Raw genomic sequence first — 72,089 nt, forward strand, 5'->3', positions numbered from 1 at the left:
CAACGTTATCACGGGCCATATCGACAAGAACACTGCCGGAATTATATACACTACTCGCCATTAAAATTGCTACACCCCGAAGATGACGTGCTACTGACGCGAAATTTAACCGACAGGAAGAAGATGCTGTGATATGCAAATGATTAGCTTTTCAGAGCATTCACACAAGGTTGGCGCCGGTGGCGACACCTACAACGTGCTGACATGAGGAAAGTTTCCAACCGATTTCTCATACACAAACAGCAGTTGACCGGCATTGCCTGGTGAAACGTTGTTGTGATGCCTCGTGTAAGGAGGAGAAATGCGTACCATTACGTTTCCGACTTTGATAAAGGTCGGATTGTAGCCTACCGCGATTGCGGTTTATCGTATCGCGACAATGCAGTTCGCGTTGGTCGAGATCCAATGATTGTTAACAGAATATGGAATCGGTGGGTTCAGGAGGGTAATACGGAACGCCGTGCTGGATCCCAACGGCCTCGTTTCAGTAGCAGTCGAGATGACAGGCATCTTATCCGCATGGCTGTAACGGATCGTGAAGCCACGTCTCGATCCCTGAGTCAACAGATGAGGACGTTTGAAAGACAACAATCATCTGCACAAACAGTTCGACGACGTTTGCAGCAGCGTGGACTATCACCTCGGAGACCATGGCTGCGGTTACCCTTGACGCTGCATCACAGACAGGAGCGCCTGTGATGGTGTACTCAACGACGAACCTGGGTGCACGAAAGGCAAAACGTCATTTTTTCGGATGAATCCAGGTTCTGTTTACAGCATCATGATGGTCGCATCCGTGTTTGGCGACATCGCGGTGAACGCACATTGGAAGCGTGTAATCGTCATCGCCATACTGGCGTATCACCCTGCGTGATGGTATGGAGTGCCATTGGTTACACGTCTCGGTCACCTCTTGTTCGCATCGACGGCAGTTTGAGCAGTAAACGTTACATTTCAGATGTGTTACAAGCAGTGGCTCTATCCTTCATTCGATCCCTGCGAAACCCTACATTTCAGCAGGATAATGCACGACCGCATGTTGCAGGTCCTGTACGGGCCTTTCTGGATACAGGAAATGTTCGACTGCTGCCATGGTCAGCACATTCTTCAGATCTCGCACCAATTGAAAACGTCTGGTCAATGGTGGTCGAGCAATTGGCTCGTCACAATACGCCAGTCACTACTCTTGATGAACTGTGGTATCGTGTTGAAGCTGCATGGGCATCTATACCTGTACACACCATCCAAGCTCTGTTTGACTCTATGCTCAGGCGTATCAAGGCCGTTATTACGGCGGAGGTGGTTGTTGTGGGTACTGATTTCTCAGGATCTATGCACCCAAATTGCTTGAAAATATTATCACATGTCAGTTCTAGTATAATATATTTGTCCAATGAATACCCGTTTATGATTTGCATTTCTTCTTGGTGTAGCAATTTTAATGGCCAGTAATGTACGCACCAGGCGGCATCGGGAAAACAATCTATTGCTAGCGAAAATACGTGCTAAACAACACATTGCACTTGTACTGGCACCATCCAGCACTGCAGACACACTTATGAAAGGAGGACAAACTGCACATAGCGCCCGTTAAATATAACCGAAGAACAATTCCCCGTATGTAAAATCTCAAGGGCATCTGGTCGGGTGAACTTCTAAAGTAAACTAAAATGATCTTCTGGGACGAATGCACAATGGCATATAAAAATAACTCTAAGTCATGGACAGAAAATTTACAAGATTTTCGCCAAACACTTCCAGTTATCCCCTGGTGAACACCAGTAGACGAGATCAATGCATGCTGAAAAAAATAACATCTCTGGCTACACAACTAACAAAAAATATGAGAGCTGTATTATCGAAAGATAAAACAACAGCACACTCTGCACAACAACTTTTACAAATAGTCGAAGGTGTTTATTCTACTGGCCATACGACCGGTCTCATTAACAGTGATTTCTACAACATTAGCCATTGGTGAAAACGAAGTCATCTGCCAAATTTGTGCAAATATTGTTCACAACTAAACGGTCCGGACGGGCTGTTTGAAAGACCAATTTTGGCAACTAAAAACAATATTGTCGACGATATCAACTTTTATATTCAAAAGAAAATTTCCGGTGAAGAGAGAATATACAAATCGATGTACACGATGGTAAACGTTGAAGAAAGTGTGAACTTCCCTAGAGAATTTCTAAACTCTTTCGAAGCACGAGGAATGTCATTACACTGCCTTCGACTTAAAACTGTATTTCCGTCCCTACTACTCAGAAATCTCAACTCACCAAAACAATGTAAAGGTGCAATGATAAACGTCAAATAGCTATCGAATAACATTGTCGAAGCCGAACTTACGACTGGAAGGTACAAAAGACACACACTATTTATCCCCAGGATTCCAATTTAAAAGAGTGCGATTTAGAATCAGCCTACAGTTTTACAGTTAACAAAGCGCAAGGACAAACTTTAAAATACTGAGGCATCAACCTGAGACTCCTGCTTCTGTTACGGTCAAATGTAAGTAGCTTGCTTTCGAGCAGGAAATTCGAAAAAATTATCCTTATATACCTCGGATAACAAAATGAAAGATGTTGTTCATAAAAAAGTATTGTAAATAGAATATGTTTTCAATGTTTTTTTATTTTTTATATTTAAAAGTTTATCTCTCATATCAACTCCACGAGCGAAGCCGGGTGTCCCAGATAGTTATATTATAAAGCAAAACACTTCCTAACACATTGCAGAACTTAGGAAGTGTTTTCTTTTATAATATTAAATAGTTTATAAATATGATGCACATATCATCGACGCAGCTGCATTTGAAAATGAAAAGTAATTGATCGGTAATGTAATAAATGATAAAATGAGGGTCATTTTGTATAACGAATATGACAGCATACGACGCATATTTAAAATAGTTTTATCATACAATAAGGGTCATTCTAATGGTCTATATAACTTCAGCTAGTGTTATTCTAACGGACTACGTAAATTTTGTGTCTTATTCAAGGTGCAAGAAAGCAGTAATAAGAATAACAATAATAATAATAATGTTCACAAATTAGTTTCGTGCCGATATTCAGATGCATCAAGTTCCGGAAATGCCCTATAACAGTGAACCCTGCCCGCTGCATGAGCATTTGACTTTGCAAGTGGTTTACTTCAGAGTTGTCACGCGATAAGCATTGCGTCTCGTGTAACAAGGACTCTAAAAATTAGGAAAATACGTAGCACGAAGCATCTGGATCGTTTGTGCTTCGTATAAAGTTTTATTGTAGACGAAGCAACGCACACATCCGAGAAACAGCAGTGTGGGAGTTTTCACATCGTTCGCTCTTTAGCGGACGGACAACCCGATGCTATCGCAATTCCCACAGCCAAATTTAACAAGGACTGTGCTGGTCGCCTACTTCTTGTAGCTTATTTGTAGAGCAACGTTCATGCAAAGCTGGGAACTGGGGCGAGGTGAAAGACTAGAGAAAATAACACACTAACATTACTATTACGTAAGGTACGCATTGATTTATATTTATAGTCAGTCAATTCCTTAGATGTGCAAGAGTGTATAGTTTTCTTCGAAGACTGTTTAAATATGACATTGTCAAATTGCAACCTTCCCTCTGTTTTAGTTGGGTATACAAATGACCGTGACCGTGTGAGCATAAAAGGAACAAAAAAAAACTATGACAATTGTTTCTGAAATAACAGCCGATTATTAGGGAAAGCGTACAATAATTTGCTTTTGGAAATAATTTACTCCACCTTCTTCTTAGGTATGTAATCACCTGAAAATACCACGAAATTCTGAATAGACCACAGCAGAACGTAGAAGTTAATTCTACATTCGGCTGCCAGTCTAAGAGGACAGAACGCTGTTCATTAGTCAGTTGACTATCGGAACATTAATTATTACGTAACCTTTCTGAACAAATGCGTGTTGAAGAAATAATCCACACACGAAATGAAACCAACTGAACCACATTGTGAAAATGTTAAATATGCTTTTAAACTGCTAAAGAAAATCAAACGAAATAATTTGAAAACAGAAGTTCAAATAATCGTTACGGAAACGTTTAGGAGGTGAGCTCTCTCTGTTATACTAAAACTTGTATTATCACACGTTAAAGTTTATCTGCTTAGGCGGTACTCATGAAATTCACAAATAAAGATCGTAGAATTTCACTGTTTTAAATTATATGGAACTCTTCGCTTGAAATAAAAAATAATATCCCAATTACAACTCTGAAAAAAGAATTGCCTAGCAAGCAACCAGAAGCATTTCACAAAATCAATCATAAAATAAAAAAATGAGAAAATATAGACAAATTTGCCAGTATTATGGAACTTAAATTATCTTTCTATTACTTTAATAGCACTACCTTTAAAAATACACACATCAAAAAAAGTTTTGCTTCACCTCGGCTCCGAGAGATACGGAACCTGTATAGAAAACTGGAATAGCGATCAACATAAAAATTATTTCCGCCCTTTTTATTGCTCATGAAAACCACACATTGCATGCACCATACAGCGAGACCTTCAGAGGAGGTGGTCCAGATTGCTGAACACACTGGTACCTCTAATACCCAGTAGCACCTCCTCTTGCACTGATGTACACCTGTATTCGCCGTGACATACTATGTATACACAAGTTAATCAAGGCACTGTTGGTCCAGATTGACCCACACCTCAACGGCGATTCGGAGTAGATCCTTCGAGCGATGTCGTTGTCCTGAAGGTAGTCATTCACAAGACATGCACGATGGGGACGCGATCTGTCGTCCATGGAGACGAATGCCTCGCCAGTATGCTGCACTGTCTGTCGGAGGATGGCATTCACGTATCGTACAGCCGTTACGGCGCCTTCCATGACCACCAGCGGCGTACGTCGGCCCCACATAATGCAGGGAACCTCTAACTTGCTGCACTCGCTGGGCAGTGTGTCTAACGCGTTCAGCCTGACTGGGTTGCCTCCAAACACGTCTCCGACGATTATCTGGTTGAAGGCATAAGCAACACTCATCGGTGAAGAGAATGTGATGCCAGTCAAAAAATGGTTCAAATGGCTCTGAGCACTATGGGACTCAACTGCTGAGGTCATTAGTCCCCTAGAACTTAGAACTAGTTAAACCTAACTAACCTAAGGACATCACAAACATCCATGCCCGAGGCAGGATTCGAACCTGCGACCGTAGCGGTCTTGCGGTTCCAGACTGCAGCGCCTTTAACCGCACGGCCACTTCGGCCGGCAAATGCCAGTCCTGAGCGGTCGATTCGGCATGTTGTTGGGCCCGTCTGTACCGCGCTGCATGGTGTCGTGGTTGCAAAGATGGACCTCGCCATGGATGTCGGGAGTGAAGTTGCGCATCATGCAGCCTATTGCGCACAGTTTGAGTCGTAACAAGACGTCCAGTGGCTGCACGAAAAGCATTATTCAACGTGTTGGCGTTGCTGTCAGGGTTCCTCCGAGCCATAATCCGTAGGTAACGGTCATCCATGACCGTAGTAGCCCTTGGGCGGCCTGAGCGAGGCATGTCATCGATAGTTCCTGTCTCTCTGTATCTCCTCCATGTACGACAACATCGCTTTGGTTCACTCCGAAACGCCTGCACAATTCCCTTTGTTGAGAGCCCTTCCTGGCACAAAGTAACAATGCGGACGCGATCGAATCGCGGTATTGACCGTCTAGGCATGGTTGAACTACAGACAAAAAGGAGCCTTATGTCTCATTCCTGGTGGAAAGACTGGAAATGATCTGTTTGACGCCCCCGTCTAATAGGCGCTGCTCGTGCATGGTTTTTTTACATCTCTGGGCGGGTTTAGTGACATCTCTGAGCAGTCAAAGGGTCTGTGTCTGTGATACAATATTCACAGTCAACGTCTATCTTCAGGAGTTCTGGGAAATGGGGTGATGTAAAACTTTTTTTTGATGTGTGTGTAATGATTTTCATTCTTTCTGATTGTTATATTAAACAAAATGACAGACTGTACTCCGATAATTTTTCAACGAAACAAAACTGGCATTTATTTTGGAATACACTATGTGATCAAAAGTATCCGGACACCCCCAAAAACATTCGTTTTTCATATTAAGTACATTGTGCTGCCACCTACCGCTAGGTATACCATAATCAGCGACCTCAGTAGTCATTAGACAAAGTGAGAGAGCAGAATGGGGGCCGCGCGGGATTAGCCGAGCGGTCTAGGGCGCTTCAGTCATGGTCTGTGCGGCTGGCCCCGGCGGAGGTTCGAGTCCTCCCTCGGGCATGGGTGTGTGTGTGTGTTTGTCCTTGTGGTAACTTAGTTAAGAAGTGTGTAAGCTTAGGGACTGATGACCTTAGCAGTTAAGTCCCATAAGATTTCACACACAACAGAACGGGGCGCTTTGCGGAACTCACGGACTTCGAACGTAGTCCTAAACATCCCTACGTACAGTGTTTCCGATGAGATAGTGAAGCAGAAATGTGAAGAAACACGTACAGCACAAAAGCGTACAGACCGACCTCATCTGCTGACTGACAGAGACAGTCGACTGTTGAAGAGGTCGTAATGTGTAATTGGCAGACATCTATCCAGACCATCACACAGGAATTCCATACTACATCAGCATCCACTGCAAGTACTATAACAATTAGGCGGGAGGTTGGAAAACTTGGATTTTATGGTCGAGCGGCTGCTCATAAGCCACACATCACACTGTCGTTTGGTGTAAGGAGCGTAAACATTGGACGATTGAAGAGTGGAAAAACGTTGTGTGCAATGACGAATCACGGTACACAATGTGGCGATCAGATGGCAGGGTGTGGGTATGGCGAATGGCCGGTGAACGTCATCTGCCAGCGTGTGTAGTGCCAACAGTAAAATTCGGAGGCGGTGGTGTTATGGTGTGGTAATGCTTTTCATGAACGGGGCTTGCACCCCTTGTTGTTTTGCGTGGCACTATCACAGCACAGGCCTACATTGATGTTTTAAGCACCTTCTTGCATCCAACTGTTGAAGAACAATTCGGGGATGGCGATTGCATCTTTCAGCACGTTCGAGCACCTGTTCATAACGCATGGCGTGTGGCGAAGTGGTTACACGACAGTAACATACCTGTAATGGACTGGCCTGCGCAGAGTTCTGACCTGAATGCTATGGAACACTTTTGGGATGTTTTGAAACGCCGACTTAATGTCAGGCCTCACCGACCGACATCGATACCTCTCCTCAGTGCAACACTCCGCGGAGAATGGGCTGCCATTCCCCAAGAAACCTTCCAGCACTTGATTGAACGTATCACTGCGAGAGTGGAAGCTGACATCAAGGCTAAGGGTGGGCCAACACCATACTGAATTCCAGCATTACCAATGGAGGGCGCCACGAACTTGTGAGTCATTTTCAGCGAGGTGTCGGATACTTTTCGTCACATAGTGTATGTTTCTTTTATTAACTGACGGATTAGATATTCGTTAACGGCATTTGGTTTCACTACAGTAGGAAAGGTTTAGGATACTGATCAACATAACAATGACTAAGGTAATGGCAAGATCGAGGAGTTAAAATTCTACGTGACTAATGTTACTGTGCAGTTCTCGATTTTCAATTAAATCCATTGGCTATGCCTTAGGAAAGTCCTAAGCTAATCAGATCTGAGCAGTCTCAGTGGTCGATGTTCCCTAGACGACTTAGTCGCCATCTACGACAATTTCCCATAAGGTTTTGTCGTTACGGTACTGTCGTTAATTGCAGAAAATTTCGGGGCAGACTCTTGGTATTACATGGTGCTTACGTCATCTGCCAAAATACATCACTCCCACTGTGTCTCGTAACATACGACAGGACTTCAAAATGTAAGCTACACATTATTATGGCATGCGAAGTAACTTTTATTGAATGCTGCACTACACTTCAAAGTGACACAGATACTCAGCCCTATTTTTCAATACCCTGTAAACGACGGTCAGATCGTTCTGCCAACAGTTCACTACTTCTGCGATAGAAATCAACTCCTTGGTCACGGAACCATTCGCGAACTGCAGTGTGGACGTTCTCGTCGTCGTAAAATTTGCAAGTGCTGCGAATCAGTTCGTCGATTGCCTGTATATTGTCGTCTGTGGTCTATGTCACGGACCTGTATTCTCGATCAACCTCATCCACGTCTGTGCGGCCTTGGTCAAATTGCTGGCTCCATTTCACTTCGGTTGGACGCGCCATTGCATTTGTTCCATATACCGCCAGAATTTCACGGTAAATCCGTGTGTAACTTACGCGTTTTGTCATCAATAATTGTACTGTCCCGGGTATTTCAACTTCGGGGTACGTATCCAGTTGTCGTGCCATTTCACTCGTTTGTTATCCGTACCGCAGCAGAACTATACCTGCAGGAAACTGATAACAGCTACTCTCTTCTGACAACGCGCCATTCCTGTTGCGTAAAGGTCTTGGAGTGGGACTTTCTGAAATACGAGATACACACAGCCAATCAAAATCGTGGCTAGTTGTGCAGCGTCGAATGCGCGATCTCTGAAGTAACGATGTAACACCCAGACATGTTGCTACCATCATTGTTTACTCTCTAACAAATGGAAACAAGAGTTAACTTTCCATAACATTTTCCTACTAACCTGACTCAGTATACAAATAGCGTGTAACAAAGCCCACATCAAACATGGAAAACGTACTGTGTTTTACCCACAAGTTTTGGTATCGCAGAGATCGCGTTTTCACACCAAAGTTAGCAATGCGACATTAGCAGGGGCTCGCTGCAATCAGCAGTGACGTATGTTGGCGCTCCTGAAGACCACGCCTCCCCCTTCAGTCACGCAAGAACTCGGGCCCAGTTAGAGCCCTCAGCTACAGCAGTCAACATCATCGTCTAAGAGCAACGTGATAGTGAAGCTTATGATAGATTTGTTCATTAAATGTGGAACACTGCACTGCAAGAGAACAGTTTGTTAATCTGTGCATCATCTGCTGCTTTAATAGTCAATAACAGTTGTAACTTATGAGGCAATCTTTTGGCAAAAGTCTGTGTCGAAGTAATGTAAATCTTTTATTAATTTATGCAATAAAGTGGACTAATATTTGCCGGCCGGAGTGGCCGTGCGGTTCTAGGCGCTACAGTTTGGAGCCGAGCGACCCCTACGGTCGCAGGTTCGAAACCTGCCTCGGGCATGCATGTGTGTGATGCCCATAGGTTAGTTAGGTTTAATTAGTTCTAAGTTCTAGGTGACTGATGACCTCAGCAGGTAAGTCGCATAGTGCCATTTGAACCATTTTTGGACTAATATTTCATGTGTTCTATTTAATGTGCCACCTCACCGAACAATCAAAGAAGCCAGAGTTGTGGCTTAACTATTGTAGTTTCGTGTGTTCAAACATGGGTGAAATTTCGAAGTTACGGAAAAACAAATATTTTTGCTTGTACAAAGTTAGATAATACTAAAAAATATCACAGCTTTGTTATGATACTACAGAATGACACGTAAGATAACTCTTCCATTATCTATGGAAAGTATGTGATCTATGCAGAGTTTGTTGAATTCTGGAGCAATACCATCCTGTGTTGCTGAATGCTCGACGTCGTCCGCCTGCAACCATGACTTGTATCGCACATGCTACGTGCGTCATTTTATACACTACGCAGACCACAAACGGTTGAGGCTGCTACAGGCACGTGAACGCCGTCGCTGGAGAGCTGTGCGTTAGTATGACATCCTACAGTGCTAGCAGTTTAGCTTTAGATTTCCCTTAGAGTTACTTATACTCTTACGGGAAATGCTGGAGCGGTTTATTAGAAAAAGACGGATAGATTTCCTTCCTTTGTCTGGTTGCGCTCGTTTGACGCTTGTAATGACACTGCTGTCGGCAGTATGTTAAATCGTGATATTCCTTGATACCTTTCTTTACCATGTCGCTATCGTGGTGACATCAATCTGTTATTCTATAATCTGAACTCCTTAACAGGAAAGCGTGAGAAGCGATGGTGTGGGTGACAACGAATATAATACGCGATATCAGTTCCTATACGATGACGGCATTTGGTACAGAAAGTAGATTTTACAGTCTGATGTACTGCCCTTCCTTCTGCCAAGGTCACACGTCGTATTTCAGCAGTGCTGCTGGTACGAGGGAATGACGTGTAACGAGATTTTTCTCACCTGCACTTTAGCTTCGCAGGTCGGTCACGAAACATGTCTGGAATAAGGTTAGTCGATACTTCTCGGAATATACACCACGTAGACGATATTCCTCGGGAATATACACTCCTGGAAATGGAAAAAAGAACACATTGACACCGGTGTGTCAGACCCACCATACTTGCTCCGGACACTGCGAGAGGGCTGTACAAGCAATGATCACACGCACGGCACAGCGGACACACCAGGAACCGCGGTGTTGGCCGTCGAATGGCGCTAGCTGCGCAGCATTTGTGCACCGCCGCCGTCAGTGTCAGCCAGTTTGCCGTGGCATACGGAGCTCCATCGCAGTCTTTAACACTGGTAGCATGCCGCGACAGCGTGGACGTGAACCGTATGTGCAGTTGACGGACTTTGAGCGAGGGCGTATAGTGGGCATGCGGGAGGCCGGGTGGACGTACCGCCGAATTGCTCAACACGTGGGGCGTGAGGTCTCCACAGTAAATCGATGTTGTCGCCAGTGGTCGGCGGAAGGTGCACGTGCCCGTCGACCTGGGACCGGACCGCAGCGACGCACGGATGCACGCCAAGACCGTAGGATCCTACGCAGTGCCGTAGGGGACCGCACCGCCACTTCCCAGCAAATTAGGGACACTGTTGCTCCTGGGGTATCGGCGAGGACCATTCGCAACCGTCTCCATGAAGCTGGGCTACGGTCCCGCACACCGTTAGGCCGTCTTCCGCTCACGCCCCAACATCGTGCAGCCCGCCTCCAGTGGTGTCGCGATAGGCGTGAATGGAGGGACGAATGGAGACGTGTCGTCTTCAGCGATGAGAGTCGCTTCTGCCTTGGTGCCAATGATGGTCGTATGCGTGTTTGGCGCCTTGCAGGTGAGCGCCACAATCAGGACTGCATACGACCGAGGCACACAGGGCCAACACCCGGCATCATGGTGTGGGGAGCGATCTCCTACACTGGCCGTACACCACTGGTGATCGTCGAGGGGACACTGAATAGTGCACGGTACATCCAAACCGTCATCGAACCCATCGTTCTACCATTCCTAGACCGGCAAGGGAACTTGCTGTTCCAACAGGACAATGCACGTCCGCATGTATCCCGTGCCACCCAACGTGCTCTAGAAGGTGTAAGTCAACTACCCTGGCCAGCAAGATCTCCGGATCTGTCCCCCATTGAGCATGTTTGGGACTGGATGAAGCGTCGTCTCACGCGGTCTGCACGTCCAGCACGAACGCTGGTCCAACTGAGGCGCCAGGTGGAAATGGCATGGCAAGCCGTTCCACAGGACTACATCCAGCATCTCTACGATCGTCTCCATGGGAGAATAGCAGCCTGCATTGCTGCGAAAGGTGGATATACACTGTACTAGTGACGACATTGTGCATGCTCTGTTGCCTGTGTCTATGTGCCTGTGGTTCTGTCAGTGTGATCATGTGATGTATCTGACCCCAGGAATGTGTCAATAAAGTTTCCCCTTCCTGGGACAATGAATTCACGGTGTTATTATTTCAATTTCCAGGAGTGTATCTAAGCTTTTTTAGATTCCATGCCACGACGGTGATTGCAGCGTATTGGCGCTTCAGATCATACTGAACAAACGTTCGACAAGTTTACGCCATACTTTGGCTTACGTTATAGTTTATCTACGATAATGGTGTAGGATTAAGCAAGGAATTACACTGATGAGCCAAAGAAACTGGTACAACTGCCTGATATCGTGCAGGGTCCCCGCGAGCACGCAGAACTGCCGCAAAAATACGTGGCATTGACTCGACTAATGCCTGAAGTAGTGCTGGAAGAAACTGACACCATGAATCCTGCAGGGCTGTCCCTAGATCCGTAAGAGTACAATGGAGTGGAGATCTCATCTGAACAGCACGTTGCAAGGCATCCCAGATATGCTCAATAATGTTCATGTCTTGAAAGTTTAGTGGCCAGCATCTACATCTACATCTACATCCATACTCCGCAAGCCACCTGACGGTGTGTGGCGGAGGGTACCTTGAGTACTTCTATCGGTTCTCCCTTCTATTCCAGTCTCGTATTGTTCGTGGAAAGAAGGACTGTCGGTATGCCTCTGTGTGGGCTCTAATCTCACTGATTTTATCCTCATGGTCTCTCCGCGAGATATACGTAGGAGGGAGCAATATACTGCTTGACTCCTCGGTGAAGGTATGTTCTCGAAACTTCAACAAAAGCCCGTACCGAGCTACTGAGCGTCTCTCCTGCAGAGACTTCCACTGGAGTTTATCTATCATCTCCGTAACGCTTTCGCGATTACTAAATGATCCTGTAACGAAGCTCGCTGCTCTCCGTTGGATCTTCTCCATCTCTTCTATTAACCCTGTCTGGTACGGATCCCACGCTGCTGAGCAGTGTTCAAGCAGTGGGCGAACAAGTGTACTGTAACTTACTTCCTTTGTTTTTGGATTGCATTTCCTTAGGATTCTTCCAATGAATCTCAGTCTGGCATCTGCTTTAGCGACGATCAACTTTATATGATCATTCCATTTTAAATCACTCCTAATGCGTACTCCCAGATAATTTATGGAATGAACTGCGCCGGCAAGTATGGCCGAGCGGTTCTAGGCGCTACAGTCTGGATCCGCGCGACCGCTACGGTCGCAGGTTCAAATCCCGCCTCGGGCATGGGTGTGTGTGATGTCCGTAGGTTAGTTAGGTTTAAGTAGTTCTAAGTTCTAGGGGACTGATGACCTCAGAAGTTAAGTCCCATAGTGCTCAGAGCCAATGAACTGCTTCCAGTTGCTGACCTGCTATATTGTAGCTAAATGATAAGGGATCTATCTTTCTATGTATTCGCAGCACATTACACTTGTCTACATTGATATTCAATTGCCATTCCCTGCACAATGCGTCAATTCGCTGCAGATCCTCCTGCATTTCAGTACAATTTTCCATTGTTACAACCTCTCGATATATCACAGCATCATCTGCAATAAGTCTCAGTGAACTTCTGATGTCATCCACAAAGTCATTTATGTATATTGTGAATAGCAACGGTCCTACGACACTCTCCTGCGGCACACCTGAAATCACTCTTACTTCGGAAGACTTCTCTCCATTGAGAATGACATGCTGCGTTCTGTTATCTAGGAACTCTTCAATCCAATCACGCAATTGGTCTGATAGTCCATATGCTCTTACTTTGTTCATTAAACGACTGTGGGGAACAGTACTGTATGAAACGCCTTGCGGAAGTCAAGAAACACGGCATCTACTTGGGAACCCGTGTCTATGGCCCTCTGAGTCTCGTGGACGAATAGCGCGAGCTGGGTTTCACACGATCGTCTTTTTCGAAACCCATGCTGATTCCTACAGGTTGATTTCTAATCTCCAGAAAAGTCGTTATACTCGAACATAATACGTGTTCCAAAATTCTACAACTGGTCGACGTTAGAGATATAGGTCTCTAGTTCTGCACACCTGTTCGACGTCCCTTCTTGAATGCGAGGATGACCTGTGCCCTTTTTCCAATTTTTTAGAACGCTACGCTCTTCTAGAGACCTACGGTATACCGCTGCAATAAGGGGGGCAAGTTCCTTCACGTACTCTGTGTAAAATCGAGCTGGTATCGCATAGGCAGAGGTGTTTAAACTCAGATGAGCGTCCTGGAGCCATTCTATAGCATTCCTGGACGTGTGAGGTGTCGCATTGTCCTGCTGGAATTGCCCAAGTCCGGCGGAATTTATAATGGACATGAATAGATGGAGATGATTAGACAGGATGCTTACCTATGTGCCACTTCTCAGAGTCGTATCTAGATGTATCAGGGGTCCAATATCACTCCTACTACACAAGCCCCACACAATTACAGAGCCTCCACCAGCTTGAACAGTCTCTCGCTGACAAGCAGGATTCATGGATTCGTGAAGTCGTCTCCATACGCACTCGTCCATGAGCTCGATACAATCTGAAACGAGACTCGTCCGACCAGGCAACATGTTTCCAGTCATCAGCAGTGAAACGTTGATGTTGACGCGCCCAGGCGAGGCATAAAGCTTTGTGTTGTACAGTCATCAAGGGTACAAAAGTGGGCTTTCGGCTCTGAAAACCCATATAGATAATGTTTCGTTGTATGGTTCGCACACTGATACTTGCTGATGGCCCAGCATTGAAATTTGCAGCAATTTGCCCAAGAGTTGCACTTCTGTCACGTTAAACGATTCTCTTCAGTCGTCGTTGGTTTCGTTCGCGCAGGATCTTTTTCCGGCTGCAGCGATGTCGGAGAGTTGATGTTTTACTGGATTCCTGATATTCATGGTACAGTCGTGAGATGGTCGTACGGGAAAATCCCCACTTCATCCCTACCTCGGAGATGCTGTGTCCCATCGCTCGTGAGCCGACTGTAACATAACGTCCAAACTCACTTAAATCTTGATATCCTGCCGTTGTAGCAGCAGTGACCCATCTAACTACTGTGCCATACACTTGTCTTATACAGGGTGTCTGAAAAAGAGCTCCCTAGTTTTAAGCATAAATTTAGTGGGGAAATTAATGAAAAATTACATCAATTATCGCATATCATGAAAGAGAATTCCTTCAAGTTTTGTTTAATGTTAATAGACTTCAACGTGGGATCCATTTCTTGCCCCGCACACGTCGAGACAATATTCCACTTCTCGCCACGTATTCACCAACATTTCAGGTGTAACTGTCCCAAGCTCCGTGACAATTTTTACCCGTGAATGATTTATGTGTCTGATATTTTCACTGTACACATTTTTTATGTGGCCCCAAAAGAAAAGGTCCAATGGGGTTATGTCTGGGTTCCGTGGTGGCCAAGGTACTGGGCCAGCCCTGCCTATCGACCTTCCTGGAAAGCGAGTGTCAGTTGCGTACACAGTACCTTTAGGCACTCCTAATTGTAGACTACGTCTGGCCAGTCACTTCTTCGGACTCCGAACACATGAAACAGGGATCTGTTCAACAACATCCTCAGAAGCTCTCGGTCTATCTGGTGATTTTGCTTTTAAAATACTACCGGTTTCCTTGAAAGACTTTAGCCAGTGACTGATAGTTTTTGCTGTAGGTGGTTCACCACCATACTGACGTCTAAAATTATGTTGCACTGTTATAACTGACTCAGTTTTCACGAGCCAAATAAAACACTGCGCTTTCTGTTGCGGAGTACACATTGTTGCTGAGTTGCTCTGCACTGTACTGCACTGCACGCACGTCTGGACTTAACTGAGGGAACAGAGGAAAAAAACAGCACTGGTGCCGTCTCAAGGTCAAGCAGACCTGCCAACTGCAGGGGAGCCAAGCTTGGAGAGTTGATGAATCAAACACCACAAGCTAGAATAATATATGCCACTTTGTACGGATTCTAGGACACATTAAAACTAGGGAGTTCTTTTTCAAACACACTGTATAGGCGTTGCCGACCGCAGTGCTGTATTCTTCCCGTTTACATATCTCTGTATTTAAATATGCATGCCTATACCAGTTTCTTTGGCCCTTCAGTGTAAAATTCGTATCAGCCCTGGGATTAGAAACTAGGTTCCTAGGTTAATAGGAAGGTGCACTAGCCGTTACGCCACACTGGCACTACAATTAACACACCTGGACGGATTACCCTAGAACGTTATCCTCCCCGGTGCAAATTCCATCTGACGCCTGAGTCCACTGCTATTCCCCTTCTAAACACTAGCTCAGAGTGACAAGAATGGAGAAGGGTTTCGTAAATAAAGTATTTGCAGGAAATCCTCTGAAAACTAAAACTAGTTCAGGTCTAGTACCCATTACTCTCAAATATGAGTACGTTGCCTTAATGGCTGCAAGACATTCCTAACGCCTTCTTCAGGTGATCTCTTATCTAGTTGTCCTGAAAGTGCAGGCTAATGAATCTGGGAGCATTGTATAAACTCAATAACAAGGTGTGCCGTTTTTCAGTGCTACCATAAAGAACATTCGATAATTTGGGATGTCATGTGATTTTATTAGATAACAAGGAATAAAATATCGAAAAAATGTTCGCAATAGACTTTGAAACGCGAATTAGCTGCACTTTTTAAAGTTCTTAATATAATCCGATAACTGTTCTGGAATAATCAGCCAGTCTATGAAAATTACATCATACACAGAGACATAGCTAGTCCCCCTAGTATATTTTCTTCCCTAACGTTACTAGTATGCAGCTCCATGCTCCTCATGTCTGTTCATATCTGGTTGTACACATTATAGTATTTTTTAAATGAGATGCAATACGTAATGTGGTACTGTAACAATTATGCCGCACTCAATAAAAAAAAAACTGGCCCAAAAGTCAAGGATTGCAGTGTTGCCTGTACGGTGAACAAAGAAGGAAATGTTTCAGGGAGCCGTCCACACGGAGTATTGTCTGGAAACCAGACACGCAAGGGAAATGGAACAGCTTACTGCCGCCTTTCATCTTAGCGGTCTCGGCATAACGACGGACAGTGGGACGCCTGAAGTGGTGGGGCTGTGGTGTACGGCACATGCATTGGGTCGCGAGCGCGAGTGCGTTGACCTTGTAGCACAAACGTTTACAGAAATTGCAGACGGTTTGGTATACGGGTTGTGTTCGAGCATGAGTGTGAAGGTGCAGTTGGAAGCACTTTCGAAAGCAGATTCCGAGTTTATAGAGTTTACAAACTCGCTAAGAAACACTGCAAGCTAACCCGCGGCAGTAGTATGAAGCCTATAATACGCTACAAAAAACGGTGAAATTCGCATGCGGTTGGGTCAACACCTCTTTCAATTGTTTCAGTATCCGTGGGGCACTGTCCAAATGAGTTAATACAAGTGTTGACTGGACATCGACTGCACTTTTGAATTGATTACAGACAGTACTACCGAACAGTCACAACTAGCCCACTTGGTTATCCGCTTCTAGAATCCTCTTTAAGCGCCTTTCGACTATGCAGATTAAGTAGACATAGAAAGGTAAGGAGTCTGTGGGGACAAAGCATGCAGTAGTCACTGTCGCCGCCGGTGCTGCATTGGCGAAATCGCCAAGAAGTGAGTGACGTGAACCAGACTGGGAGAAACAAATTACTGCCCACTGACTCAACATTTAACTCATCAGTTTGTTCATTTAATACTTTGTGATTGTCTTAAAACCTGACAAATACCAGTGTGTCTAAAACAATTCCGTCTGAATAAACCTCACTTTATTGCATTTAACGTCTCAATAAAAAATTATCTGACCAATGGGGTACTTCCTACTTTTCAGTAGTACACTAGCTAGATTGTCATCTATTTGTATATACTTACGTGGTTCCAGATTATTTGAAGTTTGTATATTGTCTTTCTGTGTTGCTAATGCGGGCTTTGCTACTTATCCAGCGAAACTGAGCCGGTTGGAGTTGTAAGATGTCAGGCAAATACAACACCTTCCATGAAAACCCTGACATGATAGCAAGTCTGGCAGTATATCACATAGCTCCGAATAAATCCTGACATTAAATTAACCAAATTAATACGATCAACGAGTGAGCAAATGGAATACCACAGACTAACACAAGAACGCCTAAATGCATGTCATACCTTCCCACCGTGAAACAGACGCAGTTCCGAGGGAAGCAACGAGAACAGAAGCCGAGAGCAGGACCGTGTTAAGCTAGAAGTCCCTACGATAAGGGACGGACACCCACATCGCCAGCTGACCGCCAGAACCACCCCCCAGCCCATGTTAAATGATAGAGCCCTCCAGAAGAACAGTATAGATCTTACGATAACACTAAAAGGGCCACACCAGCTGCAAGTTTTATCGTGAGACTTTTTCGCGTCTCTGTTACGTTGCAAACGTTAGAAACATTGCCCCACCACGAAAAGTATAACGTTTCTCATTGGATAGACAGAATTTTGTAGCCGGAGCTTAAGGTTAACATTGAGACCCTGATTGGTCAGTTGAAAACACAGCCAGATAGCTTTTTTTAAACCAACTTCGGTAAATTGTAGTAAGGAGAAGTTAGGAGAGAGTTGCTTCCGAGACGGCGAGGTGTGGAGTTGCGCTGCCTGCCGCCCCCTGACGCTGCCTAAACACCGACAAGGTAATGAACGCACGCGATGCCGCATTTTTGAGCGCATAAGGCTTCACTCAGAACTGCAAAAGTCTCATCTGTTACATCCCCTTTTTACGTAATACTAGTGTTGATCGTCAATTAAATCTCATGGTGTTCACATTTGCTACTTGAAGTAAAAATCTGAAACGCGATGATTTTTCTGTTATATAATTATTGAGAAGCCACATCAGCCACTGTAATTTACGACAAGTTAGATAAGTAATTAAAGATAATTGAGGGTCACTGTAGACCATTTTGATAGTTTTCTCTTTTATGATACTTAACTTAAATCTAGATTATAGATGTGATATGGTATAGGTCATCCTTCGATCCATTGTAGAACTTGGAAACCCATTCAGGGAATATTCGTTCACATTTTTGTTGAACGCAGTTGGTTTTTATCATCCCGCATTAAAATATTTCCTTTTATCAATAGTGCAATTTATAAACAATGTTTTGTGAGTAGAATAAAATTTCCAATGGTAAACTTAACTGCTTTTTCGACGTTATTTTACCAGCTAACTAAAAATAGGAAAGCCTTGAACCCCTTCCACTAAATTTAGTTAGTATTAAGATTCTTTTACAGGGAGTGCAGTGGAGCTGACGCTGAAATCATTAAGTATTTGATTATATCATCGCTAGTCTCACTGAACTCTTCTGAACTCTACATGTCATGTGTGGTCTGGCGTCTCCTTACCAGCAACAGGTCCCAGGTTCAAACTAGTCAATTCCCTAAAAAACACGCTCAGAGCGTCGTTGCGCGATTGTGGTACGGAGACACGACTTAGAACAAACAGACACCATGCAGAATGTTAGAGAGTACATGGTGCCAGTGCTAGTCCAAAAAATTACGATCAGTCATTCTTATTTGGTTAGCCGTTCCTGCCGACTCCGTGAGGGAGTTACAGAGTAAACACGCCGTGAGTCCAAGTCTGTGGGTACTACAGAAAGGGAAAAGCTGTCTCGTGTGAGAGACCAAAGAGGAGCCATAAAATTCTGCCCAGCCGGCAGCGACACACATGACCTTGGGTAGTCGGGAAAGAAGGAAGGAAGGTTGAGTTTACCGCCCCGTCGAAATCGCGATCATTAGAGGCGGAGCACAAGCTCGGATTATGTCAAGAATGGGCAAATAAACCGGCCGTGCGGATTTTTAAAGGAATCATTCTGGCATTTGCGTGAAGCAGTTCAAGGATATCACGGAAAACCTATAACTGGATGGCCGGACGCGAGTTTGAACCGTCGTCCTTCCGAATGCCAGTCCAGTGTGCTAACCACAACGCCGAACCACTACGCCATGTCGCTCGGTGGCAGTCTGACGGGAACGGCTAAGGCATTGGTAGTCATACATAAACGTTAGTATCAATGAACTTTTCATGCGACAGTGTTCGTAACTTTCGCCATTTAGAACTTCACGTGGCCTGTAACTACATAGATTTAAGTGGACAGATTGACGGATTCTCGGCTCAGTAATAGTATGAGGTAAGCATATTATTTTAGTCGCTCTGTAAATTCTGTTTCTTACGTAAATATCAGTCTGGATAGCTCATACAGAGTAAAACCATGTGGAGCTGAGTAATCTTGTTGCTACCCGCCTCTGCCTACGAGCGCTAGCAACGTTACATTTATTCTAAGCTGAGCAGTGTTAAGTTTTGAAGAATTGTCACAAATTTTCTTTGCAAGTGTGATATGAGACTTGTGGAACTGGAGTATGAATATTTTTGATGTAATTACGAAGAGAGAAGTTAAGGAGATTATTTGTGAGTTCTTCTGGAATGCTGAGAGACAGGTAAGCACTAGAGTGCGTAGCATTGTTTTCAGTTATTGAGATTATAGTAACAAAGCTCAGATAATAGGATTATTATATGGAATGCTCTGTTAAGAACATGAGATTCCTCTTAAGTTTTTTCTTAAAGTCTTGTAATATAAATTCTATTGTGAATATTCAGCTGCGTTTTAAAGCATCGCTTTTCAGTACAGAGATTTGTTTGAATTTTGTCAGGCGCCTTTCTTACCAGTTATAATTCTCGCCCTTAATTCAATTTATTATGTGTGTACGCACATTACGCTTCGTGCTACGAAATTTCAGTCGTAGTTTTTTGATGTTGCTTTGCTGCTGTATGCTGCACTCTGTTTTCGAGAAATGTGCAAAAATGTTTGTCAAGACACGAGGTAAGTGAAAAAACGGTTTAGGACCAGGAATTTCTTTGTAAGTTCAGTTGCGCATTTATTTGAAGTCAGGTTACGTTCAGAATAGCACTGCAGTTTTACAGAAATAGTCAGCTTCAATTTGTAAACATTGTTGAGCGAATCATTTTAAGTTTTTGTGTAATTCAGTATAGGAAGAGTTTTGCACAGTACACGAATCTAAGTTAGGAATTTTTTTGCTTGGTAATAATTTTACGAGGAATTTTGGTAAACAGTTTTAAGAAGAATCATTCAGACAGAGAGAAGTAGTCAACCGATTAACTTACGATTGTAACGTTAATAATATCTGAATTCCAATTGGTCGTGAGAGAGTAGCCAGGATCGACCATTACAGTGCATTTTCTGTGCATATTTCACGGCGGTGCTAATGCGTTTTACATAAAAATTATGAATATTTTCTCATATTTCATATATATTGTAGCACATTCTCCTCAAGTGATCTGTCATTTCCCTCAATAACTACCTAATGAGTGGGGTTGCTTCCCAAATCTCTAGCCTAGGTGCACGCTATTCATCCCATTTTGTCGTTCAGTACCGGTGCCTAGGTACAGTTTGAAACACCATACGAGTGCTCATCTAAAGCTAGCTCGGTCTCCAGACAGGTGTAACTCTTTAAGTGATGTGAGCAGTATAGCTAACGAACGGTTCTTCCATGTTTAGTTGCAGCTGACAAACTTACTCGTATAACGGCAACAATGGATCAAATCGAAAAAAGACAAAATAAAATGTAAGAATACCGACCAAGTCGCACGTTGTGCTTTCTCGCATATTATTTCTACTGCACTATAAAATTTTGGTAACAGTACGGACAAGAGTCGTATGAGGTAGGATAATATATTATCTTTAACAGCTGCAAGTAAAGGTAGCTACTTGGTGAATACCTCTACGAGATTTGCACTTTGAAGTCCGGGGAAATCACATTATCGTAGAGGAGTCGTGAAGTTTTTGTGAACAATACCATATTATACTAGTTAGTACTTGGGCAGTTACTAGGCATCGCAACTGTATGCAAATGCAATGAAAGAAAGGCCCACAAAATAGTATTTCCAATGTAGGTAGGTAGTACCGGGTTGCTTTATGTTTTCACGTCTTTGTTCATTCGTTCTCACTGTGCAAAGATATAAAATTATAAGAAATACACAAATTTCTTAAACTGATTCGATATACACTTCAATTGTATACTGAAATCTGAGGATAAATGTGTTACCAGATCAGATACGTAAGTCTGAAGGAAAACTGAATTGAAAGTGGGAGGCATTTTCGTTGAGACAAGTCCAGGGTGACAATTGTAGAACTATATATAAAAAAGGTAAATTAGTTACAAACTACGGCGTGTACACTTTTTATTCAGCATATAAACGTCACTACAGGTATTCGTATTTAGGTTATGACATGTTCGATATGCCTGCCATCATTTGCGATGATGTGGCCGAAACATCGATGCTGTCGATGACCTCCTGAATGTCTGTTTTCAGCTCAGCAGTGGTTTCAAGGTTATTGCTTACACGTCTTTAATATAGCCCCACAAAAAGGAGTCGCACGTGTTCAGATCCGGAGAATCGAGGCCCATGCCAGTGGCCTGTGGGTACCCCAGATACAGAATGCGCTCCCCAAAGAGCTCCTCCGGAACGTCAAACACAGTCCTGATTCGATTCGGTCGAGCTCCGTCTTGCATGAACCACATCTTGTCGAACTCAGGGTCACTTTGGATAATGGGAATGAAGTCATCTTCCAAAACCTTCACGTACCTTTCGGTAGTCACTGTGCCATCAAGTAATATCGCATCGATTATTCCGTGACTGGACATTGCACACCACACGCTCACCCGTTGAGGGTGAAGGGACTTCTCGATCACGAAATGTGGATTCTCAGTCCCTCAAATGCACAAATTTTGATTATTGATGAACTCATTCACATGAAAGTGGGCTTCGCCGCTGAAACCATACCATAACGCGCATACCAATTCCCATCGAGCCCTGCGCTCAACCGTGCAGTTTGAACATCCTAACGCATACAGTTCAGAAGTTACGACCATTTTATTTGATGTATTTCAGAAGTTGTCACCCTGTACGAAAAAAAGTAGTTTTATAGCAAATATGAATGATAACACATAAGAACACGAGAAAATAGAATTAAAAAAAATGTTTTCGGCTATAACAAACCTCAGTGCAGCGGCATTTTAGCCTAGCGAACAGATAGTGGCTTTGATGCGTTATTCATTGTATTGATCCCACTTGGTGCGGTAGAATGGAAGTTATTCATCAGGTATATCGAAGCATTTGAGATACACAATGCCACGGTAACGATCAATGTATACTGTATAATGAATTAAGGATCGATAGCGTTTGTAACATTGCCCTAAGCTCCAAGGGGGTGAAATCAGTAAGGAGACAAGCACCACGTGTAACACTTGCAGAAACAATAGTTTTGAGTTAACAAAGATGTAAGAAAGTGTAAGGTAAGGAACATGTGGAAGTTAATTTCTTAACAACAAGAGTGTGAATAGCGTAGTGTGAATCAGACAATGTAGCAGGTAACTTCCCGTGTTTGCATTTGTTGCACATGGTTTCTGAATTCAGGCTTACTGGACAAAAACTTTACTGACCTCTTTAAAAGAGACCACTGGACGCTTTGAAGCGCTGTAAAACAGGTACCAACGTGATCATGTGATCCTCCTTCGCTGAAGTACGACATCGCAGTGACGTGGTATGAATGTTCCAGTTATTGAACGGAATCACTGCGATAACATGGGTTGAAGCTGAGACGAGATAGAACGACAGAAAGAAGCCATCGCGTTAGGATGTACCCACGATCACAAGGAGAATGAAGCCGGTTGTCCAACAAATCTACGAGAGATGTTCAATGGGTAACGTAGCACATTTTCTCCGGCCACTTTCGTCTGAAAAATGCGAATTTTGGTATTGTATAATTTCATGAAGTTCCGATAGGAGACGGCGCTGTACATTATAAAATGACGTCTGTAACGCAGGTCCATTCCAAGCAGGGAGTTGTCATTGAGTTTCTTGTGGCGGTAAACCAAAGCGTCGTAGATATTCAAAGGTGCTTGTAGAATGTCTACGGAGATCTGGCAGAGAACAAGAGCACGGTGAGTTGTTGGACGAGGCGCCCGTAATCATTGCAACTCTCTCCGATCTCCCGCATAAAGGCCGGCTGCACACAGCTGTGATTCCTGCAATGTTGGAACGTGTGGACACTCTCATTCGAGGTGATCGACGGTTCACAATCAAACACTTCTCAGCTCAAGTGGACACCCCTGCTGGTGGTGCTGACACACGCATTTACCAGTTAGGGGTACTCAAAGCTATATGCCCGCTGGGTTCCTCACCGCCTAGCACAAGACCATAAAGAGCTACGAAGGACCTGCTATGCAGAGTTTCTTGCTGATAGTGACAATTTGTTCTCGAACATTGTCACAGACGATGAAACATGGATTCATCATTTTGAATTAGAAACAAGACGGCAATCCATGCAGTGGCGCCACACGGCCTCTCGTCCACCACCTCTCCTCCCAAGAAAAACATCAAAGTCGTACCCTCAGCCGGTCAAGTCATGGCGACCGTGTTCTGTGACTCTGAAGGAGTCATTCTGTTTGATGTCCTCTTTCATAGTGCAACCATCAACTCTGACGTGTATTGTGCTCCCCTCACGAAATTGCAGAAACGACTTCAGCGCGTTCGTCACAATAAAAATGCAAAAGGGTTTCTCGTTCTCCATGACAGCGAACGGCCTCCTAGAAGCCTGTACACCCGAGAGGAGCTCACAGAACTTCGTTGGACTATTATTCCTTATCCAGACCTACAGCTCGGATCTCGCTTCTTGCATCTGTTTGGCCTAATGAAGGATGCACTCCACAGGAAACAGTACGTGGATTATGGAGAGATCATTTATGCAGTAAGTCGTTGGCTGCGATGTCGACCACTAGAAAGGTGCCATGCTGGCATATAGGCCCTTCCAGTAATGTGGCGTAAGATCGTCGCAATTAACGCAAAATATGTTGAAAAATAGGGTTTTGTAGCCAAAAGATTGCGGAATAATATGGTATATTGGAATTCTGAATACAGCCAATCAGCTTCCAGAAAAAAATGTGTTGGATTATTTATTGAACGCCCCTCGTCTGAGGCACATTCGAGTTATAACACCTCCGATTTTTTCCTCGTGACTGGAAACAGATAGAAACATGCTGTTTGTTTTAAAATACGCGTGTACTCGTTGAGATTGTGTGACGGAGATGGCAGAACTGTATAGAACACAGAACTCTAACGGCAGCGCTGAGACTGAGGACTCTTTTTGACACGTACTTAAAATGACGAGCTAACTGGTGTTTCATTTCAGCATTGAGAATGGGTGTATATATATGTCTCATCCAATGTCACAATCGATGAAAAGAAATCCCCATTCATGCTGACATCAGGCGTCAACATTCCCTGGCAGTATGCCACGCGCGCAGCCTTATTGTCATTAGCCAGCCTTAGTGGTACCCACCTGGAGGGCACTTTTCTCATTTTCAGGTCTCCATGCAAGACTTTGTGCACAGATCCCACCGAAATGCCAACTCTGCAGGCGATGTGTTCCACACTCATTCGAAGATTCTTCAACTTTTTACTCTCGTTCAATCATGTCGTCAGACCAGCTGGCGCGATGCCAAGACTGTCTCGGTTTGTTGTCACATGACATTCTACCTTCTTTGAACTTACACCCACAATCGCATATTAGACACATTCAAGACACCTTCACTACAAGACTCACTCAACCGCCGATGAATTTCAATCGGCGTCACGCGACGAAAATGGAGAAACGAATGATTACTCGCTGTTCTTATAAATGAAGACTCGCCATTTTCGGAATCAAAAACAGTCCTCATTCTCGTTGCTGCTGCTAGAGTGCTGTGTAGTATGCAGGGAGATACCCCCTAGTATCGAATGCTAATTGATTTGATTTGTTTCAGCACAAGTACTTTCTTACGTACAAATTGCCCAATATATCGGCATTTTCCTCTTAAAGCTGTAAACACACCACCATGTTCTTCTTGACCTACAGTGACAGACAAAAATAACAACATCGAAAAATATTAAATGTTGAGTAATGAAATTTTTCGAGTACATTTCTCTACATAACATGTCAGTGATTAACGTCGCACGATCACGGGTTACGGCCGCCGACACCACAGTGGCCTCGTGAGCATAGCATCGCGCAATGGCCCACGACACCACTTTAATATCTTTTACATTGGGTTGGTGTTTTGTTAAGGTAATAATAAATTACACGCGTTAACAAGTTATTTGTTTTTATATGTACTTGTGCCCTTTCATCATGGTAGACGAAAGAGACGATACGATTATTTACGATGAATACGCGGACGTCTTGTCTGACGTTCCGGACGACTTGGCCGATTGGGAAGACAATGGATATAAAAAAAAAGAAGGTGAAGCTGAACCTTGGGATGATATTGAAATGCCGGCCGGAGTGGCCGTGCGGTTCTAGGCTCTACAGTCTGGAGACGAGCGACCGCTACGGTCGCAGGTTCGAATCCTGCCTCGGGCATGGATGTGTGTGATGTCGTTAGGTTAGTTAGGTTTAATTAGTTCTAAGTTCTAGGCCACTGATGACCTCAGAAGTTAAGTCGCATAGTGCTCAGAGCCATTTGATATTGAAATACGTCAAAGAAGAATTCGGCGAACGCTACGGTTGCCAACTGATTCGGATGAATTTGAAGGCTCTCAGGGGTCCAAACTATTTTCCAAAGATACACAGAGACTCGAGGATATCGTAGAATTATATATTGGGAACCATCTATTTGAATATATTAGCAACGAAACCAACAAGTACTACAGTCAAAATTTCAATAGAAGGAAACTGGATTGAAAAATGCCAAATCTATCGACGTTACGGGATCCGAACTTAGAAAATGGTTTGGACTTGCTATCCTTAAGGGAACTGTAAAAAAAGCAAGGATCGATGATTATTGGTCAACGAATCCGTTGACAGAAACACCGATACTTCGCAAAACGATGTCCCGCAACCGGTTAATACAAATATTATCATTTTTAAATTTTTCCAACAACATCAGTAAACCGGATAATGCTGATCGGCTTTTCAAAATGCAATTCGAAGTTGATTATTTTTCCAAAAAGTTTAAAGAAACGTTTAATCTACGTCAAAACATTTCAACTGTTGAAGGAATGATACCGTGGCGTGGACGGTTAAATTTTCATGTTTATAATCCGTCGAAAATTACGAAATATGGCATACTCATTTGGATTCTGTGGTATACATTTCCTTATTCAAGATATATTTCGGCGCTGGGCAGACTTTAGCAAAAACAGTGATGGAACTATTGACGCCTTCTTATGGAAAGTGACATCACCTCTATATGGATAATTATTATAACAGTGTGGAACTTGCAGAGAAGTGACTTGAAAAGAAAATTCGAGTTTGTGCAACGATACGGCAAAATAGAGGATTTCCTCAAAAATTAAAGCGCGCAAAAGTCAATATGTTTGAAGCTTGTCGTCAACTGAAAGGTGACAAGCGGCCGGCGACAAGCCAAGTAATCGGAATTAACGCTGCCTTCACCACGCGAATAAATTTGTACGAGACGTGCGGACGGCAAAGTGTTAATATAAGCTCGAGACAAGCCATTGCAAATGGTGTAATCTCCAGAAAATTGAATGCAAAAACGCAAATGTGCATGCATAGTATTGTATAGGTGCCGGAGTCAGTTTGTGTGATCGAGTTCCATGCCTGTTGCACTTGGTCGGTCTGTACAGGGACGGTTAACGCCGTCTGCGGATGACGTTAAGGTTGTCATCCGATGATATCTCATACGTGCTCGATTGGAGACAGATCTGGTGATCTAACAGGCCAAAGAAACATGTTGACACTGTGTGGAGCATGTCGGGTTACAACAATGGTATGTGGGCGAGCGTTATCCTGTTGAAAAACAGCCCTGGAAAGCTGTTCGTGAATGCAGCACGACAGGTCGAATCGCCAGATTAACTTACGAATTTGCAATAAGAGTGCGTAGGATAACCACTAGAGTGCTCCTGCTGTCATACTAATTTGCACCCCAGACCAAGTGTAGGTCCAGAGTGTCTAGCACGCGCACAAGTTGGATGAAAGCTCTCAACTGGCCTCCTCCTAAACAACACACGGCCATCACTCTTACCGAGACAAAAGCAGCTTTCTTCAGGAAACACAAGAGACCTCCACCCAATCCTCCAATGAGCTATCGCTTGACACCAATGAAATCACAAATGGCGGTGGTTTGGAGTATACGCACGCTACAGGGCGTCTGTCTCGGACCTGTCCTTAAAGTAATCGATTTGCAACAGTTCGTTGTGTCAGTGTGGTGTCAACCGCTGCTCAGATTGCTGAAGCAAGTTGAGTAGCATGCATAATGTATAGCATTTACATATCACAGTGTACCGTCAGAGTTACGTGTTCTACAAAAACGTTTAACGTTTGGCATTGCTAGTGCATTAGACAATTGCTTACATCTGTAATAGCTACTAGATCCACAGTTAATTGGTATCGCCAAGTCACCTATCAGATTACTTCAGTAGCTAGTACACGGTTAGGCTCCTCACCCATTGCCGTTACTTCAGTAGCTAGGGAACGGTTAGACTTCTCAACCGTTGCCTTCTAGACGTCCTTGGAGGCTGTCGATGAAACTTGTCGTCATTATCAGGCGCTCCTGATGTACAGTCGTGGACAAAACGAGCGAGACCCCTCGCCTTTTCCTTATGCCGATCCGCAAAGCTTTAAAGTCTGCTACACAGCATAACACGGAAGGCGACGAAGTGTTACCAACACACTATGGACAGTAGTGAAATTGACAAACTATCCGAACTTCGTCAGACTGTTTTCAATCATGCCTGTTGTTGTTGTTGTGGTCTTCAGTCCTGAGACTGGTTTGATGCAGCTCTCCATGCTACTCTATCCTGTGCAAGCTTCTTCATCTCCCAGTACCTACTGCAGCCTACATCCTTCTGAATCTGCTTAGTGTATTCATCTCTTGGTCTCCCTCTACGATTTTTACCCTCCACGCTGCCCTCCAATGCTAAATTTGTGATCCCTTGATGCCTCAAAACATGTCCTACCAACCGATCCCTTCTTCTAGTCAAGTTGTGCCACAAACTTCTCTTCTCCCCAATCCTATTCAATACCTCCTCATTAGTTACGTGATCTACCCACCTTATCTTCAGTATTCTTCTGTAGTACCACATTTCAAAAGCATCTATTCTCTTCTTGCCCAAACTGGTTATCGTCCATGTTTCACTTCCATACATGGCTACACTCCATACAAATACTTTCAGAAACGACTTCCTGACACTTAAATCTATACTCGATGTTAACAAATTTCTCTTCTTCAGAAACGATTTCCTTGCCATTGCCAGTCTACATTTTATACCCTCTCTACTTCGACCATCATCAGTTATTTTGCTCCCTAAATAGCAAAATTCCTTTACTACTTTAAGTGTCTCATTTCCTAATCTAATCCCCTCATCATCACCCGATTTAATTTGACTACATTCCATTATCCTCGTTTTGCTTTTGTTGATGTTCATCTTATATCCTCCTTTCAAGACACTGTCCATTCCGTTCAACTGCTCTTCCAAGTCCTTTGCTGTCTCTGACAGAATTACAATGTCATCGGCGAACCTCAAAGTTTTTACTTCTTCTCCATGAATTTTAATACCTACTCCGAATTTTTCTTTTGTTTCCTTTACTGCTTGCTCAATATACAGATTGAATAACATCGGGGATAGGCTACAACCCTGTCTCACTCCTTTCCCAACCACTGCTTCCCTTTCATGCCCCTCGACTCTTATAACTGCCATCTGGTTTCTGTACAAATTGTAAATAGCCTTTCGCTCCTTGTATTTTACCCCTGCCACCTTCAGAATTTGAAAGAGAGTATTCCAGTTAACGTTGTCAAAAGCTTTCTCTAAGTCTACAAATGCTAGAAACGTAGGTTTGCCTTTTCTTAATCTTTCTTCTAAGATAAGTCGTAAGGTTAGTATTGCCTCACGTGTTCCAACATTTCTACGGAATCCAAACTGATCTTCCCCGAGGTCCGCTTCTACCAGTTTTTCCATTCGTCTGTAAAGAATTCGCGTTAGTATTTTGAAGCTGTGACTTATTAAACTGATAGTTCGGTAATTTTCACATCTGTCAACACCTGCTTTCTTTGGGATTGGAATTATTATATTCTTCTTGAAGTCTGTGGGTATTTCGCCTGTCTCATACATATAGCGCACCAGATGGTAGAGTTTTGTCATGACTGGCTCTCCCAAGGCCATCAGTAGTTCTAATGGAATGTTGTCTACTCCCGGGGCCTTGTTTCGACTCAGGTCTTTCAGTGCTCTGTCAAACTCTTCACGCAGTATCTTATCTCCCATTTCATCTTCATCTACATCCTCTTCCATTTCGATAATATTGTCCTCAAGTACATCGCCCTTGTATAAACCCTCTATATACTACTTCCACCTTTCTGCCTTCCCTTCTTTGCTTAGAACTGGGTTGCCATCTGAGCTCTTGATATTCATACAAGTGGTTCTCTTCTCTCCAAAGGTCTCTTTAATTTTCCTGTAGGCAGTTTCTATCTTACCCCTAGTGAGACAAGCCTCTACATCCTTGCATTTGTCCTCTAGCCATCCCTGCTTAGCCATTTTGCACTTCCTGTCGATCTCATTTTTGAGACGTTTGTATTCCTTTTTGCCTGCTTCATTTACTGCATTTTTATATTTTCTCCTTTCATCAATTAAATTCAATATTTCTTCTGTTACCCAAGGATTTCTATTAGCCCTCGTCTTTTTACCTACTTGATCGTCTGCTGCCTTCACTACTTCATCCCTCAGAGCTACCCATTCTTCTTCTACTGTATTTCTTTCCCCCATTCCTGTCAATTGTTCCCTTATGCTCTCCCTGAAACTCTGTACAACCTCTGGTTCTTTCAGGTTATCCAGGTCCCATCTCCTTATATTCCCACCTTTTTGCAGTTTCTTCAGTTTCAATCTGCAGTTCATAACCAATAGATTGTGGTCAGAATCCACATCTGCCCCTGGAAATGTCTTACAATTTAAAACCTGGTTCCTAAATCTCTGTCTTACCATTATATAATCTATCTGATACCTTTTAGTATTTCCAGGATTCTTCCAGGTATACAACCTTCTTTTATGATTCTTGTACCAAGTGTTAGCTATGGTTAAGTTATGCTCTGTGCAAAATTCTACAAGGCGGCTTCCTCTTTCATTTCTTCCCCCCAATCCATATTCACCTACTATGTTTCCTTCTCTCCCTTTTCCTACTGACGAATTCCAGTCACCCATGACTATTAAATTTTCGTCTCCCTTCACTACCTGAATAATTTCTTTTATCTCGTCATACATTTCATCAATTTCTTCATCATCTGCAGAGCTAGTTGGCATATAAACTTGTACTACTGTAGTAGGCATGGGCTTTGTGTCTATCTTGGCCACAATAATGCGTTCACTATGCTGTTTGTAGTAGCTAACCCGCACTCCTATTTTTTTTTATTCAGTATTAAACCTACTCCTGCATTACCCCTATTTGATTTTGTATTTATAACCCTGTAATCACCTGACCAAAAGTCTTGTTCCTCCTGCCACCGAACTTCACTAATTCCCACTATATCTAACTTTAACCTATCCATTTCCCTTTTTAAATTTTCTAACCTACCTGCCCGATTAAGGGATCTGACATTCCACGCTCCGATCCGTAGAATGCTAGTTTTCTTTCTCCTGATAACGACGTCCTCTTGAGTAGTCCCCGCCCGGAGATCCGAATGGGGGACTATTTTACCTCCGGAATATTTTACCCAAGAGGACGCCATCATAATTTAATCATACAGTAAAGCTGCATGCCCTCGGGAAAAATTACGGCTGTAGTTTCCCCTTGCTTTCAGCCGTTCGCAGTACCAGCACAGCAAGGCCGTTTTGGTTAATGTTACAAGGCCAGATCAGTCAATCATCCAGACTGTTGCCCCTGCAACTACTGAAAAGGCTGCTGCCCCTCTTCAGGAACCATATGTTTGTCTGGCCTCTCAACAGATACCCCTCCGTTGTGGTTGCACCTACGGTACGGCCATCTGTATCGCTGAGGCACGCAAGCCTCCCCACCAACGGCAAGGTCCATGGTTCATGGTGGGATTCATGTCTAAGACTATGTTAATGCTGATTATTGTGTTAAACACATTTATATTTTATATTTACGTGTTGTGTTTAACACAATAATCAGCATTAATATAGTCTTACACGTGATGAGAACAGTCTGACAAAGTTCGGATACTTTGTCAATTTCACGCCTGTGCGTAGTATGTTGGTAGCACTTCGTCGCCTTGCGTATTATGCTGTGTAGCACAATCTGAAGGTGTGCGGATCAGCATAACGAAAAGACGAGAGGTCTCGCTCGTTTTGTCCACGACTGTACTTTAATACCCCATGAGTACCTGATGTCTATTCCCTATGTTTTATTTTAGGGAGAGAGAAGTGCACAAATAGTTTTTCAGACAGCTGCACTTTTAATTAGCGTAGCACCAGGGTTTCACGGATATTTTGTGATGTGTTGATAATTTTTTAATCATTGTTGCTAATTTCGCCGATTCCAATTTTTGCTTGTGTCTGGCTATTTCCCATGATCATTTGATCATTATATTTGTTAATGGTAGCTTCTGATATAAAACAACGTATTAAATATTGGTCTTTAGCTAATTTCAGTCTGTTTTATTTCACAGAATACATGCTAATGAACGTTCTTTAAGCAACGTTACATATTACCAATTACTTTCCATACAATAAAAATGAGGTGAATTTATCAGAATATTCTGTAGGTAAAAGATGAAAGTGAGAACATCATTTAGATATTTAGCACCCACTTGTGACTAACATTATACTTCATATATATATACACTCCTGGAAATTGAAATAAGAACACCGTGAATTCATTGTCCCAGGAAGGGGAAACTTTATTGACACATTCCTGGGGTCAGATACATCACATGATCACACTGACAGAACCACAGGCACATAGACACAGGCAACAGAGCATGCACAATGTCGGCACTAGTACAGTGTATATCCACCTTTCGCAGCAATGCAGGCTGCTATTCTCCCATGGAGACGATCGTAGAGATGCTGGATGTAGTCCTGTGGAACGGCTTGCCATGCCATTTACACCTGGCGCCTCAGTTGGACCAGCGTTCGTGCCGGACGTGCAGACGACGCTTCATCCAGTCCCAAACATGCTCAATGGGGGACAGATCCGGAGATCTTGCTGGCCAGGGTAGTTGACTTACACCTTCTAGAGCACGTTGGGTGGCACGGGATACATGCGGACGTGCATTGTCCTGTTGGAACAGCAAGTTCCCTTGCCGGTCTAGGAATGGTAGAACGATGGGTTCGATGACGGTTTGGATGTACCGTGGACTATTCAGTGTCCCCTCGACGATCACCAGTGGTGTACGGCCAGTGTAGGAGATCGCTCCCCACACCATGATGCCGGGTGTTGGCCCTGTGTGCCTCGGTCGTATGCAGTCCTGATTGTGGCGCTCACCTGCACGGCGCCAAACACGCATACGACCATCATTGGCACCAAGGCAGAAGCGACTCTCATCGCTGAAGACGACACGTCTCCATTCGTCCCTCCATTCACGCCTGTCGCGACACCACTGGAGGCGGGCTGCACGATGTTGGGGCGTGAGCGGAAGACGGCCTAACGGTGTGCGGGACCGTAGCCCAGATTCACGGAGACGGTTGCGAATGGTCCTCGCCGATACCCCAGGAGCAACAGTGTCCCTAATTTGCTGGGAAGTGGCGGTGCGGTCCCCTACGGCACTGCGTAGGACCCTACGGTCTTGGCGTGCATCCGTGCGTCGCTGCGGTCCGGTCCCAGGTCGACGGGCACGTGCACCTTCCGCCGACCACTGGCGACAACATCGATGTACTGTGGAGACCTCACGCCCACGTGTTGAGCAATTCGGCGGTACGTCCACCCGGCCTCCCGCATGCCCACTATACGCCCTCGCTCAAAGTCCGTCAACTGCACATACGGTTCACGTCCACGCTGTCGCGGCATGCTACCAGTGTTAAAGACTGCGATGGAGCTCCGTATGCCACGGCAAACTGGCTGACACTGACGGCGGCGGTGCACAAATGCTGCGCAGCTAGCGCCATTCGACGGCCAACACCGCGGTTCCTGGTGTGTCCGCTGTGCCGTGCGTGTGATCATTGCTTGTACAGCCCTCTCGCAGTGTCCGGAGCAAGTATGGTGGGTCTGACACACCGGTGTCAATGTGTTCTTTTTTCCATTTCCAGGAGTGTCACGTTTGATGATCAGATCTAGCTGCAGACTTGATACATGTGATACAACTACAAAGTTAAACCAACAAAAACGAAAGAATTAACAATTGCACATGTTTTGAGAAATTTTGTCTGCTTCAGAAAAGGAGCAGTCGGAGCTCAGATCAACCTGACAGTATCTTTCCACCGTTTCCCTCATCAGCTCACTTTGAAGGCTGTTAACCGTCTCAGTAACACTAGAACTCTGATCGAGCTGTGCTGGTATAAACCGTGTGTATCTCCCCAGTAACTTCTCGTCTTCCATTACTGGCTGGTTTGGGTAATACCTGGTATGACAGCCTTTTCGTCATTCTTTCCTGGCCTTATTTTGTTTGCTGTATTCCACATACATTAGGATGTTATAATTACTTTTATTTCTGTATGTGGGTTCCATTCCTGTTTCTACATCGTCATTTGCCCTACGATGTGGGAAATTCGTATGTATCGTGCCTGCGAATCGCTTAAAATGTGTAATTTGTGTTTTCGGGTTTTGAAAGTATGCTTATAAGACGGTGGTGTAGAATCTCATTGGACTTAACCCTATGAGTGTGTAAACCGAAAGGAAAGACGTACCAGACCAGCACTTATCTATCCGGCTTGCAGTTTCGATATTGCTGTTTATGAGCAGTAAAACTAGATAAATAAAATAGCCAGTTACAGCACCAAGTGAATTGAAAAGCCAGTCAGAAAGCTTATAATATTAAATGTTTTTTTTTGCGGTGATAGTTATTGTGCAGCGTTGTTGTTTTCATACCTGGCTCATGGAATAATAGTGTACAAAGACTACTTCGTATGCATGAGTTCTTCAGTGAAAGAAATGTCCGATTTACAGCTCCGCTTCGACTCATAGTTTTAATATGTCAGGAAGTTTTATTACATGTATGCACAGCGATTTCATCTGCCTCCTGGTGATATGGAGCCTGTGCGGTTGTACAAGGAGAGGACAAGCTCCATCAAGGTTTCAGCTGGTGGTCACAGATATGCGGTTGCGGCTGCGGAGCTTGGTCGGCCAAGGCGAAGGCCTCTGACTTTGCGGTGGAAGGACGCTACACCAGGTGAGCAACCGTCGGGTAATCGTGCGTTGTTTGGATGCGCTAGGAAACACGTTTGACTCGACATTAAGGGCGGAGAATCGGGGCGTAGGCGACACCTTCCGTGCATGTTATTTTTGCATCATATCTTTCGATTGCAAATGCTGAACTTCGTGGGTAACTCAAATTCACATTACTGGGAAAGTGATTAATAGACGTTCGTTCCGTATCAATAATTTATAGGGTAGAAAAATTCATATTATAATGTACTAACGTGATGTAGGAAAGTATATCTGACTATGGTGCTGTCGTCTTTCTGTTCATAAACTGTTGAACTAACTGAATGTAATCATTATCTGATGTCGGATTGCTGTGTTCTGATACTAACGTATAAATTTATGCGAAAATTAATTAAGTAGGACAATCAGTGCAAAAGAAAAAGAGACTCAAGACAGATAGTATACGGTACACAAGCAATCCTCGACCACTTAAGACGTACGAAGGTCGGAGTTATTGAACACAATAATGATACAGCTGTAATTGTAACCATGTTTATATAATTACGTTAAACTGAGCAGGATTACTAATACTGAAGTATCAACATAACGTTCAAGGGTGTACACTTACAAGATGTATTACCTGATTCTCTGACTGCCCTCCGATTTGTTCAAAATGGTTCAAATGGATCTAAGTACTATGGGACTTAACGTATGAGGTCATCAGTCACCTAGACTTACAACTAAGTAAACCTAACTAACTTAAGGACATTACACACATCCATGCCATAGGCAGGATTCGAACCTGCGACCGTAGCAGCAGCGTGGTTGCGGACTGAACCCTTCGATTTGTAATTTAAGTTAATATTAAACTGTGGAAATATTGAAGCGATTTTTTTTATTTGTTTGACACAGATTGTTTGGAACTCTTTTTATTAATACACGCAATAGCTTTACATACGTACATATACGTTTCCTGGTATTCAAATGTATATTACATGACATTAAACAATATTATTACTTAGTCTCAGTTTATAATACGTACTGCACAGAATGTTGCCCACCTTATCTTAACTCTGAGTAAAATATTTTTTACAACTCTGTTAACGTTTACTCTCTGGAATCTGATAGTTGTGAATTCAAAGATCAGGCTCACGAGCGTTTTCATTCACTTATAGTTTTCCATTGACAACTGTTTACTTCCAAACAACGCATTATTCATATCTATTTTTGTCTATTGATCTACAGAATCAATTTGACGTGAGCCTGAATAAAGTCCAGTTTCAAACGAGTCGTAAGTGATTTTCTGGAACACTTAGTGGCCACGACTAGTCGTATTTGCTGTTTATTGTTTATTTATGGTCTTATTTTTGATGTTTGATGTATAAATGACGGATTTCCAAATGAGGCTGAAAAACAAAGCGTCGTCAACGTCGAGATCTATTGCTATGTTAACTGAAAAACTTAGGAAGTGCATGCGGTCGTTGGGTGTTTGAGGAAACGTCCGGGTATTCGCCTACAGCGATTTACTAAAGCCGCGAAAATGATGCAATGCAACATTTAAAATAATATGTTGCATGTGTTTTTATTTATATAATGGCGGAAAGGAAACATAAAACCAAAAAATAATTAATGTAATGGCATTTCGGGAACACATTTGTGTAGGCAGCACATTTCAGGGATTAATATTGCAAAATAACTGGTTAATGTAAGCGCGAAACAGCCATTATAAGTGTGAAATGCTGGTACATTAATAATAATAATCGATGAAACGTACGGAATGTTGAATGCAAGTATGCAAACGTGCGTGCATTGTGTTGTGCAGGTATCGGATGTCAGTTTGATGTAATGGAGTTCCATGCCTGCTGCACTTGGTTGGTCAGTACAGGGACGGTCAATGCTGGTTGTCGATGACGCTGGAGTTGTTGTCCTATGCGCTCGATTGGAGACAGATCTGGTGATCGAACAGAATAAGATGACATATCGAGACTCTGTAGAGCATGTTGTGTTACGACAGCGGCATGTGGACGAGCGTTATCCTGATGGAAAACGCCCCTTGGAATGCTGCTCATGAATGGCAGCACAACAAGTCAAATCACCAGACTGACGCACAAATTTGCATTCAGGGAGCATGGGATAACCACAAGAGTGATCCTTCTGCCGTAAAATCCGCATCCCACATGTTAACTCCAGGTGTGGGCCCAGTGTGTGTAGCACGCAGACAGGTTGGTTGCAGATCCTCAACTGGCCTCCTACTAAGCAACACACGGCCATCACTGGCATCAAGACAGAATCAGCTTTCTTTTGAAAACACAACAGACCTCACCCTGCCCTCCAATGGTTCGGAGCTGTCCTTGAAGTAACCGATTTCTAACAGTTCGTTGTGTCACTGTGGTGCCAGCTGCTGCTCAGTTTGTGCTTCAGATGCACTACAATGCGCCAGAGCCATACGTCGGTCACGATGGTCTTTTGTCAAAGCGACAGGTGGATCAAAACAAAATGTCCAGACACTCTGTGACTAAAATGGTACTGAAACAGAGGATGACAGACTAAAGGCCGAAATACTAGATGTCTTTTTCCAAAGCTGTTTCACAGAGGAAGTCTGCTCTGTAGTTCCTTCTCTAGATTGTCGCACAAATCACAAAATGGTAGATATCGAAATAGATGACAGAGGGATAGAAGAACAATTAAAATCGCTCAAAAGAGGAAAGGCCGCTGGACCTGATGGGATACCAGTTCGGTTTTACACAGAGTACGTGAAGGAACTTGCCCCCCTTCTTGTAGCGGTGTACCGTAGGTCTCTAGAAGAGTGTAGCGTTCCAAAGGATTGGAAAAGGGCACAGTCATCCCCGTTTTCAAGGAGGGACGTCGAACAGATGTGCAGAACAATAGACCTATATCTCTAACGTCGATCAGTTGTAGAATTTTGGAACACGTATTATGTTCGAGTATAATGACTTTCTTGGAGACTAGAAATCTACTCTGTAGGAATCAGCATGGGTTTCGAAAGGCGTTCGTGTGAAACCCTGCTCGCGCTATTCGTCCACGAGACTCAGAGGGCCATAGACACGGGTTCCCAAGTAGATGCCGTGTTTCTTGACTTCCGCAAGGCGTTTCATACAGTACTGTTCCCCACAGTCGTTTAATAAACAAAGTAAGAGCATATGGACTATCAGACCAATTGCGTGATTGGATTGAAGAGTTCCTAGATAACAGAACGCAGCATGTCATTCTCAATGGAGAGAAGTCTTCTGAAGTAAGAGTGATTTCAGGTGTGCCGCAGGGGAGTGTCGTAGTAGCGTTGCTATTCACAATATATATAAATGACCTTGTGGATAACATCGGAAGTTCACTGAAGCTTTTTTCGGATGATGCTGTAGTATATCGAGAGGTTGTAACAATGGAAAATTGTACTGAAATGCAAGAGGATCTGCAACTAACTGACGCATGGTGCAGGGAATGGTAATTGAATCTCCATGTAGACAAGTGTAATGTGCTGCGAATACATAGAAAGAAAGATCCTTTTCATTAGGAGTGATTTAAAATGGAATGACCATATAAAATTAATCGTTGGTAAAGCAGATGCCACACTGAGATTCATTGGAAGAATCGTAAGGAAATGCAGTCCGAAAACAAAGAAGCAGGTTACAGTACACTTGTTCGCCCACTGCTTGAATATTGCTCACCGGTGTGGGATCCGTACCAGATAGGGTTGATAGAAGAGAGAGAGAAGTTCGAAAGGAGAGCAGCGCGCTTCCTTACAGGATCATTTAGCAATCGCAAAAGCGTTACGAAGATGATAGATAAACTCCAGTGGAGGACTGTGTAGGAGAGACGCTCAGTAGCTCGGTACGGGCCTTTGTTGAAGTTTCGAGAACATACCTTCACCGAGGAGTCAAGCTGTTTATTGCTCCCTCCTACGTATATCTCGCAAAGAGACCATGAGGATAAAATCAGTGAGATTAGAGCCCACACAGAGGCATAACGACAATATTTCTTTCCACGAACAATACGAGACTGGTATAGAAGGGAGAACCGGTAGAGGTACTCAAGATACCCTCCGCCACACACCGTCAGGTGGCTTGCGGAGTATGGATGCAGATGTAGATGGCCTTCCCTCTTGATAGTGCCACGTGGCCGTCCGGAGCCCGGTCTTCTTGCTACAGTATATTGCCGTGACCACCGCTGCCGGCAATCATGTAAAGTGACTACATCCCTGCCAGGTCTTTCTGCAGTACTGCAGAAGAAACACTCTTTCTCTCGCAGCACTATTACAGGACTTCGTTCAAACGTACTGAGGAGCATCTATGTCACTTTAAAGGCGTTGTTGTCTAACATCGACTCACCATGGCCAATCTCAGAGGTAACTAACGCTCACGACATTTACAGCGTGTATTTAAAGCAAACCTCATTTGCATTCTTATAGTGGTGCTACTTGGGTCACTCTTATGCGACTGGCGCAGAGGTCGAATAGACATCTTTCAGATGTAGAAAGATGCTTACCAACTTTCGTTTATGTCGCACAACTCCTTTTTGATGTTGCAATTCGATTGTGTGAACCACAACACCCTTTTAAATAAATTGGAATTCTATGGTGTCACGGGCAGTGCTGCAAAATGGTTCAAGTCATACCTCACTAACAGGAAACAAAGGGTGTCAGTGCAAGGGACTAGTGAATTAAGTCATCAGTCATCATCAGAATGGGAAGAAATTACATGTGGTGTCCCACAAGGATCCATCTTAGGGCCATTGCTTTTTCTTGTGTACGTTAATGATCTCTCATCAGTTACACTGCCAGAAGCAGAGTTCGTTTTGTTTGTAGATGACACAAGTATTGCAATAAATAGAATGTCGAGTGTAGTTCTAGAATGATCTGCTATTGATATTTTCATGTATATTAATAAATGGTTTAAAGCAAACTCACTGACATTAAACTTCGAAAAGACTCACTATATGCAATTCAGAACCTGTAAGAGGTTTCCACCCAGCATATGCACAAAGTATGAAGAAGAGCAGATAGAAGAAGTCGACAGTGTTAAATTCCTGGGATTACAACTTGATAATAAATTCAGTTGGGAGGAGCACACCACAGAACTGCAGAAACGCCTTAACAAATCTGTATTTGCAATTCGAGTTTTAGCAGACATAGGCGACATAAAAATGAAAAAGCTTGAATACTTTCCGTACTTTCATTCCATAATGTCATATGGTATAATATTTTGGGGTAGCTCTTCAAGTCAAACAAAAGTTTTCAGAGTCCAAAAGCGTGTAATACGTATTATTTGTGGAGTAAATTACTGTAGAAACCTCTTCAAAGAACTGGGTATACTAACTACTGGCTCTCAGTATATTTACTCCTTAATGAAATTTGTCCTAAATAATATATCTCTTTTTCCAACAAACAGCTCATTTCATGCATACAATACCAGGAACAAAAATGATCTGCACAAGGACTTAAAAGCAATTACTTTAGTTCAAAAAGGGGTCCACTACTCAGGAACACTCATCTTCAATAATTTGCCAGCAAACATAAAAAATTTTGTTACAAATAAAGATCAGTTTAAAATGAGCCTGAAAGACTTACTAGTGGCCAAGTCCTTCTACTCCATTGACGAATTTTTTAATAGAAACAAATGATGTATTGTATTTATACATACTATTAGAATTGTTATTTCAGCTTAAAAAAAAAGACATGTTCCACATCCACGAGGATCTCCTCAGCACGGATCTATGGAACAAAAAACTAATCTAATCTAATCTAATCTACCCGTCAGAGTATATTTATTTGCTTAAGTTGGGAAATTTAGGGACCATAAAACAATCTGACACATCTAACAAGACACTCCCTATATCTTCTTCACGTTCATTACGACGAATATGTTATCAGGTGTCTTACATCTAGTATGAAATACAGGGATTATAAATATGACACCACTAGCGGAAACATCGATATCGGTAGTAGGAAGAGGTACAGTTTGTAATATTTTTTGATAAGTAGATAAACAAAAATAAACTGCAGTCAGGTAGATGAAGAAAAAAAAAAAGGCTGCATGTACTACCAGCAATGGACGAGAGAGATAGTGTGGGAGAAGGAGAGAAACATTGTTTTGCAATCATCCCATCTGGGCGAATAAAGCACTGGAACTGTCAAATAGTTGTTGCAGATGTAATGCTCATAAATGTAGTTGGTTAATTCTAACCGTTGTGTCCTCGTATTAGACGATTTGCTTACGGTGCCTATCCTCTCAGGTGTGTGTCAAAGACCTTAAACGTACAACGAGAAAGTGCACATCAGAAGGTCGCGGAGCGCAGTAAGGGAAGAGCTAGACCATTCTGGTCGGCATGGAACGGGTGTAAGATACTTTCACTGCCAAATTCCGGCAGCGACCCTGTGCCCGGCCGGACAGCGCCGGCTGGAAAGTGGGTCCTCTGGAGTGCAGGCTGTCTTCCTCGCGGTCCATCGCGGCCGGGAAAGCTCCCCAGACCGGTCCGTGAGGGAAACCTGCGTGTGTCCGTAGCGCTGGTGCTGGACTAGATGATGGACGTACACATTACTGGTGTGCCATTCGACAGCTGTAGAAGCGTGGTTTTTCAAGTAGTGTTCCACTAAGAGAGTGACGGCATATGAACCATCTATGATTAGTTGTAACTTTCTCATCATAGAAGAGTAATAGACATGAATATTAGAGCTACAGAGGTGTTAACCTTCTAAATACGTGTTGTAAATTATATGCTACAATTTTAACATAACTACTATCGCCAGTCGCTGATGCTATATTACCAGATGCCCAACATGATGTTCGCGAAGGAGGATCATGCTGGGGCTGTCTTCTCTATGACAATACTAATAAAAGACACATTAAATTCAATTTATTAACTTCTCTTGTCTTATACGACTACGAAAAGGTATTTGATAAAGAAAATCGAAAGAAACTGCCGGAAATTTTAAGAAAGAGAGGGATTCTATTGCTTCTTATAAGAGCTGTACGAGATTTAGTTATGAATAACATATTATTAAAAAAATCAGTGTGCTGCTGATATACTATGGCTGAAATAAACCAAGGAGTCAGATAAGGGTGTCCCTTTCCACCTACCCTTTTCTAATATACTCAGTGTCCTTCATAAGGCTCGTCAGGCGCATTTTCTCTAGCGTTTCGAAAAATATCTGCATTGTAGTTTCTCTAATGTCTAGATGAAATGGGTACAAAGAAGTACTGCTTGTCACATTTTTCATGTGGGGTCCAGAGTCGACGGAAAGCGGCGATTTGTCTACTGTTACAAACTAAATAACCTTTAAAGCGAAATTTTACGTGCGGTCCAAAGTTAGTCTAGCGCGATATTCGTTTTGAATAGTATTTCTCTGGGATGACTGCTCATACAAACTACAAAAACAAAATTGCAAATATCCGCCGAAGTGCGCCTGAAGACTCTCAGGATGGACAGCCTGTATTTATCGACGATGTAATAAAACAGATGCACACAAGCACTAAAATGGTTCAAATGGCTCTGAGCACTGTGCGAGTTAACTTCTGAGGTCATCAGTCGCCTAGAACTTAGAACTACTTAAACCTAACTAACCTAAGGACATCACACACATCCATGCCCGAGACAGGATTCGAACCTGCGACAGTGGCGGTCTCGCGGTTCCAGACTGAAGCGGCTAGAACGGCTCGGCCACACCGGCCGGCTACAAACAGTTGTTTTTAGTGGTATGACTGCAGAATGATTGGTGACGAGACAGACTCGGGACATCAGTGCAGCAAGAAGGGCAGCCAGAGGGACCGTATAGAAGGAAAGCATCACGAGGAGGTCGTGGGATTGATCGATTAACTGACGAATATGAGGAAGACAACAGGTGAAATCAGGGTAGCGGTAAAGATACAGGCAGTGTCACCGCGAACAGTCGGGAACAGCTTACTTGGAGCTGAAGTGAAATCTCGAGCTGCCACGCGTCATTTACCGCTGACACCATACCACAGGCAACAGAGACTTGCGTGGTGAAGAGTCAGACTCAAGTGAGACACCGAGTGGCATTCTCCAATGTTTAGCGATGACTCCAGCTCCCGTTCGTGGAGGCCTGATCAGTGCCAATGTGTTCGTAGACGGACTGGGCAAAGGTCGCAGGAAGCGGGGATTCTCGAGACCCAGACCTCTCCAACGCCTGGAATCATGGTGGGGGGAGCTATTGGATATAACAGCAGGAATGATTTGGCAAATGTTAAAGGAAACGTGAGTGATCGTCAGTAAGTGGATCCGTAAACTTTTCATGACCAGGGTGACAAATGCAGCTTAATGGAAGAAGGCCCCTATACTGCAGTCCTCACTACAAAGGCCTTGAGAAAAGTATGGGTCCTTCACTGGCCTGCCTGGTTCTCTGATTTGTCACTCATATGGCCGAGTACGCCAACGTTGATTAAAAGTTAACCGCAGTAAAGTCGGTGTTTAACCCTGTTCAGCGCACAATTCTGGTGCACCGACCTCGATCAAAGTTAAAAGAGGGAATTGGTCACGGTTAAATTTGACCGTGGCTCACGCCCTGTTTTCGTAGAATGACCAAGATTTTATAAACATACAGTATTGAGATGGCGGCGCGTTTCTATGTACTGAGAGATACTCAAGGCATCGTAAACTGTATCATATACACACGATGAACCCAGAAAGTTTATTAATTTATGATGCAAACTTATCAGGAGCATAATTAAATTGTGCTACCACATGTGACCACACTACCTGTTTTTCCCTAACAAAGGGACCACACGACAATCGGATTTCTGTGATTCTTTATATTTATGGTAAGTGAAGTTCAAAACTCAAATATATCTCTCCCAAAGCAGTTTGATGCACTTTTCACATATTATCGAGAAAATCTGCTGTTTTCCGACAATATTTAAGATGTTGAAATACGGTACACTGTTTTTTCGTCACGCAATGTGGCTCTATGGTAGTATGCCAGCTCACTGCATGATTCCACCTGGCTGCAAATTTTTAAACAAAGCGGCACGTTCTATGGGCATTTATGTGAAACATAAAACACAAAAAATGGAAAAAATTAATTTGCAATTTTTTAAATCATATAGTTTTGATTAACAATATTTTATGAAAGCTCAGTAATTAAGAATTTTGGTTTGCAACGAAAGCTGGATCTTTGTATTCGGTACACAGAAATAAGCAGACGAGCATTTTTAATAAAAATGACAATTAGATATGTTTATTAGCGTATATTTGATTACTGTTATATTTAAAGTTCGTAGATATTCGAACTGAACAAAAAAGAAAAAAAAGATGACCATTTTGAACAACTGATGCAATCGTATAGACGAATCCAGGGAGTATATCCATCTCGTATTTCGAAAAATTTGGTGTTCTTCTTTTGTTTTCCATCTCGTCAAACATAAAGAAACGGATTAGTAGTGCAGTATCAACACACTTCTGTTTGTTGACGAAATTGCGAGCGTGAAACGATGACGTCGCTCACCAGCGTTTTTCTAGAATACATATGTATATAGGCGGCCATGTGCAAATTCTATCTCTATTAACATCTTTGCATCTCCATGGCGCATTCCATAACAATGCATGGTTCGATGACGACGATTTGTTGACTTGCGATTAACGTTGGTGCGGCGCTGAGACATTTTAACATTTTAACTGCGGTTTATTTTCAACCATGATCACGGGACCTTGGTTATCTTTCTTTTTGAGCGACATTGGTGTACCCAGCCAAGAGAGTGTGTCTGGGACGTGAAGTTTCCGTCTGAGGACGTTGCTGCAGCGTAAATGCAAGCCAACGCGACTCCGATGCGGTTATATAAGCACCGACACGTACGCAAGGGCTTAGTGTGGACACTTATATATCAACCTCCAACCAACAGTGATGAACAGGCACTGCATGTCTTTCAGGCATGGCAATAAATTCTCCGAGATGGCATCTGGAAACTGTATGCTTACTTGTCAAAACGACTACAAGACATTATTCCTGGTCTTGGGGTCACACTTCATACTAATGATGACTCCGAATGGATTAAAACTTCAGTTGTTTAATAACCGTAAAGCACATCTACACACAGTTTGATCAATTTTGCTTCATGAAGCAATGCTTGCCATTTCGCTTAGAATTACACTGCCGCCCTACAGCAGCAAAATAGTGTTATGTTGGCATTCATTACCCGCAGTAGTGGAATACTGCATGAACTTGTACAGTATATCTGAGTTTTGTTTTATCAGTTACATGTCACAGGACTGGAGAAATGTGGGCTAATTAAAAGGAATTTATAGTATCCAGATAATACCACATAAGTCATTTGGTGAAATTTTTAAAATTCGAGGGTTTGCATACAGCGGTTTACGAATGTTTTTTCGGAAGTGGTCCTATGGCCGGAAATCAAATCTGCACTGTCTAAACAACGTGAATGGTTTCGCTCCCCCTCCTTGTTAGAATTTCGTTTCATTCATTGACGTATGTGAAAAGGTAAAAGCGTATGGTGATGTTGGCTGTAAACCCTCGAGAGCTGCTTAACTGGGAAAACGCTATCCTTCTGGAGATACAGAAGGGGGGCAAAAATATGGAAATACAGCGAGAAACGCGTGCTTGAACAAAAATGCAGCTTGCAGGTTGCGTTGTGGTATCTCACCATGACCGGTACCTGTACAGTGTCCTCAATACCTTGTACGTGTCAGTCGTCTACAGAAGAGTGCTCAGTGTAGTTAGCAGTGCATTGTATCTGTACTAAGCGAATTCGAAAGTGGGCAAATTGTTGGTGTTCGTATGGCGCATGCTCCCGTAGCCAAGTTAATCGAGGTGTCTTGCGTTTCAAGTGGCACTGAATCGAAAATTTATATATCATACGGGGAATGCGCGAAAACATCATTCGCTAAGTCTTTCAACGTGGACGAAAGTATGTGTTGAGTGATCGCAACGTACGGTCTTTGAAGGGAATTAGGACAAAAAATAAAGGAACGACATTGCAAGAGTTACTGCAGAACTGCAGCACCAAAACGGCACGAAAAGCTCCATAACCATGGAATTTCAGGACGAGCTGGAAGTTCAAAACCACTCATTGATGATGCAAATGCTTATAACAGGAGAACATGGGACCGAAGCCATAAAACATGGACTATGGAGCAGTGGAAGGAAGTCATTTGGTCGGCTGAGTCTTCTTTACACTGCTGCGAACTTCCGGCCGAGTTTACGTCCCAAGAATGAAACATGGCGGTGGTTCGATGATGTTTTGAGCAGCCGTATCGTCGTATTCCATGGCCCCCATGATTATTTTGAGACATCGCAATAGTGCGAAGGACCGCACGACCATTTTGGCTGATCAAGTCCATACCACGCTACGATGTTTGTTCCATAATGGTGATACTTTGTTCCAAGACGACAGGGCCCGCGATCGCACATCTCACATCGTCCAGGACTGACTTTGTCGCATCTTACCTGGCTATCACAGTCACCAGATCTAATTTTTATTGAGCCTTTGTTGTCTACTTTGGAGAGAAGGATGCGTGGTCGCTATCTACCTCCATCATCGTTACCTGGGCTTACCACTAGTTTTCAAGAAGAATGGTATGAGATACTCTTCAAAACCGTACCGAACGTCCATTTATTCATTCCGAGACGACTGGGAGCTGATTTGAATGCCAGCGTGTTTCCTACTCCGTGGTATCCATAGTAATGCGTTATGTTTTGATGTTTCCATATATTTTCCACACCATGTCCGTGTGTGTGTATGTATGTGTGTGTGTGTGTGTGTGTGTGTGTGTGTGTGTGAGAGAGAGAGAGAGAGAGAGAGAGAGATACAGTCTTCAATATTTCTTTCCTGTGTAGATGGCTGCAGTGAGTATGTGTACGAAGGACAGTCATAAAATTTTCATAATCATAAAAAAAGATTATGTATGTATGTATAACGCAGTGTAACCAAAGCTTATACGGAATTGTATTCTGGAGTAACTCTTTCCATTCACAAAGAGTCCTTTTGGCTCAGATGCGGGCAATTCGAGAAATGTCTGATATAAGTTCACGAACTTCTCGTCGACCCTGGTTCAGGAATCTCGGAGTTCTGACACTGATATCCTACTGTATATTTTCTTTAATGTCGTTGTTATTAACAATGTGAGCATATTCGCAAGAAATAACGGCTTTCAGTCAGTTAATATTCGTTGTCTTCTAGGGACATACTTAGCTGCTAGTTGGTCATCATCAAATTGTAGTGAACATAAAATGTTACCATGTATTGGGATTTCCATGTACTTGCATGTTTTCTTCCAATTTTTCAACTTTTCTCTGTATGTATCAATAAAGTGTCAGTGATACGCTGCAGCCATGATGTGATACCTCTGTAAATCCAGTTGAGAGAGAGTTCTGTGTTTTTATACCTGCTGTACAGTTTCCGTGTAGGTTGCGAATTGTTTTAATTATGATAGGGCCAATGTACCTTCCACAAATTCGAAAGAAATATAAAACTATGGAGGACCACTCAGGCAAACTGTATCAGAAATCGAGAAGCACCGACAGTTAGGTCTGCAACATTCCTACAGACTGTATGATACATAATGTTTAGTTTTTATGAAAAAAATTGACATCAGACAACGTTCTACCGATTTTTTAATTGATGGCTACGAAAGTAAATCTGCAGGTAATACACATTTCCCTGTTGAACAGGTGGCACTATATCTAACTTATGCAAGGTATTAAACGAACCGCAAAATGCATCTAATGCACGATAAGAGGAATAAAATAAATAATCAATTTCCTTGTCTTCTGTGGAATATTGTTCTAGAACAGTATGTTGGGTTTGTGAAAGGCAAATATTTATTTGGAATGTGAGCACAGGAACAGCATGCGAAGAGAGTAAAGGGGCAGTCGAAAGCCCAACACAGCAACCACATCGTGACGGAGGTGAGAAAACTCCTCAGTCAGGCGAAGACATTTCACAGCAGGAGACGTGAGCACACTATTCATGGGTGACTCACGGACCGTGCACAGCTGTTCACGATTCTCGTCCTTGCCCGAGTGTTCGGCACGACGCTGGCAGGTCATGTGGTCAGAGAACGCAGCACTTTCTGCGAATCACAGCCCTTTCGCCGTCTGCGCGACGTGACAGGTCGGTCGCTTCGAGAAAAGAGGGAGCGCCGAGATTAAGACGCAGACCCGTACTTCAGATTCCCCTCTGCTGAGCATTAGGACTAAATTCCATCCACATCTTTGGAACACGGATGCATATCATTGCAACTGCGAATATGCTGGTATTGTGTAAAACTGCTAGAGGCGTAACGTTGTAGATTGTGTCTAGTGATTCTTCCCAAGTTGGACATACGTATTCCGGAATTTGTAGTTAAGTGTATCACCAAGAAAGTGAGTAGAGCCGCAACTGTTCATCTATCACGCATGACAATTGGCTTCATTAAGGTCCTAGCGTTGATGTGTTTACGTCCCAGACTTTGGCGGAAAGTCGGGGTGAGAAACATTAACTGCTAATGATGATCATGTAACAAATTCGACAAGGATCACTCCTCTGATAAGGTAAGTATACATCATTAAGTCTTATAAGATGAACTCAATTGAGGGACGGTTGTTTGTCACGAACGAAAAAGTAGAGCAGAGTGAAAAACGTCTACATGCGATATGTCTTTAAATGAATACTAAAAGTGTTTAGCTAAAAGACACCTTACCTAAAAGAAATTCTAAAATCTGAAACTTTTACTCCTGCTGTTCTAATTGAACCGATTAACCAAGTAACCATCGATAAGCGCGAGGTGTCTGTTTGAGGATGAATACTGAAATATGCTACAGAGTTTTGGTCGTAATAGGTTAATAGTGTTTAAATGGTAACTGCAATATCTGCAGCCTCTCAAAGGTTATGCATTAATGAAGTGACATATCGCCACATCGTAAGTATTTAATGTTGTTAATGCCTATTATTTTGGAGACGATACTACGCATACAGTAATACTATTACAAGCGAGGCAAGCAGTGGAAGAAGAGAAGCATGCCTTGGCAGACTATGCGAAAGAAAATAAAGAATAAACTCTGGCTGAAGTCGACAACAGGAAGGTTCTCAAAGTACAGCAAACCAAGAATCAGAGCCGGAAAGTTATACTGCAGTGCCGGAGTGACAGCCTGCACAATAAAGCATGGCATCGACTGTTTGTCGAGAATATTGAAGGCAAAATATATAAAGAAAAGACCTAGTCTTGCATGACCAACGGAGCGCTGAAGAGGGAAACGACGACAAATTTTTGCTGCACAGGAATAAGCCACCATAACCAAAGCCATCAAAGCCAGACTCGAGAAACCATCGTAAGACATTAAGTGCAGACTCTGCAAAGACGTTGAGGAAACACTTGAGCTGTTACAAGAAGGTCGCTCATACTGATTATAAGCAGAGGCACAATGATATGGCATTGCCGTAACTTATGCCAAAATTGCCACCTGCCGATGGCAAGGAACTAGTGCGTCCGCAAGAGAGAAAAGTTTTCGAAGATGAACAAACCAAATTACTTTCGTACTTTCGATTTCAGGCAGGTCGGTTGCTGGAACACAATACGCTAGGAATCACAATTTTGGAGAAAGAAAAAGTGTGAAGTTTTGACATCGCGGGTCATGACAGAATTCGGGGTGAAACAACTTGAAAACCTTTCCAGATACGAACGCTTGAAAATCTGTCTACACGACTCCGGCGTAAACCAGTGAAAGTGGTCCCAGTGGTTCTCTGCTGACTGGGAGCAGTGTCGAAAGATCTTAGTGGGCAAACTGAAAACCACTGGCAGTGATTAAATACCCATCTGCCAACTACGAAAAGCCACTTTACTGGGATCTATACGAATTATCTGCCGACGCATCAAACAGTCCTAAATTACTAGGAAGTGTCTGACTACTGATAAAATACGAAATTCAGTAGACGATAAAACCAATGTGAACAACTGCCGAGGCATTTGTCTCCCATTGGTTACCTAAAACATGTGGGCCAGTTCCAATGTGCGATTCCAGTTCTCAGCTTTGAGCCACAGTGTCATGCGTGACATCACGAGCTAAAGATTTAAAGGATGTAAGCGGCCTGTTGTTAAACGTTACCCGTAGTTACCTTAGTAATTGGCCTAAACTATGATGTTTATTCCGCATGTGTCACGATTTTCGACGCTGTGATTAGGCAGGAACCTAAGAGCACAGCTTAAATTGCTCATGGTGAAACGATTAGCAATCATATTTATAGTATTTTTCCCCACATATATTTGATTTTTTTCCGAATATGGCGCCATTTCAAAGAGTGGGGTTGGACAGTAATCTAAGAGGTCAGATTACATTTTTATGATCTTGCTTCACACAATTTTTTCTTTTTCTTTATGAATGTTGTACGATTTCCGAGTGTAAGTTTAGACGGGAATCTAAGGGAACACAGAGCGATAAAAAAATTAAAATCGTAAAAGAAAGCACTGTAGACATCCACTACAAGAAAAATAGTGAATCAATCGGCAACTAGACTTGGCTTATATAGGTGAATTTTACTTGTCGATACCAAGGTTTATTACTTATCTCCTCTTTGGTAGCGTACAGAGAGGGATGCGAGAAAGTTGAATCCTTAACGCAGTAACTGTGCAGACCAAATAAAAATCAGGGAAAGTAAGGGAATGTGGAATTTTTAATTAGAGGGACACCAAAAATGAAAATTTTATATAACAGCACAGTACACACCTATTGCAAAAACGCGCAAATAACGAACCTTACAATCGGCAGCGAGAACTGATCTATATATGAGAATTCTAACTGTCGATTTCTCTGTTTTCTAGTTAACACGTTTTTGCAGTAGCACAGAGAGCGATAGAAAATGTTAAATCCTTAACGAAATAACAGTTGACACACAATGGAATCCGGACAAATAACGGTACGTTGAATCGATAGTTAGAGTGGTACCAAAAATGGAAATCCTGAAGGGAACCACAGCACACATCTATTGCAAAAACATGAAAAATTAAAAAGCTTGGAATCGGCAACTAGAACTGACCTACATAGGTGAATTCTGTTGTCCATTCCATGTTTCATTACTTTTCGTGAATTTTTGTTACATGTGCGGTACTATTTCATTTAGGATTTCTGTATTTATTTTCCCAATGTTCCATATTACTGTGGTTCTTGTGTTTTTTACATGTTACCATATACTTGATTTTGCGGTTATTGTGTGAGACTTTAATTGGACTAGCCAATAACCCTCACTTTCTCGCGGTAGTCCCATTACATTCAGTATTTATTATTAGGTAATACTCCGTATCTATAATATCATGAGTTTACGATGTGGATACCCTTACAGGTAGGACATAAAAGAGATATTAACTGGCGCGGAACAACAACTCGACCCTGAAACTGGCGAATAACGCGGTTTTAGAAAAAAATAGATCATGTTAACTCAAATCAACTAAAAGTCAATAATAATGTATCTTAAAAAAGATCTCATAATTTCATAATTACTGTAATTGACTCCAGTAAAGCCCTTGACTCATTCGACAGGAAGTCACTGTATGAAATTCTCAACGAACTGGGCTTACATAGTGTAACCACAATTCTACTGAAGCAAGCACTAGGAAACACTCATTCTAAAGGGAAATAATTTAGATGCGAAATTTCTACAAGCTTTGGCATTAAAACTGGAGCCAGACCGGGTGGTGGTCTCTTCCCGCTGCTCTTTAACTATATACTAGAAAAAATAATAAGGAAATAGAAAACGTCATTACAAGAAAGCAAAACAAATAACGGAGGTAGATTATGTTGCAAAAAGGGACCACCAGCAAATAGATTGTCTAGCTTTTGCAGACGACCTGGCTATTTTTTTCACACTCAGTGAAAACAGCCACTAGGCAGATAGAATTGCTGAAAGAAAAAGCTGAGAAAGCAGGCATAAAGGAATCCTCCGTGATAATGAATCCTAAATATGTAAAAATTGAGAGAAGTAACAAACTTAAGTATCTAGGAGAAGTAACTGAACAAGATATTTCGGAGAAAGCAATTATTAAAGCAAGAGTTAATCAAATGAAACAGCCTACTATTTCTATGCTAAACAGTAATCTGCCCAGAAGCACTTTATATACTAGAATGTTTAACTCTAAACAAAAGGGTGTCGGTGGAAGCACTGGCAATCACAGAATGAAAAGTACTAAGTAAAATTTTGGGATCTGTTGAAGAGCAAGCAAGCATGTTAGTATAATATGTATGCATATGGAAAAAATTACAGACTCGGTTAGAAAAGAAGAATAACTTTCTGTGGCCACATGAAAAGAAGGAATGTCTACAGACATACAGTCAGATTGTTCACTTATTTAGATAAATTAAGAATGGATGACACATGATAGAAAAAATTGGAAGGGACATAGGTGAACTCCGAATTACCGTACCCTACAAGATAGTGAGAGAGACTGTCATTCAGAAAACATTGCAAGATTACAAAGGTTACCATGAAGAGTGGAGCCGCTTGGACGGGAGAATGGAGAGAGACATCCAGAAATGATGAGAGAAATGTGCAAGCAAGAAAGGAGAAACAGTTGAAATAACTTTAGTCCATAGTGGCTCCTATTTAAAATAATAATAATAATAATAATAATAATAATAACGCATGCAAATTCAAAATATAATTGGTTACTTTTCAGTAACTGAATCTTGCATGTTTTGAGTTTATCTCATCTCTTTTTCTAACATTTGCAGTTGTCTAAATAAAATGAAAAGTAATTTAGTCTTTCAGCATGAAAAAATATTATAATGAAGCAGAAATAGGGAAATCCTCATTAATTACATAAGAATTATGTGTTCATGGCTTATACTTCTTTTCCCTCTTGTCCTCAAAGCAGCTGATACAGTTATTCTCCGATAAATTGCCAATTGTGCGTCTTAGTGAAGTGAGCAGCATTAGGTTCCCATCATTTCATGTAATATTCCCACTTCAGCTCCTACAATTTCATGAAGTTCCTATTGACAGCAGCGCTGTAATGTTGGAACGTGTGGACACTCTCATTCGAGGTGATCGACGGATCACAGACACCTCGCTTTTCAACTGGACACCTCTGTTGGTAGTGTATACACACTTGTGCACCAGTTAGGGTACTCAAAGATTGCGTACTTCGGCACTTAACAGAATACCATAAAGAGCAACGTAGGACCATTTGCATGGAATCTTTTGCTCGTTATGTGGCTGATCGTGAATCAAATGCCTCTGAGCACTATGGGACTCAACATCTGAGGTCATCAGTCCCCTAGAACTTAGATCTACTTAAACCTAACTAACCTAAGGACATCATACACATCAATGCCCGAGGCAGGATTCGAACCTGCGACCGTAGCAGCAGCGCGGTTCTGGACTGAAGCGTCCAGAACCGCTCGGCCACCGCGGCCGGCGGCTGATCGTGACAATTTATTTTATCGAATATCGTCACAGACGATGAGACATAGGTTCATCACTGGAAAGGAAACGGTAACCCATGGAGTGGGGCCACACCACTTCTCCTCGGAAAAAAAAGGTCAAAGCCGCACCATCAGCCGATAAAGTCATGGCGACGCTCTTCTGGGACTCTGAAGGGGTTATTCCGTTTGATGACCTCCCTTATGTCGCAACGGTCAACTCTGAAGTGTATTGCGCTACCGTCAGGAAATTGAAGCAACCACTTCAGCATGTTCTTCACCGCAAAAATGCAAACGAACTTTTACTTCTCCATGAAAACGCAATGCCTCACACAAGTCTGCGCACCCGAGAGCAGCTCACTAAACTTCATTGGACTGTTCTTCCTCATCGACATATTTCCCGTATCTCGCACCTTCCGCCTTCCGTCTGTTTGACCCAGCGAAGGAGGCACTCTGCGGGAAGCAGTACGTCGGTGGTGGGGAGGTTACTGATGCAGCAAGGCGTTGGCTCCGACGTCGTCTGGTAGAGTGGTACCATGCGGGCATACATGCCCTATCAATAAGGCTGTCTACCACTGTCGCACTGAACGGAGATTATGTTGAAAAACAGAGTTTTATAATCAAAAGAGAGGGGAACAATACGGTGTATTGGAATCCTGAATAAAACCAACCTGCTCTAAAGAAAAAAGTGTTGCATTATTTTTTGAATGCCCCACGTACGTACACTACTGGCCATTAAAATTGCTACACCACGAGGATGACGTGCTACAGACGCGAATTTAACCGACAAGAAGAAGATGTTGTGATATGCAATGACTAGCTTTTCAGAGCATTCACCGCCGGTGGCGACACCTACAACGTGCTCACATGAGGAAAGTTTCCAACCGATTTCTCATACACAAACAGCAATTGACCGGCCTTGCCTGGTGAAACGTTATTGTGATGCCTCGTGTAAGGAGGAGAAATGCGTACCATCACGCGTCCGACTTTGATAAAGGTCGGATTGTAGCCTATCGCGATTACGGTTTATCGTATCGCGACATTGCTGCTCGCGTTGGTCGAGATCCAATGACTGTTAGTAGAATATGGAATCGGTGGGTTCAGGAGGGTAATACGGAACGCCGTGCTGGATCCCAACGGCCTCGTATCAGTAGCAGTCGATATGACAGGCATCTTATCCGCATGGCTGTAACGGATCGTGCAGACACGTCTCGGTCCCTGAGTGAAGATGGGGACGTTTGCAAGACAACAACCATCTGTACGAACAGTTCGACGATGTTTGTAGCAGCATGGACTATCAGCTCGGAGACCTTCTCTGCGGTTACCGTTGACGCTGCGTCACAGACAGGAGCGCCTATGATGGTGTACTCAACGACGAACCTGGGTGCACGAATGGCAAAACGTCATTTTTTCGAATGAATCCAGTTTCTGTTTACAGCATCATGATGGTAGCATCCGTGTTTGGCGACATCGCGGTGAACGCATATTGGAAGCGTGTATTCGTCATCGCCATACTGGCGTATCACCCGGCGTGATGGTATGGGGTGCCATTGGTTACACGTCTCGGTCAGCTCTTGTTCGCATTGATGGCACTTTGAACACTGGACGGCCCGCATCTCGTGGTCGTGCGGTAGCGTTCTCGCTTCCCACGCCCGGGTTCCCGGGTTCGATTCCCGGCGGGGTCAGGGATTTTCTCTGCCTCGTGATGGCTGGGTGTTGTGTGCTGTCCTTAGGTTAGTTAGGTTTAAGTAGTTCTAAGTTCTAGGGGACTTATGACCACAGCAGTTGAGTCCCATTGTGCTCAGAGCCATTTGAACCATTTGAGCCAACACTGGACGTTGCATTTCAGAAGTGTTACGACCCGTGGCTCTACCCTTTATTCGATCCCTACGATACCCTTCATTTCAGGAGAATAATGCACGACTGCATGTTGCAGGTCCTGTATGGGCCTTTCTGGATACAGAAAATGTTCGACTGCTGTCATGGTCAGCACATTCTCCAGATCTCGCACCAATTGAAAACGTCTGGTCAATGATGGTCGAGCAATTGGCTCGTCACTATACGCCAGTCACTACTCTTGATGAACTGTGGTATCGTGTCGAATGCTGCATGGGCATCTATACCTGTACACACAATCCAAGCTCTGTTTGACTCTATGCCCAGGCGTATCAAGGCCGTTATTACGGCGGAGGTGGTTGTTGTGGGTACTGACTTCTCAGGATCTATGCACCCAAATTGCTTGAAAATATTATCACATGTCAGTTCTAGTATAGTATATTTGTCCAATGAATATCCTTTTATCATCTGCATTTCTTCTTGGTGTAGCAATTTTATTGGCCACTAGTGTATAATGTAATAAGCAATATTACGCTTTATGTATCCATTCAAATTTATGCTTTACCACTAAAAAAAGAACAACGAAGTGGCGCAGAAATGGAATGACCCAAAAGTAATATAACTGTGATGAAAAAGTGTACAAAACCGACAAAAATGTTAACCAAGTAGCTTGAAAACTTCTAATTACATTCCTTGTACCAAATTGGTCATCGTTCCTAGTTTTCAGCAAATGTGTCCTGTTCACATTTGTGATTCGGGTGCAGGAGAAATACCTTGAGTGTTGACTCCAGCGGCTGGGAGACTGGAAGAAAAAGGAGGACCGAGGAGAAGAAGTAATCGTCAGAGACCTCAAGAGAGGGGGAGCTTCCGATGAAGAGGATGATTTTCCTTGACGTCAGTTCGCCAAAATATGTGGAGCGGGGTCGGCCGTGGCCGTGGCACGCGGAATGATCGCGAGTGGAAAGCTCGCGCGATCCGGGAGGCGCTCCCATTGAGGAACAGCCGAGGGGCGGGATAGGCCGGCCGCTCAACACCGCTGCCAGCCCATTGCCATTCAACGAGGTCGCCGCCACAGCCGCGGGCAGCCGTTTGGCGCCCGACGCCGGCTGGGTAGCAGTGCTACTGTACCCGGAAAGTGACAGCCGCTGCGATGCGTGAAACTCTAATCAAGCAGCTACTGGCACATACAAGGGAACTTGACTGTATACGGCCCCTTCCGTGGTGCCACAGCCGTGTCGTTAATCTGAAAAATAAAACGTTTCACCTCGGCTATTTAATACTCCTTCAAGGCATCGCGTAAGCCACATTTAACTTCTGGGTACGTGGCTGCGGTCAACTTGTTGTGAAATGCTTATTCGTTTACACGTTTCAGGCATAGCCCATCTTCAGAATTCATACATATTACAAAAATGTCTGTGTACGTTCCACATTACCTCCTAAACCACTGTGCCGATGTCAACCGAACGTGGTACACATACCTGAGCCGTGTGTACTTCCATCTTTCCACGGCTCGTTTCCTGAGCGTCGTGTGGAGCCAATGTTTTTGGTAATCGACAGTGTTTGGGCGCGATCGGGCTCTAGCATCTCGTTGCTGTCTTTTATTGCTTCGCTTCTATTTCGTTTTTCCGCGGTTGTTCAGGGTTGGTCTTTTATGAAGCTCTTTCGTTTGAACTCCCGCCCGTAGTGTACCCACTATCGCGGCAGTTTTTCTCTCATTTCATTGTTTATGACGTCATATCTCCTGAACTGCGATAGGTAGCTTGTTATTACCCCAGAGCGATTGTCGTCTGGCAGTAAGGGGTATTGGAACGGTAGTCTGATCATTTAATATTAAAAGACTACGACCAAGGTGTGGACGGGGCCAAGGAATTGACAGAACAGAGGATTGCCACAGCGGTGGCCGCAAGGCGGGAAAGACGACTGGATGAACTCAATCCCAAAGGACGATCAACTTGAAACATTCACACTTCTTTTCTCCTTTCCCTCGCCGCACTTCGTGGTTTGTCCGGGACTGCTGTGCACAATCCTGAGCCGTCCCAGTCGTCCCGGCAGACACCAACCTCGCCGAACTGCTCCCGGACTCAAACCCTCGCCGAACGGCGGCTCCACCGCCCCATGATGGTTACTGTTTCTTTGCCTTCGTCGACGCAGGCGATGATTAGACTGCCATCCGCCTCCCACGGACAACCAGTGAAGAGCGGACAGAGGGGCCCAACCAGGCCGGCGTTCCTCCACGGGTAGAAGTGCGGGTTCGATAACAACACCGGTACGCGGAAGGCCGGATGTCGACGGCACCAGAGCAGACACGAAGGCCACTGCGCGACAACCTCCTCCAGCGTGACCGCGCTCGCCTATAAATAGTACAGGCCAAAGAGTCTGCTGCAGTAAACACGTGAGTCGGTCGTGTTACCAACCTACGGTTTCTAAGTACACCTATTTGCATTAAGTATCTTACCTGTCGCTTAAGTAAATATCTGCTCAGTGATTTAGCTAATGGGAGCATCTATCCTAAAAGCAACTAGCGCACTTCTGTTATGGTGGCCCTCGTGCTTATTTTGGTCCGAAAGATTGTATAAACAGGCTTATATGCTCCGTATAGAACTTCTGATGTTGTTTTTTGAGTGATTGTGGATTATTAAAATTGATTATAGTGCAAACGTTTGTGTTTTACCAACCGTGTTTATAAGTTATTAATGTGATTGGCTGGAATGTAATACGAAAGTTTTAGGGCCATAGGTTGTCCAGGTAGAAATTTTGAAGCCATGCTGTGTTGTGAATTCATGTATTTATGTTTTATATTGCAATGAGAATTTAAATGTCTTAAACCCACGCTTTGTGATTAATAATTAAAGATTTAAGAGTGCGTTCACTTAGCGCTTACTTATGTGTTGTGTTATTCTTATTTTTAAAAATTATAATAGACGTTTTAGTTTCTTAAATTAAAGCCTTTCCAATTCGAAAGTGGTGGCCCTCCCATTTTGGGCAATTGTAAGCATCGAAGCAGGATTACGTAGTTGGTGTTATGTATTGTATGTTATGAATAAATTATTTATGTGTTAAATCACGTCTGAAATGTCAATTCCTTGGCCCCGTCCACACCTTGGTCGTAGTCTTTTAATATTAAATGATCAGACTACCGTTCCAATACCCCTTACTGCCAGATGACAATCGCTCTGGGGTAATAACAAGCTACCTATCGCAGTTCAGGAGATATGACGTCATAAACAATGAAATGAGAGAAAAACTGCCACGTCATGCATGACTTCTACTAACACTTTTCGCAACATATTTCGCTGACAGTATACACATATGCCGCTGAATGTGCCTACGCAAATATGTCATTTTCCGGCCATAGTTGCCGCGATAAGTGGCCGCGTGGTCAGAGGAGCCATGTCACGAATCGTGCAGCCCCTCCCGCCGGAGGTTCGAGTCCTCCTTGGGGCATGGGTGTGTGTGCTGTCCTTAGCCCAAGTTAGGTTAAGTTAGTCTAAGTAGTGTGTAAGTCTAGGAACCGATGACCTCAGCAGTTTGGTCCCTTAGGAATTTACACACATTTGAACATTTTTGACACATAGTTGAAGAGATATGACGTCATTAACACTGAGATACGTGAAAAATTGCCGCATCATGCATAAAGCTTTAATAGCGTACAGAAACTGTCCACGCTCATGTTTCTTAATATGGGTGCTGTACTTATACATTTGCACATTATGCAAATTTCTTTGTACGACTATTTCATATATCAAAGGTGTTTTCACAAATAAATGGAAGTATTTTTTTCGATAATTCACTACGAACACAGTTCAATTTTCATTTCAGTTCCTAATAGAAAACTGGCAAAATGAATACCGAGGAACTGCCGGTTTTGTCGGCTGGTGTCAGATGAAACAATGGACTATCGGGTCATGTGATTTCAATCGTAACATTGCTACACTAACTAAGATTGAAATCACGTGACACGATCCTCTGAATGAAGTCGTTTTATCTGATTTTCTGACCATGGACTCTGTCCGAACAGCGTAAACAATGTTTTAACAACTAGCGGACTGGCGTTTTAGGGGTCAAAACATCTGCGAAAAAAATGCGATCAGTATTCACATAATGATCGCAGACCTCATGCACAATGTTATGGTGGTGGTTGCTTGTTTGTGTTTCTGATTTTTTGTTTAAAATTCTTTTACAAAATTGTTCAATTTCACTGCATTGGTTGGCGTGAGTTAAAGCCTGCTTGGGTGCGTCTTGCATGGTAAAACCACTCCGGCATAGTCTTTTCCTCGGAGATTGTGTGTGATGTTGGCTCTCTATGTGAACCTCTTCATGAGATTTCATTGAAAGTAACCTCATCTCAATATCTCTGTCAGCTCAGTTGACGTTGCAATTAGTACGCAACTGAGTCTGTTCATATAAGCCATATTTTACATATTTTCATATTTTATACTAAGTTTGTCCGCAAACTGTCCGATTCAGATGCACGTCCGTTAACTTCTACTGCTTCTCTGAGTCCCACACCCACATTTATAACGTTTCAAGATAGCAGGTCTGCCCTCAGGTCCCTTCCGTTGGAAGGAAAAATTCCGGTTTCGTGAGGGGAGCTCGTCACTGTTCGTTGGGAACTTGGTAAGATCGATTGCTCGTAACAGCTTCATTTGAATTTGTGCAAGTTTTCAGTCGAACTGAAGCCCTAACGCTTTTATCATACTGCTTTACAGTCCATTACTTCGTGTGACGAATTTTATTTTAATGTCGTGAGTACTAAATATTTTTAAATTTAGGTGATTTCGTAGGCTATTTTTGATTCAACTAGTCACGTGAACACGTGGAAATATGTTGAATGGGTAAAGATTGAGTTCAATCGGCTTCTCATTTTCCTAACCACGACTGCGGGTGCATTATATGGTACCATTGCGATTTTGCCACTGAATTTTCAGTCCGATTATTTTGTTCCTTCCATTATTTGGTTCTTGCTTTGTTCATTACCACCACAAATTAGTGTTCATGTTTAAGTGCCTTCAGCCCTCACGGACTGAGACCTATGTGATAAGTTCAATCCAGTTGTAATCCGTTTATCCTGAAATTCCTACCTGTTCAGTACTTGCTTTCTACGTTATCACTATGCGCACGTACTCTGGTTTAAGATCCTTCTGTGCTGCAGCTTCCGTAACCTTCCTATTACACTGTGCATTTAAATTAAATGTGTTTCATGGCTCATGCTTTAGTCTTCGTGTATTTCAGAGGTAAATTCACATATTCATTTCGCTTGTTAAAATCGAGGGAGCAGTATCTTTTCGCTTATCAAGTGTGCTCATGGTGGAGAGCCTTTGTTCTTTTGTTTCCTCCTCTGTGTGAACCTCATCAATTGCATGTTGGCGTTAAGAGCGCGTATGGTTATCCCAGCTTTTGATTACTCCCGTTCCATAAAACACGAATTTGTTAGAGTCCCCAGAAGCGAGGTTTAATATTTATCAAGCATGGAGCTTAATTAACATCAGGCAACAGTAATCGTCTCATTTTATTGTGTTCAGAAGTGTTTTAATTAAGTTATTGAAGTCAATAAATGTTAATTTTTACCTGTAACTATATTAAGGCTTTACATAATTGAAATTCATCCTACGCACCACCCACCTCTGATCCAGGCCGCATTCTACAGCACTTCCTTTCACAATAATTGAATACGGGCTATTGTTTTTCACGAATTATGAATTATTTGCATTAGCTCAAGGTTAGATGGTTTGATCTTGCCTTCTTAAATGCACCGCCTTTAATTACCAAACCAGAGCCAAGACTGTTCATGCTGCAGTTGTAATGTTTAAGTGAGCAAATAGTAAACTCGTTAGGTAATCCACATCTATGTGTATCCCCAATCCTCCACACTTCTTCATCCATTTAAACAGCCTAAGTGCTATACATCCCCCTTGTCTAAACAGTTTGATTGGTCGTTTTACTTGGGACATTGTTCTTCTTATTTTAATTCTTTTCTCCAATCCCTCGTAATTTTTTTTAACTGCAGGAACACTAATCTTATTTAATATGTTCTCGTCAAGATACCGATACTTGATTTTTTAAATCTGTGAAATCATAGGTTAGCCTCTTCCCCTGGCTCTTATTTTTTCAGTAGTCTCTTTAATAGTGAATTATCTCTTACTCGCGGCCATGCTCGCATATCAGCACTTTTCTTATGATGAGTGGTAGTGAGGAAGAATGCTACTAATTTATAATGGCCCTGAGCACTATGGGACTTAACTTCTGAGGTCATCAGTCAATTTATAATTATCTGTGTATATATTACTGTAGATATGTATGTATGTATGTACGAATAAAGGTTTGTAGAGCTAGCACAACGTAGCTCATAAATAAATTCTCTGAATATTCAAAAGCATCTCATTTTGTACGCCTTGGATATTACTATACTTACAATCTGCTTCATTGATGATGATTACCTGGTGCAAGCAAAGAGCCAATTCTACGGTAAATTTGACCTTAAATCATTAAAGTTGGCGAAAAATTTGGCATTTTGACTTCTGCATCTACACCAAATGATTCCATCTGAAAGCATGCATGGTATTTTCTAATTGTATGAAAAAAACACCACAGTTCATTATATCTGTACAAAAGTAGTGTTTGTAGGGGTCGCGCGGTTCCAGACTGTAGCGCCTAGAACCGCTCGTCCACACCGGCCGGCGGGCGTAAGTCAATTATTATCCGCAATTTAGTTATATTTTTGTTTATTTTGGTAGTACTGTCGTTTTACGTTGATGACGCATGCTTTGTTTATTTGTTGTTATATCTTTTCACTTTTCAAGCTGCCCTGTCAGTTTTGTTATCGCTGCCGTGCTGTTAATCATGGCTGCTCCGCTGTCTATTTGCACCAAAGAAGAGCAACGTTCAGTGATCGGTTTTTTGTGGTCAGAAGGCGTATCAGGGACCGAAATTCATCGACGACAATGAAGTAGCCGGGCGACCGTTTACAGCCACAAATGAAGAAACCATTGAGCGTTTACGTGAAATGATTCTCTTAGACAGACGATTAACTACTGACGAAGAGGCACATCGTCTGCAAATTAGTCATGGTTGTGCTTACGAAGTCATCCACAACAGACTTGGGCTTCATAAAGTTTGTGCAAGATGGGTCCCAAAACAACTCACACAGTTGCATAAACAGACGCGCTTGGACACCAGCAAAAACCATTTGGATCGCTGTGGTAACAAAGGGGACAACTTCTTAGACAGGATCATTACTGGTGACGAAACATGGATCCATCATTACGAGTCGGAGAGTAAACGGCAGAATATGGAATGGAAACATCCAAATTCGACGTGCAAGAAAAGTTCAAGACCCAACCGTCCACAGGAAAGCTGATGCGTACGGTTTTTTGGGACGCACAAGGTCCAGTACTGAAACATTATGGGGAAAGGGTCACAACAATGGACAGTGTACGTAACAGTGAGATGCTTACTGCCATGCTAAAGCCTGCAATTCGAAGCAAACGCCGAGGATTGCTCTCAAATCGTGGTGTGTTGTTGCACGACAATGTCTGTCCGCATACTGCTGCCCACAGTGCTGAAACGCTCCAGAAACTCATATTTGAAATACTGGATCATCCTCCTTATAGTCCCGATCTTGCTCCTTCTATCACTTTTTTGGTCCACTCAAACAGGCATTAAGGGGCCGCCGATTTGCCTCGGACGAAGCAGTGAAAGAAGTGGTACATTCTTGGCTCGTAGCTCAACCGAGAACCTTCTTTTATGAGGGCATCAGGTAGCTTGTACAACGATGGAGCGAGTGCGTTGAAACGCAAGGAGACTATATCAAAGAATGATGTTCTTATAAGTTTCCTATTTGATTACAATAAAACTACTTTGCGGATAATAATTGACTTACACTCGTATTTTGCGATTTTCAATTTACTAAACCATTTTAAAATGAGTAAAAAAGAGATTTAGGTATTCTTTGTCGCAGACTATATGAAGTACACAGTGCAGCTAATGCTGATAAAAAGAAACAAAATATGCAAGACGAAGTTAACACCTGTGCTGAAACTTATGCTGGTTTACCTATGTAGGTATATGTTTTATTCTACTCTCTATTTTTATCCGTTCATTCGCGCTAAGTAGTTTACGGCAAAGTTTAAAACACAGTATGGCTACAGCAATCAAGCCTATGGAGCTAGCGACGGAAGATGAAGAACGTTAACATTCTTATGTTTGTAAATACTCCTATCGGATGTTTTATCCATCTTGTACTGTCTCTCTTTTTCTTTCCATGATAGAGTGACGACATGGATTTCTGTTTGGTTCACTAATAATGTGAAATGCACTAATTCTCCTAGTACAAAGTCAACTTCATTTACTAGTTTCTTATTCCACGTGATCTAACTACCTGCGTTGCCGGTATCTGCTTCAGAGAAGTAAGAAATTTAAGTGGAGCAAGTTGGAAGCCAGGTAAATAAATTTAAGGCACGAAAAACTATCACCTAATAATCCCATATTATATGTTACAGATTTTTCGTGCACACGGAAAATCGTAAGCCTGACTATCTGAAGCGTGCGTCATTGTGCGTAAATTAGCTGAGACACACGCCCCCGAGCGAACTCGCCACTGTTGCGCTTCTTGTGCGGCCCACTATATTTCCAACGTAATTGTTATTCTTAACATTATTAATTAATCAGTACAGCTGGCGACCGTCCCCAAGACGGTACCAGATAGATTAGATAGATGCAATAATTAAATGATACAACACATGGAATAATGCCGAGAGTAAACCAACGGCAAACACCACATGGTAAGCATGAATTACGAATCGTTTACCGGAGGAACTGTACCAATAAAATTTAAGAAGATTGTCTATAAGGCAGGAAAGAATTCCAATTTATAGCGCGCACGACTGCGCTTGGTAACGCCTCGATCAGAAGTAGTGTCAGTACCTTACCATAGCCAGTCACAAATCTGAAGCATTTTTTTAAGGGGCTCCGGAAAGGTTCAAAATCATGAAAAGTTCAATTTTTACTTTTTTGCGTTTTCTGAATCTGCAGACTACTACCTTTTAATAGATATATAATTTATTCAATTCCGAAGACTACAACTATTTTTTAATTTTTTTGAAATGTGTTCTACATGGGCGTGACCCACTGTGGCGCTGTTAAACTGCTGTCAAATGGTGTTATTATTAACGTCCGTGTTCATCAGGTACATTTTAGTGATGTGAGATAAAGTATGTGTTGTGGCTAACCTGTGATGGTTCAATATATATCGCTGGTGTGACTGTCGATTGTTTCATGTTTATTTACTCTGTCGTTATCTCGAAAATATTCGTAATTAATTCTGTTTCTTGAGTCTCTGTTTTGTTGAAGTATAATAATGAGTAAAAGTAAAGTTATTAGAAATCCTCTGAAGGCTTTTAAGAAAAGGAGAAATGTTGGAAAGCCAAAGGTATGTGTTATTACTGTAAACAATAAAGACGATGAAAATCCCCAACATAGCTTGTGTCCCAAAGAAGAAGACATTTGGTGTAAATATAACAAAGGATTGCTAACTGGTGAAGTGTACACTCATAAGCATAGTCTGCCTCATGAAATAATGGAGGTGATAAAACCTATTTTCAGAGACTTAGCAGCACCTGAACTGTTGAAAAAGTGTATTCACGGAAAAACTCAAAACCCCAATGAAAGTGTAAATAGTGTTATATGGTCGAGAATCCCCAACACTGTATTTGTTGGAATAGAAACACTTCACCTTGGTGTGTATGATGCTGTTGCGACTTTCAATGATGGCAACATTGTAAGGTGCAAGGTATTTAGAAATATGGGAATGAAGATAGGTTCTAACATGGTACGAGCGATGCTTGCTTTAGACAAGGAACGCCTTCGGGCTGCAGACAGGGCTGTAAAGAGTCTAGAAATACAAGCAAGAGTAAACAGGAGGAGGAACAAGAGGAAACTGGAGGAGGAGTTTGCAGAGGATGAAGATAATCCATCCTATGGACCTGGAATGCACTAAAAAGTTAATCCAATCTTTGTCGCTCGATTCCCAAAACTTTTATTTTCTCATACTAATTACATGTTTTCTAAGGATCTTCCAAACATATTTGTTTCAAACTTTCAGTAAATGTTACACAGTACCTTCTGCATAATTTAACACAGCCTTTTTCCAAAAAACTGTATATTTTTGAATATATAAATAAAAAATTGCAAAAAAATGTTGTGAATTTTCATTACAATTGAAAAAAATCATCTTTAATAACTGAACTAAAATTTTGTAAAATCCCTGTGTTAAGTTGTAGCCCATATTCCAATAAATAATCTGCAAAAAGTTCAACTTCCTACCTCAAATACTTTGTGAGGAAAGATGTAATTTCTAAGCGTTATTTTAACATTGCAAGTATAGGGCGTTCCGGAGCCCCTTAAAGCAATAGAGATTTGGGTTAACAGTATTTTCATTTTTTGGAATGTGGATACAAAAACTGCAAATGGCAACAATAAGCTGCAACGCTGCCGTACTGATCGGGAAAATTCTCGCAATCAGTTTTAAGATTAAAATTAAATTTAATTTCACATATATAACTTTAAAAAAGTTTTACAAAATGGAACCAGTTAAAAAGTTGCACTGACTAATGAAAATAATCTAGAGATACAAAATGTCGCCACAATGGGTGTTGTAATGGATCTGGGAGATGTGTTATTTTCTATCGGATTTGTCGATACCAAATGTAATGAGGGAGGCTGTAAATGTTTTGTTATATTTTTGTCAGAATATTTTTTGTGAATTGTAATTTGCCTTATTTTATGCTAATTTGCTTATATGTTCGAGAGTGACAGCATATTGATTAATATTAGTGGACGTGACGAAGAATATCAAAGAGACTGGTTACAAGTGGAAGCTTGTGTGTTGTATGAAATGTCTTTGACACTGGAGTCGTCTTTGACTGTAGTCAGTCGGCAGTGAACTTTCGATGTGTGACGGTGGGACAATGTTCAGGTCCCCGTTATAACAATTGCAAGAGACCAGCAAAAATGAGTTATTGTACTTTTTTTATATAAACATCAAGAAGGAAACACATTCGGAGAAATGGTATTTGAAGCTCCAAAAATGAGGCAAACGCATTGAACGAGGACATTTCCGCAGCCGACGAAACAGCATTATGGAATCATACTTTCACTAGACGACTGAAGCCAACACAAAAAGTCAAATATCATCTTATAAACATTTCACGGAAAAGTGAGTACTGTCACGAAATATGCTAAATTCAAGTATATAAAAATAGCATATTTCAACTAGGGACTGTAGCCGGGATATTGTGTTCACGTGATCTTCAACAGTGCTAAGAAGAAGAAAATTTTTGTGTGTTAATACCAGTTTTTCAGGATGTGTGTTACAGTATTTGTATTCATCGGGAAGTAAAAGTTTTGGAGAAGAAATGTTTTGGCAAAAAATATAATTTTAGACAGAAGAAGGAATTTCAAGAATTTTGGTCAACAATCACATGGATGGAAAACGTGGATTTGCAACAGTAGAAGAGATTTCCAGATAAGTCACGAAATCCTCGTATTTTGTTAAAACAATATTTTTATCTTGTTTTCTATTGCTGTGTTTTAATTTTTTTTCCTTTACAAAGACTTATGAGATTTTCGAGAGTATTGTGTCCAAAGTAGAAAATAGTAATTTAATAGACTTCGAAAATCAGGACAGGTCAAATGAAACAGAAAGAACCGATCAATTTGATTTAAAAAGTTTTCTTGTAAATTTCATGAAAGAAATTAAACAATCAGTTGACGACAATAAGACATACTGGGATGAAAAAAGTGATAACATTTTGTTGCAAGTCCAAGCAGTCAATACCCAAGTGGGTGATCTTTCGAACAGAGTTTGCGTTGTTGAGGAAAAAAATTGAATCTGTGGAAGCAAAAGTAAAAGAAATTGATGCTAAATTGAGCGATGAAATTAATACTGTAAAAATGAGTTCCTGGCAGATAGGGAAAGAAATTTAATTGATTTTAATGAGATAAAAGGGGAAATTAAAAAATGTAGAACAAAAAACTGATACTCGTTCGGTTACTCTAGAAAAAAAAGTAGAATGCAATGATTTAGAAAACAAAAAATCTGTCAAAGAACTTAGCGAAAAAATTGAAAGTTTCGACATTAAATTTCAAAGCAAAAATCACAATTTCAACACATGCAATCTTGTATCTAATATTCCAGTGAAGCACTTTTCGGTAGATGGACCCTTACATCCCGTTGATTTTATACAGTATTGTATGGATTGATTTTTACCTCACCCACCAGATGATATGAAAATTAAATTTGTGAAAAAATTCTTGAAGGGGAAGTTTTGACTTGGGGAAACCAGATTGTAACTGTGGGGATGACCTTTTCAGAATTTGAATCAAAATTTCTGGAAAAATTTTGGGATGATCTTAAACAAACTAGAATCAAAAGTGAATTTTTGAATGTGAGAAACTATAGAGAATCAGATGGGAGCATGAAACAATTTTGCAAAAGTGAACTTCAAAAACTTATTCATTTAACAAAACCTTTGGATGACTTGATCAAAATTGATACCTTAAAGAGAACATTTCCATCAGCAATGCAGTTGAGATTAGTTCATTGTCCTTATAGTAATGTTGAGCAGTTTCTCAATTATATTGAAAAGTTGGATAGGGTAACAACAAGAACACACAGTGGGTTTACTCAGAAAGGTAGTGGTCAAAATTGGGGGAATGATAACTTTCAAAAAAGGAACAAAACAATTATCATGGTGTCAGTCAAAATTCAGGGGCATATAACAACAATTTTCAAAAGAAGGACCATAATTTTCATCCAAAACAAGAAAAACATTTTCACAGAAATAATCAACAAAATAGAGAACACTTTACATGAATTAATTTATAAAATTGCAGTTGTGGGAAAGAAATTAAAGGTGGAACTATTCACCGATTTGTATCAGGAGATAAGCAGCCTAGATCAAAAAGTGTCATCTATAGACGAGACACAATAGAAAATGACAGTAAGCTAAAGTTCGTGAGTGACGTCCAGACTCAGATGCAAGAGGCTGAGTCGGTAATTTGCAAAAATTTAGAAACAATGACAGGTACTGTTAATGAGTTGCCATCTTTATACAAAGATTTGCCAGAAGAAGAAGTAGAGGTGCTGTCAGCAGAATTGGGTAATTTAGGTTCAGGCACTAATTCCATAAAGAAAGCACAAGAAATAAACGAAAAGGAGGTATAGAATTTAAAAGACAGAGCCGAAGCGAGAATGTTAGATAAGGGTACGACCCTCCCACCTATGAAGAAACAGTTAAAAAATGGTAGTAAAGAAAAGACGAAACGAATTGCTGAACAATGCCACGCCGGAAACAGAGAACACTACATGTTTGCCAATTTTCTTAGCGTATGAAGGTCTGCTCCGTCATAGGCATTTTCCGATTTATTCAACACAGAGCAAGAGAACGAACCCCATGGTGTTTATCAAAGCTTTTTGCGCAATTTTACCCCTCAACTGGACAGAAAATCCGGTTTATTGTGGGGCACACACAGGGCGATGTTTTATTGTGGGCAACAGATATGGCTGTGAGATGCTATTCGTATGAGCAATTTGAACGGACTTTCTTTGACAAATGTTGCTCCACATCAGTCCAAAAGAGGCTATATGGGGGACTACGAATTATTTCGAAAAATACAGAAACAAAACAAGACATTGGACAAACCCAGTTTCCTACGTGGACATATTGAATGCATCGAAAAGTCGGCTGTCCGTCCATATAAGGGAAAAGCTGATCACTACACCTGAAAATGATATAGAGTATTTCTTATCGATACTCAGCTCGATTGACCCAATGTATGAAGAGGGGCCGTCGCAACCACAGAACATCAGTACGCAGTGTACGCCTCCGCAAAGCAGTCAACAGCGGAACGGAATCGGTGGCAATAACCAACATGGTTGGCACCCTTATGCCCCATGTAACAACAATAATACAAGAAATATTCATGGTAACTGTGAAACCAAAAGTACACTGAGGTTTAAAGGAAATTGCAAACAGAATTACAATAGACTAGCTTATACCGAATAGAGGGGCTTTGGCCAGCAGGTTCAGAACACATTTCTGGCAGGTTGCAATTACCAATACAGTGACTGACAGGAACCGGCCGCAAATAGATCATTCGGCAGTCCTCCACCCGGTAGTTACAAACAACGAAACAACAATTATGTATCCACTGGCGGTCAAGGAGAATTTAATTCCAGGGCAATAAAGAACACGAACTGGCTAAGTCAAACCACAACGTTCAGATGGTTGAAGCTACTCGCAACGAGGAAGCTGACTTCCTGACTAATCAGGAAAACTCGAACAGATCGCTATAAGACCCCATTCGCAGACGAATAAAGATGTTGGGGGCACGCAGTTTATTCTAAATTACTTTCTCGGATATGACCAAGGGGTAGATATGAAAGAAGAACTGTGTCTGGTGGTTGTAAACAACTTAAACATGGGTAATGAGGAGTCAGTGAAAGCTGTAATTAATGTCCGGGTATTTGGTCCAGACGTCAACGTAATATCACAAGGTCTGTTTAACGAGCTACAAAGACGACGTTATATACCAACATTTCTGGTGCAGAATTGTCGTGCTCTGAAGGAAGTAGGGAGGGGGGGGGGAAGTCAAAAGGAGTTAACCTTCAGGCAATAATGCCTATTACCATCAGCAATTTTCCTCTACACTGTATTTTTGTGGTGGTGGAAAAATTTGTAGTAAACTCTTTTGTTGAAATGGGTACCTTTAGATAATACAAAGCACAGATTGACATAAAACAAGGAAAATGTTTCTTTACAATCAACGAACAGAGGTTATCGTTAAATTTACTTAAAACCAGCACAACTGAAAATATACTGAAAACAAATAGCCTACTGATATCAGGATACAGCTGTCATATCCAAACCCAACTGTTTCTTGATATACAAAAGGCTGAGCAGCTTTCTGAAGAAGACATGTGCCCGCAGACTGTCCAAACCAAGGCAAGGAGTCTCCTTGTTCGTTAGAAGATCACAAGGAGTAGTTACAAGAAGCAATACTTCGGTAAGTGCAAGTATTTAAAAGACACCTCAGAGTAATAAATTGTTATGAGTGTAAAATGAACGTTTGCCCATATGAGACATACTGCTTTTCTTCATAGCCAATCCCTTGGGTAAAAAGAGAAGTTGGAGGAAAGAAATTGAAAGGATGATAAACTGCAAGCTCATACAATCCTCCATGTCCCCATCTTGTAGCCCTATTTTTGCTGTCAGCAAGCCCGACGGTAGCATCAGGCTTGCCCTTGATGCCCAAAGTACAAATAAAACCACTGAAGAACAGTTTCTGAAATTTCACAAATGCCTCTGTATAATTGATTTAAAAGTGTCTTATTGTCAAATACCATTACATGAAGATAGTAGGACATACACAGCCTTCGTGTGTGGGGGGCCAGAGGTAAGAATTTTATGTTTTGCCCTTTGGCTTTGTGGTGTGCGTACTGTAAGACCTTCGGTACACACACCATCAGATTATTTGACTTGTCGCTCTAACGAAGTAGGCGAGTGTCAGCAATATGTCTCGTGGTCTTATCGTGGCGTGTTTATCTTCTGCCGTTAGGTCAGACGATAGAAATACCACTTACACGCTTAGCGTAGCAGATTGACGGTGACCAACATTAAACAGAACTTGATTAATTTTCACACACATTTATTAAAATAATAACAAGCATAAAATTACTTAACTTGATTCTGGATGCTATTTACAATTGACAATCTGAAGTTCCTTTGGTCTTGGTGCATTAATCTTATTCTCATATATCTCTGATACTTGACAAAGTGTCTATACATTTATCTTCATGGCTATGTACAGGAATATGATAATCTTATTAGGCGCAGATTGAAACTTGACTATAGACTGGTACAGACAAATGCAGACTAATGCAGACTGACTAATGGGAGGTCTGTACACTCGTTATAATACCTCGAGCGTTCAGGTATCACTGCGCGAGTGTGATACGCGAGGAGAAAAGGTTCTACGTTAGCAGCAATCTCATTGGCTGCGTTACATATTAATACGCGGTTCAGTGGAAGCAGAATTTGGTCCGTCTCTAGGGCAGCGCCATCTCATAGTGCGGAGACGGACGAGCGCTGCACCTGCGCTGTTGTGCTTAGCGGGGCGCGCTCTATTGGGAAAGTTGTGTACGCGCTGACTACGCGGAACTATGTACACAACAGGTTTGAACATGAGTGCGGGTATTTTCTTTTCCATATTGGACATTGTTTTGGGACCAGAGCTCCTCAGTAGAGTCAGTCTCTGTATTGATGACCTGTTAATAGCTGCTCCCACGTGGGAAGAATATGTGAGGCTTTTGGCATAGGTATTATACCGATTTGCAGAATATTGGGTCACAGCTAATTTAAAGAAGTGGTACCTTGGAAACGAAAATGTCAAATTCCTCAAGCAGGTTTAGACAAAATGAAAAAAGCCTTGCTAGTGTACACATACTTCAATGTCCTGAAGTGTCACAGAACTTTTGCTTGACTACAGATGCATTTTCACAGGCACTAGGAGCATGCTTATTTCAGATCACTGAAGATGATGGGAACCGTCACCTAAGAAATCAGTTTTGCTACTCGAACACTTACCGAATCCGAGTGGTCATATTCCGTGACAGAGATCGAGGCTCTAGGGGTTATGTGGGTATTTTAGAAGTTTGAGTACTAGTTATAATGCAAGCACATCGAAATCTACTGTGACCATCAAGCACTTTGTTTTCTGTTGACATGCAAGTTATTACATGGAAGGCTAGCCAGGTGGTGTACACACAATCACAGATACCTCGTCAAGGTTACCGCAAGGGCTTGATGAATTCTTAGAATTTACAGAACAGAATTCTGAAATTTTGGTTTCTGCTTATGCAGGACAAGATACAACAACCATATTACGCAAAGATGTGTAAGATTTTGGAGCAACTGCAAGAGGGAGACCTATGATGGAGAAAGGTAACATCAAAAGTGTCTGAAAATACATATGAGAATTTGAAGAAATTCTATACTGTATTTAAGCGAGTTCTGTTTTAT

Source organism: Schistocerca nitens, chromosome 5 (genome assembly GCF_023898315.1).
Source record: "Schistocerca nitens isolate TAMUIC-IGC-003100 chromosome 5, iqSchNite1.1, whole genome shotgun sequence".
In the NCBI taxonomy this organism is placed as follows: Eukaryota; Metazoa; Arthropoda; class Insecta; order Orthoptera; family Acrididae; genus Schistocerca; species Schistocerca nitens.